At 48.3% G+C, this 72,089-nt stretch overlaps 1 protein-coding gene across 1 annotated transcript; it reads right to left on the bottom strand.

Moving 5' to 3' along the window:
- Window positions 1-10,332: 10,332 nt before the first annotated feature.
- On the bottom strand, window positions 10,333-41,100 carry psmc4 (proteasome 26S subunit, ATPase 4). The gene is made up of 11 exons (XM_073055268.1): window positions 40,946-41,100; window positions 40,168-40,266; window positions 31,819-32,005; window positions 21,724-21,870; window positions 18,696-18,805; window positions 18,143-18,236; window positions 15,796-15,963; window positions 15,376-15,452; window positions 13,040-13,208; window positions 11,536-11,591; window positions 10,333-10,582 (listed from the first exon to the last, which is right to left on the bottom strand). The coding sequence occupies exons 1-11, from the start codon at window positions 40,979-40,981 to the stop codon at window positions 10,469-10,471; spliced, it is 1,257 nt and encodes a 418-aa protein (XP_072911369.1). The 5' UTR covers window positions 40,982-41,100; the 3' UTR covers window positions 10,333-10,468.
- Window positions 41,101-72,089: the final 30,989 nt, after the last annotated feature.

The following is a 72,089-nucleotide window of genomic DNA, read 5'->3' on the forward strand; positions in this document are numbered from 1 at the left end:
CAAGATAGGACCAAGTCAGCATGGTTTCCTTCAGGGAAAATCCTGCCTGACGAACCTGTTAGAATTCTTTGAGGAGATTACAAGTAGGATAGATAAAGGGGATGCAGTGGATGTTGTATATTTGAACTTTCAGAAGGCCTTTGACAAGGGACCACACATGAAGCTGCTTACCAAGTTACGAGCCCATGGTATTTCAGGAAAGTTACTAACATGGTTAGAGCATCGGTTGATTGGTAGGAGGCAGCAAGTGGAAAGAAAAGGATCCTTTTCTGGTTGGCTGCCAGTGACTAGTGGTGTTCCGCAGTAGACAGTGTTGGGACCACTTATTTTTATGTTGTATATCAATTATTTAGATGATGGAATAAATGGCTTTGTTGCCAAGTTTGCAGATGATACAAAGATGGGTGGGTGGGCAGGTAGTGTTGAGGAAACAGGTAGGATGCAAAAGGACTAGGAGAATGGGCAAGAAAGTGGCAAATGAAGTACAATGTTGGAAAATGCACGGTCATGCATTTTGGTAGTAGAAATAAATGTGTGGACTATTTCCTAAATGGGGAGAAAATCCAAAAATCTGAGATGCAAAGGGACTTGGCAGTCCTTATACAGAACACTCGTAAAAGTTAACTTGCAGTTTAAGTTGGCGATGAAAGCGACAAATGCAATGTTGGCATTCATTTCAAGAGGTCTAGAATACAAGAGCAGGGTTGTGATGCTGAGGCTTTAAAAGGCACTGGTGAGGCTTCACCTTGAGCATTGTGAACACTTTTTGGGCCCCTCATCGAAGAAAAGATGTGCTGGCATTGGAGAGGGTTCAGAGGAGGTTCACAGGCATGATCCCACGAATGAAAGGGGTATCATGGGAGGAACGTTAGACAGCTCTGGGTCTGTACTTGCTGGCATTTAGAAGGATGAGGGGTGTCATTTCATTAAAACCTTTCAAATGTTGAAAGTCCTAGACAGAGCAGATGTGGAAAGGATGTTTCCCACGGTGGTTGAGTCTAGGACAAGAGGACACTGCCTCAGGATAGAGGGGTGTCCATTTAAAACAGATGTGGAAAAATTCTTTAGCCAGAAGTGGTGCCCTTGTGGATTTTATTACCACAGGCAGCTGCGGAGTCCAGGTCGTGTGTGTATTTAAGGTGGAGCTTGATAGGACACAGCATCAAACGTTACGGGGAGAAGGCTGGGGAGTGGGGCTGAGGAGGGGCAAAAAGGATCAGCCGTGCTGAATGGTGGAACAACCTCACTGGGCCAAATGGCCTAAGTCTGCTCCTATGCTTTATGGTTTTCATGAAAATGTTGCCCACAATGTAAGTTGAAAAGTTTTCTACCTTGCCCAGGAATGCCTGGGCACGCTTAGGCAGGGCGGATGCTGCATTGCGGGCCAGGTTTTACAAAGGATATAAATTCCCACGAAGTATTTCGATATTCGATACAGATGTTTCACAGAATAATTGATGCCAAGATTAGGTTGGATCACAGGAGAGGGAATTTGTCGACTGCTTATGAGTTGGCTTCTTAGAGCAGCTTGTGTTCGAGTCTACTAGGGGAAAGGCCATCTTAAATTGGGTGTTGTGCAGTAACCCTGATGTTTAATGTGAAAGAGCCCTGAGGAGGCAGTGCTCAGGATATGATTGAATTCATACTGCAATTCGAGAGGGAGAAGCATAACTCACATGCATCAGTATCGCAATGGAGTAAAGAGAATTACAGAGGCATGAGAGGGGAGCTTGATCACGTGGTTTGGAGGGGGGTACTGGCAAGGATGACGGCAGAGCAGAGATGGCTGAAGATTCTGGGAATAGTTCACAAGGCACTGGATAGATAAGTCCCACAGAAGAAGTTGTTCTAAGAGGCAGAGCTAGGTAACCGTGGCTGACTGGGGAAGCTAGGTCTGAATAAAAGCCAAGGAAAGGGTATATAAGGTAGCTTATAGAGCTTGACAGGTTCTTAACTGGACACAACATCAAAGGATACAGGGAGAAGGTCGTGGAATGGGGCGGAGGAGGGGGAAAAAAGGATCAGCCAAATGGTCTAATGCTACTCCGATGTTTTATGGCTAAAGTGAGTGGGGAGTGGGATAATTGGGAAGCTTTTCAAATCCAACAAAAGGCAACTAAAAAAGCTACAAGAAGGGAAAGATGAAATATGAAGATAAACTAGCCAATAATATAAAGCAGGATATTGAAAGTTTTTCAGTAATATAAAGAAAAAAAGGGAGGTGAGAGTTGATATTGGACTACTGGAAAATGATGCTGCTGAGGTAGTAATGGGGGGGGGGGGGGTCAAAGAAATGACAGATGAACTTAATTATTACTTTGCTTCAGCCTTTACCGGGGAAGATACTAGCTGTACATTGGGAGTCCGTGAGTGTCGGGGAGCGGGAGTGGGTGCCATTACTTTTACAAAGAAAAAGTGCTAGGCAGGCTGAAAGGTTTTAAAGTGGATAAGTCACCTGGGCCAGATGGACCACATTCCAGAGTCCTGAGAGAGGATGCGGAAGAGATAACAAATGCAATGGTCAGGGTCTTTCAAATCACTTGATTCTGACATGGTCCCGGATGACTGGGAAATTAAAGAGTCATGCCACTCTTTAATAAGGGAGGAAGGGAGAAGAGAGGAAATTATCGGCCAGTTAGCCTGACCTCAATGGTTGGGAAAGTGTTGGAGTGCATTACTAAGGACGAGATTTCGGGGTTCTTGGAGACTAATGATAAAATAAGTCAAAGTCAGCATGGTTTCTGTAAAGGGAAATCTTGCCTGACAAATCTGTTAGAATTCTTCGAGCAAGTAACAAGCAAAGTGGATAAAGGTGAGGCAGTGGATGACACTTATTTGGATTTTCAGAAGGCATTTGGTAAGGTGCCTCACATTAGGCTGCTTAACAAGATAAAATCCTATGGTGTTACAGGAAATATACTGGCATGGATAGAGGAATGGCTGACAGCCAAGAGGCAGCGAGTGGGAATGAAAGGATCTGGTTGGCTGCCAGTGACTATCGGTGTTCCTCAGGGATCAGTATTGGGACGGCTACTTTTCACATTGTTTGTCCGTGATTTGAATAATGGAATTGATGGCCTTATGGCAAAGTTTGCAGATGATACAAAGATAGGTGGGGCGTAGGTAGTGCTGAGGAAGCAATGCGATTGCAGCAGGACTTGGACAAATTTGAAGAATGGGCAAAAAGGTAGCAGATGGATTACAGTGTTGGGAAATGTACGATAATGCATTTTGGTAAAAGGAACAAAAGTGTGGACTATTATCTAAATGGGGAGAAAATTCAAACAACAGAGGTGCGAAGGGACTTAGGAGACCTCACGCAAGACTCCCAGAAGGTTAATTCACAGGTTGAGCCCATGGTAAAAAAAAGCAAATGCAGTGTTGGCATATACTTCAAGGTGAATAGAATATACAAACAAGGAAATAACACTGAATCTTTCTAGTCAGGACACACTTGGATAATGTTAACAGCTTTGGGCTCCTTATCTCAGAAATATATTGTCATTGGAGAGAGTCCAAAGGAGATTCATGAGAATTATTCCAGGAATGAAGAGGCTGCCTTGGGCCTGTGTGCACCGGAATTTAGAAGAATGCAGGGGGATCTACTGAATGTTGAAAGGACTCGATAAGATGAATGTGGAGAGGTTGTTTCCTCTGGTGGGGGTATCCAGAAGTAAAGGGCACAGCCTCAAAATTGAGGGATAGCCTCAAAATAGAGCAGAAGTAAGGAGTGATTTTTTTATCCTAAGAGTGGTGAATCTGTGGAATGCTCTGCCACAAACTGCAGCAGAGGCCAAGTCCGTGGGTATATTCAAAGCAGGCTGATAGATTCCTGATTGGTTGGGGCAACAAGGGATATGGTGAGAGGGCAGATGTATGGGGTCGAATGGGATCCTGGATCAGCCATGATGAAATGGCAGAGCAGACTCGATGGGCTGAATGCCCTAATTCTACTCCATGTCTTAAGTCTTACTAAGGAAGGCATTTCGTTGGTCCACAAATAAACAGGCGATTCAAAGAATCTAGTGGAGCTGGAGGAAAGCAGATGGAGGGTATTCAAGGACGTTGCTGAAAAATTTTGTGACAACTACAGGGCGCCAATTTACGTGTAAGCTGGTTGATAACATGCATCAAGTACACAAAACCATGAAATGCAGCATGTAACTAAAGATTCAATTTCTGCATTTGCTGCATTTGTCTACAAGAAGGGTCAGAGCTGTCTCTATTTCCTGAGGAGACTGAGGTCCTTTAACATCTGCCAGATGATGCTGAGGATGTTCTACGAGGCTGTGGTGGCCAGTGCTATCATGTTTGCTGTTGTGAGCTGGGGCAGCAGGCTGAGGGTAGCAGACACCAACAGAATCAACAAACTCATTCGTAAGGCCAGTGATGTTGTGGGGGTGGAACTGGACTCTCTGACGGTGGTGTCTGAAAAGAGGATGCTGTCCAAGTTGCATGCCATCTTGGACAATGTCTCCCATCCACTCCATAATGTACTGGTTAGGCACAGGAGTACGTTCAGCCAGAGACTCATTCCACCGAGATGTAACACTGAGCGTCATAGGAAGTCATTCCTACATGTGGCCATCAAACTTTACAACTCCTCCCTCGGAGTGTCAGACACCCTGAGCCAATAGGCTGATCCTGGACTTACTTCCACTGGGCATGATTAACTTATTATTATTTAATTATTTACGGTTGCATATTACTATACTTCTTCACTATTCTTGGTTGGTGCGGCTGTAACGAAACCCAATTTCCCTCGGGATCAATAAAGTATGTCTGTCTGTCTGTCAGACTTCTTTCCTGCAAATCTTGGCACTGTCAGTGATGAGCATGATCTTGAGGTCATGGAGAAATGGTATCAGGGCAATTGGAATTCATCAATACTGGCTGATTATTGTTGTACACTTAAGTGGGTTTTGCATTCTCACAGGACTGCCTAGTTCGGCTGTGCACAGATCTCGCTCTGTGTGCACTCGTTCTGAGAAGATATCCATCCACATCCTTGACTGGCGAGCGATACTTACCTCTGGTTGCCCAACCCGCATCCCGTTTCTGGAATCTCTCTGCCCACCTTTCAACTCATCTCCGAATCTTAGACATTTCCATGCAGACTAAAAGCAACACAGCACCAATACCGGCCCTTTGGCCCAAGCATCCACGCAAACACGAGGAAACCTGCAGATGCTGCAAATCCAAGCAACACACACAAAATGCTGGTGGAACGCAGCAGGCCAGGCAGCATCTATAGGGAGAAGCACTGTCGACGTTTCGGCCCGAGACCCTTCGTCAGGACTAACTGAAAGGAAAGACAGTAAGAGATTTTAAAGTAGGAGGGGGAGGGGAAAATGCAAAATGATAGGAGAAGACCGGAGGGGGTGGGGTGAAGCTGAGAGCTGGAAAGGTGATTGGCCAAAGGGATACAGAGCTGGAGAAGGGAAAGGATCATGGGACAGGAGGCCTAGGGAGAAAGAAAGGGGGAGGGGAGCTCCAGAGGGAGATAGAGAACAGGCAGAGTGATGGGCAGAAAGAGAGAGCAAAAAAGGAGGGGAGAACTAAACATATCAGGGATGGGGTAAGAAGGGGAGGAGGGGCATTAACGTAAGTTAGAGAAGTCAATGTTCATGCCATCAGGTTGGAGGCTACCCAGCCGGTATATAAGGAGTTGTTCCTCCAACTTCAACAAGGAGTTTGGATTCATCTTGACAGTAGAGGAGGCCATGGATAGACATATCAGAATGGGAATGGGACGTGGAATTAAAATGTGTGGCCACTGGGAGATCCTGCTTTTTCTGGTGGACCGAGCGTAGGTGTTCAGCGAAACGGTCTCCCAGTCTGCGTCGGGTTTCACCAATATATAAAAGGCCACACCGGGAGCACCGGACACATTATACCACACCAGCCGACTCACAGGTGAAGTGTCGCCTCACCTGGAAGGACTGTCTGGGGCCCTGAATGGTGGTGAGGGAGGAAGTGTAAGGGCAGGTGTAGCACTTGTTCCGCTTACAAGGATAAATGCCAGGAGGGAGATCGGTGGGAAGGGATGGGGAGGGGGAATGAGTGGAGAAGGGAGTCACGTAGGGAGAGATCCTGCGGAAAGCAGAAATGGGGGGGAGGGAAAGATGTGCTTGGTAGTGGGATCCCATTGGAGGTGGTGGAAGTAACGGAGAATTATACGTTGGACCCGGAGGCTGGTGGGGTGGTAGGTGAGGACAAGGGGAACCCTATCCCAAATGGAGTGGTGGGCGGATCTGTGGGAAATGGGAGAGATCTGTTTGAGAGCAGAGTTCATGATTGAAGAAGGGAAGCCCCTTTGTTTAAAAAAGGAAGACATCTCCTTTGTCCTGGAATGAAAAGCCTCATCCTGAGAGCAGATGCAGTGGAGGCGGAGGAATTGTGAGAAGGGGATAGCATTTTTGCAAGAGACAGGGTGGGAAGAGGAATAGTCCAGGTAGCTGTGAGAGTCTGTAGGCTTATAGTAGATATCAGTAGATAAGCCGTCTCCTGAGATGGAGACAGAAAGATCAAGAAAGGGGAGGGAGGTGTCGGAAATAGACCAGGTAAATTTGAGGGCAGGGTGAAAGTTGGAGGCAAAGTTAAAGAAGTCAACGAGCTCAGCATGCGTGCAGGAGGCAGCGCCAATGCAGTCGTCGATGTAGCGAAGGAAAAGAGGGGGACGGATACCCGTATAGACTTGGAACATGGACTGTTCCACAAAGCCAACAAAAAGGCAGGCATAACTCGTACCCATGCGGGTGCCCATGGCTACACCCTTTGTTTGGAGGAAGTGGGAGGAGCCAAAGGAGAAATTATTGAGAGTAAGAACTAATTCTGCTAGACGGAGAAGGGTGGTGATAGAGGGGAATTGGTTAGGTCTGGAATCCAAAAAGAAGCAGAGAGATTTGAGACCTTCCTAGTGGGGGATGGAGATATAAAGGGACTGGACGTCCATGGTGAAAATAAGGCGGTGGGGGCCAGGGAACTTAAAATCATTGAAAAAATTCAAAGCGTGAGAAGTTTCACGAACATAGGTGGGAAGGGATTGAACAAGGGAGGATAAGACAGTGTCAAGGTATGCAGAAATGAGTTTGGTGGGGCAGGAACAAGCTGAGACAATGGGTCTACCTGGACAGGTAGGTTTGTGGATCTTGGGTAGGAGGTAGAAACGGGAAGTGCGGGGTGTGGGAACTATGAGGTTGGTGGCAGAGGATGGGAGATCCTCAGAGCTGATAAGGTTAATATATTTAAAAACACCAACCTCCCAGGTCTGGGGATCTCCCATCCACTGCCACCAACCTCATAGTTCCCACACCCCGCACTTCCCGTTTCTACCTCCTACCCAAGATCCACAAACCTACCTGTCCAGGTAGACCCATTGTCTCAGCTTGTTCCTGCCCCACTGAACTCATTTCTGCATACCTTGACATTGTCTTATCCCCCCCCCCCGTTCAATTTCTTCCCACCTATGTTCCTGACACTTCTCACGCTTTGAATTTTTTCAATGATTTTAAGTTCCCTGGCCCCCACCACCTTATTTTCACCATGGACGTCCAGTCCTTATATACCTCCATCCCCCACCAGGAAGGTCTCAAAACTCTCCACTTCTTTTTGGATTCCAGACCTAACCAATTCCCCTCTATCACCACTCTCCTCCGTTATGCAGAATTTGTTCTTACTCTCAATAATTTCTCCTTTGGCTCCTCCCACTTCCTCCAAACCGAGGGTGTAGCCATGGGCACCCGTATGGGTCCCAGTTATGCCTGCCTTTTTGTTGGCTTTGTGGAATAGTCCATGTTCCAAGTCTATACAGGTATCCGTCCCCCCCTTTTCCTTCGCTACATCGACGACTGCATTGGCGCTGCCTCCTGCACGCATGCTGAGCTCATTGACTTCATTAACTTTGCCTCCAACTTTCACCCTGCCCTCAAATTTATTTGGTCCATTTCCAACACCTCCTTCCCCTTTCTTGATCTTTCTGTCTCCATTTCAGGAGACGGCTTATCTACTGATATCTACTATAAGCCTACAGACTCTCACAGCTACCTGGACTATTCCTCTTCCCACCCTGTCTCTTGCAAAAATGCTATCCTCTTCTCACAATTCCTCTGTCTCCACCGCATCTGCTCTCAAGATGAGCCTTTTCATTCCAGGACAAAGGAGATGTCTTCCTTTTTTAAACAAAGGGGCTTCCCTTCTTCAATCATCAACTCTGCTCTCAAACAGATCTCTCCCATTTCCCGCACATCCGCCCACCACCCCACTCGGGATAGGGTTCCCCTTGTCCTCACCTACCACCCCACCAGCCTCCGGGTCCAACGTATAATTCTCCGTAACTTCCACCACCTCCAACGGGATCCCACTACCAAGCACATCTTTCTCCCCCCCCCCCTTTCTGCTTTCCACAGGGATCACTCCCTACGTGACTCCCTTGTCCATTCGTTCCCCCCCCCCCCCACCCCATCCCTTCCCACCGATCACCCTCCTGGCATTTGCCCTTGTAAGAGGAACAAGTGCTACACCGGCCCCTACACTTCCTCCTTCACCACCATTCAGGGCCCCAGACAGTCCTTCCAGGTGAGGCGACCGGTGTGGTATACTGTGTCCGGTGCTCCCAGTGTGGCCTTTTATATATTGGTGAGACCCGACTCAGACTGGGAGATCATTTCGCTTAACACCTACGCTCTGTCCGCCAGAGAAAGCAGGATCTCCCAGCGGCCACACATTTTAATTCCACGTCCCATTCCCATTCTGATATGTCTATCCATGGCCTCCTCTACTGTCAAGATGAATCCCAACTCAGGTTGGAGGAACAACACCTTATATACTGGCTGGGTAGCCTCCAACCTGATGGCATGAACATTGACTTCTCTAACTTCCGTTAATGCCCCTCCTCCCCTTCTTACCCTATCCCTGATATATTTAGTTCCCCCCTTTTTTCTCTCTTTCTGCCCATCACTCTGCCTGTTCTCCATCTCCCTCTGGTGCTTCCCCCCTCCCCCTTTCTTTCTCCCGAGGCCTCCCACCCCATGATCCTTTCCCTTCTCCAGCTCTGTATCCCTTTTGCCAATCACCTTTCCGGCTCTCAGCTTCACCCCACCCCCTCCAGTCTTCTCCTATCATTTCACATTTCCCCCTCCCCCTCCTACTTTCAAATCTCTTATTATCTTTCCTTTCAGTTAGTCCTGACGAAGGGTCTCGGCCCGAAACATGACAGCGCTTCTCCCTATAGATGCTGCCTGGCCTGCTGTGTTCCAGCAGCACTTTGTGTGTGTTGCTTGCGGATAATGCTGCCCACTATCCCAGTTCATTGTCTGGTATGGTGGTAGAGGCAAATACATGAGGCTTTTAAGAGACATCTGGATAGACACACAAAAGTAAGGAAAATGGAGGGACACATAGGAGGGACTAGCATTTAGATGATTTAAATTTGCTTTTTCAGCTTGTTCAGCACAATATTGTGGGCTGAATGGCCTGTCCTATGCTGTACTAATCTGTTACTGGCTGTCACACAGAAAGGTGACCCCTGTGTGAACCTCTGTGCAGTCCCCATCTCCACAACACACTCTGCCCCTCAGATGCTACACTATTCCCTGCCTTGTTACACTCATCCACACCCAACGGCTGAGGACAGAGCGCATAGCTGCGGGAGGGGGACGCAAGCAGGGGGCAGGAGAAACAAGAGTCTCCAATGGATGTCCTCCCACAGTGAAACTGCTCTCGTCTTCATCCAGCAGCCTGGGATTTTCCTGTGACGGCTGCCTTCCACACACTCCCACCCCCTCCACCAATGCCACACTCCTTCCTTTCCTCCATCCCGTCTCCTGCTGTGTAAGCTCTGGCTTGAAGGGATGCAACACAGGAAGGGGGACAGGAGGGGCTGGCACAGAGGGGGGCAGCACCACCTCCTGTGTGCTCCGTCTAGGAGCATGAGTGGCCTGTCGATGTGGCAGTCTGATAGGCCGCTCTGCCTCGTGCCCGAGAGGGAGTCTGTATGTGACCCGTCACTGTTGCGTGGGAGTAATTGGTTGATGGTTGAATTGTGTGCATGTCGGGGGGGGGGGGGGGGGGGGGGGGGGAGATAGAAATGAAACAGCATCAGCATAGATCAGTGGGCACTACTAGAAGGGCTTGTGACATCACCCTCCCCAGACTCAGACAGGTGAGCCCCTGGGTGCTGGCTCTCTGTCCCACCCTCCTTCTGCATCACCAACTCTCCATAACCCACTGATCCCACACGCCTCTGAATTATTTTGGAGAGTGGAATGTGGAAGGGAAGCGGAGCATGCAGGAGGTCTCCCCAGTGGCAGCAGATACAACACAAGGCGGAGCTCTCTCACAAACACACATCAAGTAGACTTTATTCAGACTCAATCCAACCAAACAATAAAACATTCCATGTAAGGGTGTCCCAGGGATGTCCAGGGAGAAGGTAGGTATGGGGGCAGGGTCTCTCCTCCGCCCCTCTTCACTTGTAGAACTCGTGTTCCTGCTCGTCTTTCTTAATAACGGTCTTGTACGCCTTCTCGAAGTCCTTGGCCAGAACAATGTATCGGTTCTCTCGCACGGCCAACATCCCTGCCTGAGGTAGGAGAGAGGGGAGCGAAGAGTGCATCACACTGAGGGAGGCTCTCAACCACCTCCATGAAGGTGCCCGTGCCCACCCTCTCCACACCACCCACCCCTCTTCCCCCTCCCTTTCTGGTGGGTGCAGGGCAAACAAGAGGTAGGGGAAGGGCAGACAGTTTCAAAGGGGCAAGGGGTCTCCTCCTCCCATCTCCCTTACATTACCGAAATCCTCTCCAATCTAAACCCCTCCTTCAATATTCATCCTCGGCTCTGAATTCCTCCAGTCTGTCTACCCTTTTTCTGTTTCCCAACACCCAGGAGGAGACGAACCATGCGGTCTCCTCCCCGTAACAGCATCAGAGCTCTTCATTCCCCACCCGACCGGCAGGGTCGACAGCCGTGCCAGAGCAGCCGGGGCCCAGATTTTCCATCCCAGGAGAAGGATACAGAATTAGGGAATTTCGGCATCCTTTTCAGTTTGGCTGTCAGCGACTAACTGTGCTCCCCAGGGTCCACTATTTTTCTCTTTGATCTGAATGAAGGAATTGATGACTCTATGGCCAAATTTGCATATAAAAGGTGGAGAAAAGGTCGTGTTGAGGAAGCAGGGAGTCTGCAGAAGGACTTGGACAGATTAGCATAGGCAAAGACGTGGCAGATGGAATACTGTGCAAGCAAGAATACGGTCATGCACTTTGGTAAAAGGAATAAATGCATAAACAATTTTCTAAACAGGAAGCAAATTGTGAAATTAAGGGTGCAGAGACTTGGGAGTCTGTTTGCAGGATTCTTACAAGTTGAGTCAACGGCAGGAAGGCAAACAGGAGGGGGACTAGAATATAAAGCAAGGATTTAAGCTGAAGATGTATAAGGCATTAGTCAGACCGCACTTGGAGTATTGAGAGCAGTTTTGCGCCCTGCACCCCCTCAGCAGAAGCGGAGTTTAACGGAGCTAACCACGCTTACCTCTTGGCAGATGGAGTTAATGTCGGCACCAGAGATCTTGTCCGGGCGCGCGATGTCTGTGGAGTCCTGTCAAGGCTGGAACACTGTGAAGCTGGAGGCAGAGAACAGCTTGTGGACCATATGGGGGAGGGGTGGAACACGCTGCCACCGTGGTTTATGACAGGGAGGTGGTCATGCCCCCTGACAAACCCAACTATCTATCACTCAGGAAACAGAACAGGGAAGTAATTGCAACAGGAGAAAGGGGGAAGAGGTTTCTTCTGCTCTCCCTGGTCTGGGAATTCCCCATCTGATTCATTCCTGATACCTTCCCTAACCCCACCCCTCGTTGAACACAGAACGGTCCCAAATGGGAATGTGTCACCCTGTGAGGGTGATGAGTTTGGAGTTGGAAGGTCACATCACAGCTTGGGATCAGGGAAGTGTTGTGGAACCATGAGACCCAGGGTTACCTAAACACACAGTCCCCGCAAAGTGGAGTCACAGGTACACAGGGTGGTAAAGAAGGCATTTGTCACACCGGCCTTCATCAGTCAGGGCACTGAATACAGGAGTTGGGACATCATGTTACCGAACTTGGGAGTATTGTAGGAAGGGTGTCATTAAGCTGGAAAGGGTGCACGAAAGATTCAAGAGGGTGTTACCAGGACTGGGGCAAAGATGAGGTCACAGATTCTCTCCCAGGTTAGGAGACTCTAAAACCAGAGGACACTGTTTAAAGTGAGAGGTGTAGGATTAAAAGGGGCAAGTTTTTCCACGCAGAGGGTGGTACAAATATGGAGTGAGCTGCCAGAGGAAGGAGGCACAAGAGACTGTAGATGCTGGAATCTGGAGCAGTACACAGAAGGCACTGGGGAGCTCAGCAAGTCAGGCAGCATCTGTGGAGAGAAGTAGACGGGCGAGGTTTCAGGCCTCTGAATGAAAGCCTGTTCATTTCCCTTCAGAGACGTGGCAGCATAGCGGCCTAGCAGTTAGCATAACGCTTTACGGAGGCAGCTGTAAGATCAGATTTCAATTGCTGCCGCTGTCTGTAAGGAGGTTGAAGTGTGTGTGTGTGTGTGCGTGCGTGCGTGTATTTCCTCCATGTGCTCCGGTCTCCTCCCACATTCCAAAGATGTACCGGTTGGGGCTAGTAAGTTGTGGGCCCGCTGGAAGCATGGAGACTCTCGAGGGCACACGTTGATCACTGACGTAAATGACATTTCACTGTACATGTAACAGTACGTGTACAAAGCTCATCTTAATCTTCTTCTGTCTGACCCACTGAGTTCCTGCCGCCCTTTGTATCTGGTACTTCAAGATACTTGGACAGGAACATGGGCAGGAAAGGTTTGTAGGGATACGGGTCAAACAGTCATTGGGAATCCGGGGTGGTATGGACGGGTTGGGCCGAAAGGCTCATTTCCACGATGTGTAATTCTACAACCCGCTGGGATGGCGATGCCCGCCTTCGCCCCACCCCCCCCTACCCCCAGCACCTTCCCCGTTCTCCGTCGAAGGATACAGTCCTCCAAATCCACCTCCTCGGACAAGTTCATTTTGCTGGTGATGGTGGTGAAGATCAACCTCTTCTGCCTCCGGTCGGGCAAGGGGAACTCGATCTTACGGTCCAGGCGTCCCGGGCGGAGGAGGGCGGGGTCGAGAGTGTCTGCACGGTTTGTCGCCATGATGACCTGCGGGGTGAGAACCAGGGAGGTTGACTGATCGTCATTCGTACCAAAGTCCAGTGAAAAGTTTTCGTTCTGCATGCCATCCAATCAGATCTTGTCATCACATTGGTGTATCGAGGTAGTACAGGGCAAAGCAATAACAGAAACACAAGGTGTTCTACAAATGCTGGAAGTTTTAAGCAACACACACAACACACCAGGGGAACCCAAAGTCAGACTCTTCATTAGGACAGTCAGATGAAGAGTCTCGAACTGAAATGTTGTCTGTTTATTTCCTTCCAAACGATACCAAAATGCAGAATAAAGTGTTACAGTTCAGAGAGAGTGCAATGTAGATAGACAATAAGTGCAAGATCATACCAAAAGTAGATCACGAGAGTCGGGGGTACATCTGAATGTACCAGGGGACTGTTCAACAGTCTTATAGCAGTGGGGTAGAAGCTGTCTTTGAGCCTGGCGGTACATGCTTTCTGCCCGATGGGAGGATGCAATCGCAAAGAAGGCACGTCAGTATCTACTTTCTCAAATGGTCAAGTAGGTGTGGCTTGTCACCAATCACTAACAAACTTCTAGAGATGGCCTGTTGAAAGTGCCCTGACTGGTCTAGAAAAATAGAGGGCTATGGGTAACCCTAGGTAGTTCTAAGGTAAGGATATGTTCAGCACAGCTTTGTGGGCTGAAGGGCCTGTATGGTGCTGTAGGTTTTCTGTGTTTCTAATTCAAATGCGCAGAACCATAAAATGCTGCAGGGATTACTGGACTCAGCCCAATACATCACAGACACATCCCTCCCCACCATTCGTGGTATCTACAGGTGGTGCTGTCTCTAGAAGGCAACATCCATCACAGATCCCCACCATCCAGGCCAGGCCATCACCTCGCAGATCCCATCGGGCAGGAGGTACAGACGCCTGAAGTCCCACACCACTGGCTTCAGGAACAGCTACTTCCCTTCAACCACTCGGTTCCTGAACCAACCGGTACAACCCTAATCACTTCTTCAGTAAAGCAACACTATGACTACTTTGCACTACAACAGACTTTGTTTCATTCTAATTGTTCTTTCTTGTAAAAATAGTCTAATTTATGTTTAAGACTTGTTTCCATGCGAATGGTACGTATCTGATGCTCTCTGCCTGTGAAATTGCTGCAAGTAAGTTTTTTAATTTGACCTGTACATACCTAGACTTGCACGCCTGACAATTTTGACTTTTGTCATTCGTGCGCAGGTCAGATTTATGCCTGTAGTGGCTGTGGCTGTAGTGGAAAACAGATTGAAGGCCTTTCAGCCCACAATATTATGCCAACCCTTTAACCTACTCCATGATCAACCTAACCTGTCATCCATGTGCCTATCTGAGAGTCTCTTAAATGCCCCACGGATCTGCCTCTACCACAACCCCTGGCAGCACGTTCTACGTACCTATCACTAGTGAAAATTGTGTGCAATTTGTGTTTAGTATGTTTCCCCTGTGAATGTTGGGTCCCTGGGGCTCTGTGCCCACAAAGCTGCTGCAGGGAAGTTTTGCATTGCACCTGTGCAGACACAGACGTGTACGTGACAATAAACTTGACCTTTACTCTAATGCCTGTAAAGTTTTGCCTGTGACACATGTTTAAGTTTGTGACAAAAGGAGTGAATGCAGCCGTATCAGTCATGGGTGAGGCCACCCCAGTTAAATGAGGAAGAGTGCAGGTAAAATTTATGAAGATATTGCCACAGAACTGGAAGGCCTGAGTTACAGGGAGAGGTTGGCCAAGCTGTGTCTTTACTTCTTGGAACACAGAAAATGAGAGAAATGTGACAAATAAAGTTAACCTCCTTCTCCTTCTAATCCCCAGGCTAGGGGAGCCCAAAACAGTGGCAGACATCATCTGAGGGTGAGATGGGAAAGGCTTCCAAGGGACCTGAGGGGCAATTTCACACAGAATAAGCCTCCAGAGGAAGTGTCTGAGGCAGGTACAATAGTTTCATTCAAGAAGCAGTTGGTCAGGTACATGGATAAGGGCTGAACACAGGAGATTGGGATTATTTATGGGGGAGGGGGGGGACACGGTGACCACGGATGGGCTGGAAGGCTCAGTGTTAGAGGAGATCAGAGAGGTGCTAGTGGGAATGTAAAGGAAACCCCGTCACAGTTCCAGCTGTGAGCTCCCAGGAAGCACATACCTTCACATTGACATTCTGGTCGAAGCCGTCCATCTGGTTGAGAAGCTCCAGCAGGATCCTCTGCACCTCCCTGTCCGCTGGTAAACAGAAGGCGGGTTAGAAGGGCGGCCACCGACACACTTGCCCGCACGTGTGGGCGGAGGAGGGGTGAAATTATCAAGACTAACCCACACAACTTGGACATCTTATTCTGGGGACGTGGGAGAAAAGAACAGAGCTCACGGGGGAAGCCCAAGGTCGAAGGAAGAACACACACACTGAGCCAGAAGTCTGAACCTGGGTGGAAGTGGCTCTACTCTCAATGCCACTGGGCTACTCTGCATAGACAGCCTGTTAAAAGCACCAAGATGTGGGAAAGGGAAAAGGCAGGGATTTATCCAAAGCAGAGGGATGGAGATGACATGGGAGCGGTTAACTTACCTCCCGTCTGTGCATCGAAGCGTTTGGTGGCAATAGCATCGATCTCGTCAATGAAGATGATGGCAGGCGCGTTCTCTTTGGCCAGCCGGAACACGTCCCGGACCATCCTGGGACCTTCGCCCAGGTACTTCTGGACAAACTCGGAGCCCACCACGCGGATGAAGGCAGCTGACGGGGGAGAGGAAGGGAGAAGGCAGAGATTATGGGGTATGGCTAGGAACAGGCAGGGGGTCAGGACAGTACTCACAGACACGTCATGGAGTCTCTCAGCTTGGAAATACGTCCTTTGGCCCAATCAGTCCACACTGACCCAGATTCAAATCCCAACCGGTCCAGACTGTCCAATATTCCCATCCCAACCTGTCCACACCCACCCAGATTCCCATCCCAACCAGTCCACACTGTCCGAGATTCCCATCCCAGTCAGTCCACACTGTCCCAGATTCCAATCTCAATCAGTCCACACTGTCCGAGATTCCCATCCCAATCAGTCCACACTGTCCGAGATTCCCATCCCAATCAGTCCACACTGTCCGAGATTCCAATCCCAATCAGTCCACACTGTCCGAGATTCCAATCCCAATCAGTCCACACTGTCTGAGATTCCAATCCCAACAGTCCACACTGTCCGAGATTCCAATCCCAACAGTCCACACTGTCCGAGATTCCCATCCCAATGAGTCCACACTGTCCGAGATTCCAGTCCCAACCAGTCCACACTGTCCGAGATTCCAGTCCCAACCAGTCCACACTGTCCCAGATTCCCATCCCAACAGTCCACACTGTCCAAGACTCTAATCCCAACAGTCCACTGTCCCAGATTCCAATCATAACCACACTGTCCGAGATTCCCATCCCAACAATTCACACTGTCCGAGATTCCCATCCCAACAGTCCACTGTCCCAGATTCCAATCCCAACCACACTGTCTGAGATTCCCATCCCAACAGTCCACACTGTCCCAGATTCCCATCCCAACAGTCCACTGTCCCAGATTCCCATCCCAACAGTCCACACCGTCTGAGACTCTAATCCCAACAGTCCACTGTCCCAGATTCCAATCCCAACCACACTGTCCGAGATTCCCATCCCAACAGTTCACACTGTCCGAGATTCCCATCCCAACAGTCCACACTGTCCCAGATTCCCATCCCAACAGTCCACACTGTCCCAGATTCCCATCCCAACAGTCCACTGTCCCAGATTCCAATCCCAACCACACTGTCCCAGATTCCAATCCCAACCACACTGTCCCAGATTCCCATCCCATCAGTCCACACTGTCCCAGATTCCCATCCCAACAGTCCACTGTCCCAGATTCCCATCCCAACAGTCCACACCGTCTGAAATTCCAATCCCAACAGTCCACACCGTCCCAGATTCAAATCCCAACAGTCCACACCATCCCAGATTCCCACCCCAACAGTCCACACTGTCCCAGATTCCCACCCCAACAGTCCACACTGTCCCAGATTCCAATCCCAACCACACTGTCCGAGATTTCCATCCCAACAGTTCACACTGTCCGAGATTCCCGTCCCAACAGTCCACACTGTCTGAGATTCCAGTCCCAACCAGTCCACACTGACCCAGATTCCAATCCCAATCAGTCCACACTGACCCAGATTCCCATCCCAACCAATCCACACTTGGCCATATTCCTGTAAACCAGGAGTTCCCAACCTGGGATCCTCAGATCCCTCAGTTAATGGTAAAGGATCCATAGCATAAAAAAGTTTGGGAACCACTGCTCTAAGCCTATCCTTGTACCTGTCCAAATGCCTTTTAAATGTTGTTAATGTAGCTGCCTCAACTGCTTCCTCTGGCAGCTCGTTCCATATTCAGACCACCGTCTGTATGAAAAGCTTCCCGCAATTCCTCTTTCAGACTGTGATTATCCATTTTATCTGATTATTCCCCTGATTATTCAATAAAAAATCTCTAAGGAATTTCCTTGTGAATCTCTCCTGCATCCTCTCCAGCTTAAAGACATCCTTCCTGTAGCTGGGCACCCAGAATTGTACACAGTACACCAAGTGTGGTCTCACTGACGTCCTGTACAGCTGTAATATAAACGTCCCACCTCCTGTACTCAGTGCCCTGACTGATGAAGGCCAGTGTGTCAAACACTTTCACCACCACCCTGTCTACCTGTGTCAATACTTTCAGGGAATTATGCTTCGATTCAGCATGGTCTCTCTGCTCTGTAACACACCCCAGTGCCCTACAGTGAGGGGGAGGGGGAGGAGGGGAAGGGGTGTGGGGAAGTGTCTGATCTTCACTTAGGGGGTATTGTTTACGCTGCCTCTCCCGGTCCCAGTGCTCCAATAGCTGGTCTCTGCCTTACCTGTGGTGTGGTGGGCGACAGCCTTGGCCAACATGGTCTTCCCACAACCAGGAGGGCCGTACATCAGGACCCCCCGAGGAGGGTCAATCCCGATCTGTGGACACAGAGAACAGGTCAGAAGGTGGTACACAGGGGTGGGGGTTGGGGGGGCACTGTCCAGGGTCTGGACGAGAGGAGGAAGTGTGTCTGCAGACGGAGAGGAGGGAATTGCTTGTGGAGGGGACAGGGGCGGGGGAGGCACTTGCAGACAAGAGGGGGGCAGGGGTTTTTTGGCAGATGGGGTGGGGGGGACAGTCGGGGGGCGTGAAACAGGGGTGGGCAGATGGAAAGGGGTAAAGTGAGTGCCCGCAGATGGAATCGGGCCAGGGGAGCACAGGCCACTCCGGAGTGGAGTCTCTGGTTGGGAACTGGTATGTCGCACCAGTGGAGTCTGGTCAGAGACAGGACGTTCTTTACCGAAGAAGGGACAGTGGGCCAGGCATTTCAACCCACAGGCACGCCACTGGTCCGAGTATCTGTTCCAGTGCGGAGGTCTGATCTGGGCTGCACTCACCTGCTTGTAGAGCTCGAAATGAGTGAGGGGGAGCTCAACAGCTTCCCTCACCTCCTGCTTCTGGATGTCCATCCCTCCAATGTCCGAATAGAGGACATCTGGCTTCTGATCTGTGGGAGCAATGATAAGTCAGTCTGGGCACAGAACTCTGCCGGTGGCCCCATGTACAGAGCTTCATTTGAGGTCCCACACAGCTCCGGACTGCAACTCCGCCTGTTGCCCCACACAGCCCAGGGACAGAGCTCTGCTCCGGAGCCCACACAGCCCAGGGACAGAGCTCTGCTCTGGAGCCCACACAGCCCAGGGACAGAGCTCTGCATGTGACCCACATAGCCCTGTGAACAGAGCTCTGCCTGGAAGCCCACACAGCCCCAGGAACCTAGCTCTGCACGTGACCTATATAGTCCTAGGAACAGAGCTCTGCTTGGGAGCCACACAGTCCCAGAAAGAGCCCTGCCTGGGAGCTTCCATGGCCCCAGGAATGGAGTTCTGTGTCAATCTACACATCCCTGCATCAAGAGCGCCATCTGCTGATGCAGTCAGGAAGCACTATGCTCTAACCACACAATCTCACCCTGGCTCTGTGACTCAGCCCTAAATGGTATCCTGGGTCATTTCTCTGCGATCTCCCTCATTTCCCATATCTCCTCCCCACTTTTCAGAAGCTGCTGTGGGACCTGCTTGCGAATGCATCCCATTCTAGACAGCAGAAGGATAACAATAACTTGTCACAAGGAACCATTTTCTGCTCTTCCCTGTAGCTTCAAGTCCATCCCATCCAATCTCTGACCATGGGAAATGATGTCATCCTAATTTCAGAAAACCCCTTCCTGCTTCCAAAATACCTCAATTCAATCTCCCTTTAACTGCTCCTTTCCAAGAAAGATTATCCCATCTGGAAGGATGTGGAAGATTCAGAGAGGGTACAGACAAGATTTACCAGGATTAGAGAGCATGTATTATGAGGAAAGGTTGAGTGAGACAGAGCTTTTTTCTTTGAAGAGAAGGAGGATGAGAGATGACTTGAAAAAGATGTGTAAGAAGAGATGTAGATAGAGTGGATAGCTGAAGACCTTTCTCCCAGAGCACGAATGGCTAATACGAGAGGACATGCATTTAAGGTGATTGGAGGAAAGTTCAGAGGGGATATCAGAGGTAGGTTGTTTCACACAGTAAGTGACGGGTGCATGGAACGCTGTCGGGGGTGATGGTCGAGGCATTAAGGACATTAAGAGGTTCTTAGATATAGACACATGGATGATAGAGAAATGGAGAGCTATGCCTGATAATGGAGAGGACACAGAATGGACGGGCTGGGACTGTTTCCCTGGACCAAAGGAGACTGAGGGGTGATGACTGACAGGATTATAAAACCACAAGGGGTGTAGATAAGGTGGACGGTCACAGTCTATTTCCTCAGCACAGGGGAGTCTAAAACTAGAGGACACTGGTTTAAGGTCAGAGCAGAAAGATTCAAAGGGGCAGCTTTTCACTCATAGTATGGTGGGTACACGGAATGAACTGCCACAGGAAGTGACAGAGATGGCACAGTTACGGTGTTTGAATAAGAAGGGTTTGAGGGAAATTGGTCAAATGGGACTCGCGTACAGTAACACCTTGGTTGGCATGAACCAATTGGGTAGAAGGCCTGTCATGGGTGCTGTGTGACTCAATGGCTCTAGATTTCGGGTAAGGAGGAAGTGATTTAGAAGGGATCTGGCAGGAGATCTTCTTCGCCCTGGGAGGAGTGAGTATCTGATTACACAGCTGGAGAGAGCAGTGGAAGCAAGATCATCACCACAGTGGAAAAGCATCTACTCTCTCTCTCATGCACTCCCCACTCTCTTCCCCCACACATTTTCTCTCTGCCCTACAGGCAGTCCTCGGGTTATGTACGAGTTCTGTTCCTGAGTCTATCTTTAAGTCAGATTTGTACGTAAGTCGGACAAGTACATCCGGTGTTATTTAGTGTCAGTCAAACGTTTGTCTTAGTACATAGTATAATTTAACCTTTCTATGCATATAAAACACTTAAGAAACGTATGGATTCCAATAATTAAACCACTGCGTTGCTAAGTAATAATTGTAGCTTTCATCGGGGCAGGGCCTTTCAAATGCTCCATTATTCTCACTTTATCCTTTAAAATTGTTCCAATCGTTGACCAACTGTAGCCTAACACTTTTCCAATGACCGATGACGTTTCACCTCTTTCCAAACGCTTTATTATTTCCACTTTATTTTCAATCGCGATCGCTTCCCGTCAATGGAACAGAAACACTGCGGGCGGTGGGTCCCGAGTTCTGCCGGCTCCCAAGGACCACAGCACTGAGACAGGCTAAATGGGAGAAGTGGGGGCTGTGCTGGGTTTGGGTATTTGATCCTCCGCAATATTTTGCGTGGGAATTTAAACGGGACGTGGCAGTGTTTTTTTTTTACGAGGTCGAGTTGCAAGCTTGATATCAACCTGGCACAAATGGTACGGGAGTCACTGGATCCACATCAAACTGGCACGGGAGCGGTCTCTCACTGGATCGAACTCGCGAACCTCCGTTCTCCAGCCAGGCGCTGATCTCACTGCGCCACCAGCTGACCGGAACGAGGGGGGGGGGGGGCGGGTGGGATCAGGATGTTAAACACTCAACACAGTGTCAATGGCAACGACTTAAAATGGCGGAAGGCGTCGCGATCTGACTTAAAATGGCGGACGGCGTTCTTCTTCCTCGGTTCGTAAGTACGAGTTGTCCGTAAGTTGGACGTTCGTAACTCGGGGTCTGCCTGTACTCTCCCAATTCCCCCTCCTTCCCTCACCCACTCACTCTCTCTCTCTCTCTCTCTCTCACACCCCCTCCCTCCCAACCAGCACTTGAATCGATCGGGGAAACAGTGCTTCCACAGCAAACACTGGGACATGGGATTAGCCCGGACGAGTCAGCACAGGGCATCGGGCCAAAGGGAAGCATCCACGATCCAGCCATGGGAAGAGGAGTCCCAGTCCCCCGCAAAGCCATCCCCTTCTTTGCAACCCACCTGAGGTGAGCATCATGATGCTGCTGTCAGCTTCGGGAGGCAGAACGTCGACCAGGGCATTGCTGTGCTTGTGCAGGGCCACCGAGGCGTTGGGCTTCAGCAGCTCCCGGTCAATGGTGCTGAGGATCCGGACGTAGTAGTTGGAGCCTGCGAGAGGGACAGGAGGAGAGGTTACAGCAGGAAACTCTCACCACAACACACACCAGAATCAGAGGCAGATTTATCAATCAGAATCAGGTTCATTATCACTGACATAGGTTGTGAAATTTCTTGTTTTGAAGCAGCAGTACAGTGCAATACATAATAGTATATTATATGTATTGCACTGTATATGTTATATTTTATATTTAAATAGTATATTTTATATTTCTTATGCTAACTTAAAGTTAGACAAAATGAGAGCCAATAATGAGTGTTTGTAGACCGTGCAGAAATCTTATGGAGGGGAGGAAGCGGTTTCTAAAACACTGACTGTGCATCTTCAGGCTACCTTCTGCCTGATCCCGTAATGAGGAGATGGTGAGGGCCCTTAGGTGAGCTTCGTGAGGAACCACCTCATGAAAATGTCCCTCTACAGCCCCTCACACTCCTGTGCACTGGAGCCTCAGTAACTGGCTGAGTGCACATCCCTCTACAGCCCCTCACACTCCTGTGCACTGGAGCCTCAGTAACTGGCTGAGTGCACTTCCCTCTACAGCCCCTCACACTCCTGTTCACTGGAGTCTCAGTAACTGACAGTAACTGGCTGAGTGCACATCCCTCTACAGCCCCTCACACTCCTGTGCACTGGAGCCTCAGTAACTGACTGAGTGCACATCCCTCTTACAGCCCCTCACACTCCTGTGCACTGGAGCCTCAGTAACTGACAGTAACTGGCTGAGTGCACATCCCTCTACAGCCCCTCACACTCCTGTGCACTGGAGCCTCAGTAACTGGCTGAGTGCACATCCCTCTACAGCCCCTCACACTCCTGTGCACTGGAGCCTCAGTAACTGGCTGAGTGCACATCCCTCTACAGCCCCTCACACTCCTGTGCACTGGAGCCTCAGTAACTGGCTGAGTGCACATCCCTCTACAGCCCCTCACACTCCTGCGCACTGGAGCCTCAGTAACTGACAGTAACTGGCTGAGTGCACATCCCTCTACAGCCCCTCACACTCCTGTGCACTGGAGCCTCAGTAACTGGCTGAGTGCACATCCCTCTACAGCCCCTCACAATCCTGTGCACTGGAGCCTCAGTAACTGGCTGAGTGCACATCCCTCTACAGCCCCTCACACTCCTGTTCACTGGAGCCTCAGTAACTGACAGTAACTAGCTGAGTGCACATCCCTCTACAGCCCCTCACACTCCTGTGCACTGGAGCCTCAGTAACTGGCTGAGTGCACATCCCTCTACAGCCCCTCACACTCCTGTGCACTGGAGCCTCAGTAACTGACAGTAACTGGCTGAGTGCACATCCCTCTACAGCCCCTCACAATCCTGTGCACTGGAGCCTCAGTAACTGGCTGAGTGCACATCCCTCTACAGCCCCTCACAATCCTGTGCACTGGAGCCTCAGTAACTGGCTGAGTGCACATCCCTCTACAGCCCCTCACACTCCTGTTCACTGGAGCCTCAGTAACTGACAGTAACTAGCTGAGTGCACATCCCTCTACAGCCCCTCACACTCCTGTGCACTGGAGCCTCAGTAACTGACAATAACTGGCTGAGTGCACATCCCTCTACAGCCCCTCACACTCCTGTGCACTGGAGCCTCAGTAACTGACAGTAACTGGCTGAGTGCACATCCCTCTACAGCCCCTCACACTCCTGTGCACTGGAGCCTCAGTAACTGACAGTAACTGGCTGAGTGCACATCCCTCTACAGCCCCTCACAATCCTGTGCACTGGAGCCTCAGTAACTGGCTGAGTGCACATCCCTCTACAGCCCCTCACAATCCTGTGTACTGGAGCCTCAGTAACTGGCTGAGTGCACATCCCTCTACAGCCCCTCACACTCCTGTTCACTGGAGCCTCAGTAACTGACAGTAACTAGCTGAGTGCACATCCCTCTACAGCCCCTCACACTCCTGTGCACTGGAGCCTCAGTAGCTGACAGTAACTGGCTGAGTGCACATCCCTCTACAGCCCCTCACACTCCTGTGCACTGGAGCCTCAGTAACTGACAGTAACTGGCTGAGTGCACATCCCTCTACAGCCCCTCACACTCCTGTGCACTGGAGCCTCAGTAACTGACAGTAACTGGCTGAGTGCACATCCCTCTACAGCCCCTCACACTCCTGTGCACTGGAGCCTCAGTAACTGACAGTAACTGGCTGAGTGCACATCCCTCTACAGCCCCTCACACTCCTGTGCACTGGAGCCTCAGTGCTGCAACGATGCTCTCTCCACTGTAAGTCTACACAAATTTGCCAGGGTCTTTGGTGAGCACCGGATATCTTCAAACTCCTCACGACAGAGCCGCTGGGGTGCCTTCATGATTGCAACAACGTAGTGGACCCATGATATATTTTTCGAGATGCTGACATCCAGGAATTTGAAGCTGCTCACCCTTTCCACTGCTGAACCTCTAATGAAAACTAGTGTGTGCTCCCTCATCTTCCCCTTCCTGAAGTCCACAATAAGGTCTTTGGTACTACAGATGTTGAGTACAAGGTTATTATTGCAACACCACTCAACCAGCTGATCCACCTCAGTCCTGTATGCTCTTCATTGTCATCCAAGATTCTTCCAACAATATGACAGTCACTGGTGAATTTATAGATGGCACTTAAGCTGTGCCTTACCACACAGTCAGGAGTGTAGAAAGATCAGAGCAGTGGGCTAAGCATGCATTCCTGAGGTAAGTCGGTGTTAATTGGCCGTGAGATGTTATTTCCATTCCACACTGACTGATCTTGCAACGAGGAAGTCAATAATGCAGAGTCCCAGGTTTTGAAGCTTTTTAATACTGAAAGGGAGATGATGTTGAACGCCGAGCTAGAATCAATAAATAGCAGTATGGTGTAGGTGTTGCTGTTACCCTAGTGCTCCAGAACCAAGTGGAGAGATTTTGTCTGTAGACCTATTGCAGTGGTAGGCAAATTGTAAGGGTCCAGGTCTGTGCTTTGGCAGCAGTTAATTCCAGCCATGGCCAACCTCTCAATGTATTTCAGCACATACATAGCTTTGACTAGTGTTACATGTATCATATAATAATACTGTACCCCAGTGCAGGCTGTACATACCAAGGTACAATGACAATCTGCCCTGTGTATTGTTCATACACATCAATTCATTACAACAGTACATTGAGGGAAACCAGCATCGGTATGCAGAATAAAGTGTCGCATTTACAGAGAAAGTGCAGTGCAGGCAGACAATAAGGTACAAGGGACAAGATGAGACAGATTTCTGAGGTAGAATCAGTGGGAGATCATTCACAATGGCGTAGAAGCTGTCCTTGACACAAGATTCTGCAGATGCTGGAAACCTTGAGCAACACATAGAGTGCTGGAGGAACTCAACAAGTCAGGCAGCATCTGTGGAGGGGAATAAACAGTCAACAATTCATGCTGAGACCCTTCAACAGGACTGGAAGGGAAGGAGAGTGGCCTTGAGCCCGGTGGTACATGCTTTCAGACTTTTGTATCTTCTGCCCAAAGGGAGAGGGAGAAGCGAGACTGTCCGGCGTAAGGGCGGACTTTGATCAGGCAAGCTGCTTCACTGAGGCAGCAAGAAATGCAGCCGGAGTCTATGAAGGGGAGGCTAGCTTCCAAGATGAGCTGAGCTGTGTCCACAAATCTGCAGTTTCTTGTGGTCACATGTCAGATCTTTTGCCAGGAGTAGATTACATCTATTTCCTTCACTGTGTCCCTTTGTTCTGTGGCTTCTGACATCTCTCCCATGGCAGCACAGTAACTTCCCAAATCCTGAAAGGATATGTGACCTAGTTCAGGCAGTGACACATCCATCTCTGCAAACACTGGCATGAACGACAGGGTCCCTCTGTTCCCCAGCACCCTCAAAGCTCAAGTACCCTTGAAGGTGGCAGCAGAGGATTTTATTAAAGAAAACATTAGCTTTATTTGTCACATGTACATTGAAACATATAGTAAAATGTATCATATCAAATTAGTATGGATTGTACTGGGGGTAGCCAACAAGAGTTGCCATGCTTCTGGGGCAACGCAGTATGCCCACAGCTCAGTAATCCCAATCTGTACGTCACTGGAATCTGGGAGGAAACCGGAGCACCCAGAGGAAACCCACAAGATCACAAGGAGAGTGTTCAAACTCCTTACAGGCAGCAAACTCCAATCTGTGATCACTGGCACTGTAAAACATTGTGCTAGCCACAACACTACAGTGACGACCTTTATCTTTAGAACATAGAACAGTACAGGCCATTCAGCCCACAATGTTGTGCCGACCCTCAAACCCTGCCTCCCACATAACCGTTCACCTTAAATTCCTCCATATACCTGTCTCGTCGTCTCTCAAATTTTACTAGTGCATCTGCCTCCATCACTGACTCGGGCAGTGCATTCCACGCACCAACCACTCTCTGAGTAAAAAACCTTCCTCTAATATCCCCCTTGAACTTGCCACCCCTTACCTTAAAGCCATGTCCTCTTGTACTGAGCAGTGGTGCCCTGGGGAAGAGGCACTGGCTGTCCACTCTGTCTATTCCTCTTAATATCTTGTACACCTCTATCATGTCTCCTCTCATCCTCCTTCTCTCCAGAGAGTAAAGCCCTAGCTCCCTTAATCTCTGATCATAATCCATATTCTCTAAACCAGGCAGCATCCTGGTAAATCTCCTCTGTACCCTTCCAATGCTTCCACATCCTATCCTTCAAAAGTAGATTTTCAAAAATATACCAAAGAATAAACACATTGCAAAGCCAGTATCTTTACACACACAGTCTCTATCTCTCTAGCACACACACGACACACTTGCTCTCATACAGAAATACATAAACACACAAACACACTTTAAGTTCCTGGACATTAACATCTCGGGTGACCTAACTGAGGCCAGCACATAGATGCAATCACAGAAAGGCAATTCAGCATCTTTACTTTCTGAGCAGGTTCGGCTTGTTAACGAACACCCAAACTTCTGCGGATGTACTGTTGGAAGTACATGGTCTGGTACGCAGAAAGCTGCGGAGAGTAGTGGACTCAGCCCAGAACCTCGCGACACATCCCTCACCACCGTCGGTAGCATCCCCAGGAGGCGCTGCCTCTAGTCAGCGACATCCATCATCAAAACTTTCCACATCTGGACTGTGCCATCTTCTCACAGCTCCCACTGGGCAGGAGGAACAGGTCCCACGCCCTAATCACTACCTCAGTTCAGCAACACTTTGTACTACAATGGACTTCAGTTTTTTTCTAATCAAGTTTAATTGTCATTCAACCACACATGAATATCCATGAATACAGCCCAACGAAGCAGCATTATTCTGGGGTCAAGGAGCAAAACACAGTACCAACAGTCACACACAGCACAGGGCACATCTAATTACAACAGCAGTAAACAAACAGTCGCTATATATCTCTACCGTATATCCCTGAGTGACACGTTCCGCAAATTGGTGATACACGGGCATTGTCAGCAAGAACAAGCTTCTCGCTCGGCAGACAAACACATTGTCTACAATCCAGCTTGTCTTCCACCCAGCGAACACTAGAGGGCAGCACTGAATTAACCATATAACCATATAACAATCACAGCACGGAAACAGGCCATTCCGGCCCTCCTAGTCCGTGTCGAACTCTTAATCTCACCTAGTCCCACCTACCCGCACTCAGCCCATAACCCTCCACTCCTTTCCTGTCCATATACCTATCCAATTTTACCTTAAATGACACAACTGAACTGGCCTCTACTACTTCTACAGGAAGCTCATTCCACACAGCTATCACTCTCTGAGTAAAGAAATACCCCCTCGTGTTTCCCTTAAACTTTTGCCCCCTAACTCTCAAATCATGTCCTCTCGTTTGAATCTCCCCTACTCTCAATGGAAACAGCCTATTCACGTCAACTCTATCTATCCCTCTCAACATTTTAAATACCTCGATCAAATCCCCCCTCAACCTTCTACACTCCAATGAATAGAGACCTAACTTGTTCAACCTTTCTCTGTAACTTAAGTGCTGAAACCCAGGTAACATCCTAGTAAATCGTCTCTGCACTCTCTCTAATATCTCAACATTTTAAATACCTCGATCAAATCCCCCCTCAACCTTCTACGCTCCAATGAATAGAGACCTAACTTGTTCAACCTTTCTCTGTAACTTAAGTGCTGAAACCCAGGTAACATCCTAGTAAATCGTCTCTGCACTCTCTCTAATTTATTGATATCTTTCCTATAATTCGGTGACCAGAACTGTACACAATATTCCAAATTTGGCCTTACCAATGCCTTGTACAATTTTAACATTACATCCCAACTTCTGTACTCAATGCTCTGATTTATAAAGGCCAGCGTTCCAAAAGCCTTCTTCACCACCCTATCTACATGAGACTCCACCTTCAGGGAACTATGCGCTGTTATTCCTAGATCTCTCTGTTCCACTGTATTCCTCAATGCCCTACCATTTACACTGTATGTTCTATTTGGATTATTCCTGCCAAAATGTAGAACCTCACACTTCTCAGCATTAAACTCCATCTGCCAACGTTCAGCCCATTCTTCTAACCGGCATAAATCTCCCTGCAAGCTTTGAAAACCCACCTCATTATCCACAACACCTCCTACCTTAGTATCATCAGCATACTTACTAATCCAATTTACCACCCCATCATCCAGATCATTTATGTATATTACAAACAACATTGGGCCCAAAACAGATCCCTGAGGCACCCCGCTAGTCACCGGCCTCCATCCCGATAAACAATTATCCACCACTACTCTCTGGCATCTCCCATCTAGCCACTGTTGAATCCATTTTATTACTCCAGCATTAATACCTAACGACTGAACCTTCTTAACTAACCTTCCATGTGGAACTTTGTCAAAGGCCTTGCTGAAGTCCATATAGACTACATCCACTGCCTTACCCTCGTCAACATTCCTCGTAACTACTTCAAAAAATTCAATAAGGTTTGTCAAACATGACCTTCCACGCACAAATCCATGCTGGCTACTTCTAATCAGATCCTGTCTATCCAGATAATTATAAATACTATCTCTAAGAATACTTTCCATTAATTTACCCACCACTGATGTCAAACTGACAGGTCTATAATTGCCAGGCTTACTTCTAGAACCCTTTTTAAACAATGGAACCACATGAGCAATACGCCAATCCTCCGGCACAATCCCCATCTCTAATGACATCTGAAAGATCTCCGTCAGAGCTCCTGCTATCTCTACACAAACTTCCCTCAAGGTCCTGGGGAATATCCGGTCAGGACCCGGAGATTTATCCACTTTTAAATTTCTTAAAAGCGCCAGTACTTCCACCACTTTAATTGTCATAGGTTCCATAACTTCCTTACTTGTTTCCCACACCTTACACCATTCAATATCCTTCTCCTTAGTGAATACCGAAGAGAAGAAATCGTTCAAAATCTCTCCCATCTCCCTCGGCTCCACACATAGCTGACCACCCTGATTCTCTAAGGGACCAATTTTATCCCTCACTATCCTCTTGCTTTTAATATAACTGTAGAAGCCTTTCGGATTTACTTCCACCTTATTTGCCAAACCAAACTCGTAACTTCTTTTAGCTTTTCTAATCTCTTTCTTAAATTTCCTTTTACATTCTTTATATTCCTCGAGCAATTCCTTTACTCCATGCTGCCTATATCTATTGTAGACATCCCTCTTTTTTCGAACCAAGTTTCTAATATCCCTTGAAAACCATGGCGCTTTCAAACCTTTAACCTTTCCTTTCAACCGAACAGGAACATAAAGATTCTGTACCCTCATAATTTCACCCTTAAATGACCTCCATTTCTCTATTACATCCTTCCCATAAAACAACTTGACCCAATCCACTCTCTAAATTGTGTACAAGTTTCTCTCATGTCTCTGATGCTGCTTCCGTTGCAGCTGTGTGCAAGACCGTAAGATAAAGGAGCAGAATTAGGCCATTTGTCCATCGCGTCTCCGCCATTCAATAATGGCTGACTTATTTTCCCCTCTCACCTTCTTCCCATAACCCTTAGACCCCTCACCAGTCGGGAACCTATCAATCTCTGCCTTAAACAATTGGCCATCTGTACCATCAAAGTCCACAGATTCACCACCTTCTGGCTAAAGAAACTCCTCCTCGTCTCAGCTCGGAAGTTACACCCTGTTATCCTGAGGCTGTATGCTCAGATCTGACACTCTCCTGCTGATGGAAACATCCACTCAATGTGGAATGTTCAGGATCCAGTAGGCTTCAATGAGATTCCCCTTCAGCCTTCTAATCTTCATCGAGTTCAGCCCAAAGTCATCACGCTCTCCTTATACATTCACCCTTACATCCTGGGATTGTCCTCGTGACCTCCTCTGGACCCTCTCCAATACCAGCACATTCTTCTTTAGATATGGGGCCCAAAGCTTATAACAATTCTCCAACCGTGATCTAATACGCCATGAAGCCTAATACACCCATGCTTTGAGATTCTAGTCCTCTTGAAAGGAACACTAACTTCCTTACCGCTGACACGACCTTCAGGACGTCCCATGCTTCCAAGTTTCTTTGCACATCCAATTTCTGGTTTCTCTCGCCATTTAGGAAATAGACCACACATTTATTCTTCCTACCAAAGTGCAAACCACACACTTCCCTGTGCTGTTTTCCTCCTGCCACTTTGCCCACGTTCCCAACTTTATCATTTATGAATGGACCTCTTGTATGATAAGACGGACACGGCCTCTCAATGTACCTGGTTATGATCTTGCACTTTATCGTTAATCTGAACTGCACTTTTTCTGTAGCTGTTACACTTTATTCTGCATTTTGTTAATGTTTTACCTTGTTTCACCTCAATGCACCGTGTGATGATCAGATCTGTATGAACCGTACGCAAGATACAGGTGAAAATACACCTAATTATTTGTTAATTTATTTGTGGTCATATTACTCACAGTATGTGTCATTTCTGTGTTAATTCTGCTCCTTTGTCTTATGTTGTACAACTTGTTAGAGAGAATGTTATTTCATTTGGTATACTGTTGAAGACAATAAACGTGAACTTCAACAAGCTTGTATTTGTCTCTTGGTATGTGTGGCAAGAATAAACAATCCCAATAGAGAGGAGGCTGCGTCCACAACTCTCTGCAGGCATGTGCCAAGCCGTTATGCATCCTACTCTCAACCCGCTGATGTAGACAGTGACCACTCTTTCTCTGAATTTAAAGACCTATTCTTTTGTTTTCCCTTGTTGTACCTCAATGAACTGTGTAATGATCTGGTATGCATGAATAGTGTGCAAGACAAGCTTTTCATGAGACAATAAACCAACACCAACCGACCCACACCTGCTTCCTCAACACTACCTGACCCTCCACCCAACTTCAGATCATCCGCAAACGTCGTCACTAAACCATCAATTCCATTATCCAGATCATTAACCTATAATATAAAAAGTAGTGGTTCCAACAACAACCCCCCACAGAACACCACTGATCACCGGCTGCCAACCAGAAAAGGTCCCCTTTATTCCCACTCTTTGCCTCCAGCCAGTCAGCTAATCTTCTCTCCATGCTAGTATCCTTCCTATAAGAAGATGAGCTCTTGTTTAGCATCCTTGTGTAAGGTACTTTACAAAGGCCTTCTGAAAATCCAAATAAACAACATCCACTGATTCCCGTTTTATCTATCCTGCCTGTTATTTCCTCAAAAAGAATTCCAACAGATTTGTCAAACAAGATTTCTTCTTAAGGACAGCATGCTGACTTCTGCCTGCTGTGTGCATCCAGGTACCCTGAAACTAGGCCACAAAGCTATCAATTCTGACAGATGTGACATCAAACCTGACTGTGATAACGCCCAATGGTTTGGAAAACATGACGGCACTAGACAATCAGAGATTCACTGTCCCCAGAAAGCTCCCCCACCACTGTGTGCTCTGCTCTAAACCCCACCGGGCAGAGGGAGGGTCTCACCTGTGGTGGAGCCCACGATAGCCGTGTTCTGATCGACCGCCTCCAGGAACTGCCCGATGACCAGCGGGATGCTCTGAATGCGCTTCACCTCCTCCTGGGCGTGGAGGAATTCCTTCTTCAGGTTCTTCTGCTCATCCTTGATGTACTCCTCCTGCACCTCCAGGAACTCCAGCTCCTGCTGCAGTTTCTGCATGGACACAGGGCATTTGACGCAGTTAGAAGCTTACACAGATCCAGCAGGTCATAACAAACTTTCACAGACTTCTGTAGATACCCAGTGGAGAGTACCCGGACTGGTTGCATCGCACCCCGGTATGGAAACAGCAATGCCCATGAGCGGAAAAGTCTACAAAAAGTAGTGGATAGCCCAATCTATCACAGGAAAAGCCCACCCCACCAATGAGCAGGTCTACAAGGAGGGTTACAGCAGGAAAGTGGCATCCATCATCAAAGACCAACCCCCATCATCCAGGCCAGGCCCTCCTCTTGCTACTACCACCAGGCAGGAGGCCTTAGGAACGGTTATTACCCCTCAACATCAGGCTCCTAAACCAGGGTGGATAACTTCACTCACCTCAGCACTGAACCGATTCCACAACCGATGAACTCACTTTCAAGGACTCAACAGCCTGTTCTTAGTAGTAGTTAGTTATTTCTTAATTATCAAAATTATTTGGACTTTTTTTTGTATTTGCTCACTTTGCCTTCTTTTGCACATTGGTTGGTTTCTGAGGCTGTTATAGCCGGGGGTGGAAATGGGAATAAGCTACTACTACCTATCAAATGCTCCCAATAGCGTGTGCCTCAAATAGCCTCTAACAACCAAGTCCAGCTCCTGGCCTTCACATGAGCTTAGCTACTGAGCCCGGCAGAACCATTTCTATTGACGGGGAAAGGGCAAAGATGGGTTCCTGGTGCCCTAAAACCAGATGGGGTTCATCAGCCGTGCTTGGCAGCTCATCTAGAAGGAAAACTCTGAACTCAAACCTCCGCTGCCTTGTGGCTTCGGGAGTAAACCCCGAGGGAAAATCTGGAGTCCCTAAGGCAGTCGTACATTGAGTTTAACGCTGACTGACAATTCCTGCAACACCGCTGACACCAGACTGTATCCGTCTCCGCCGTTCCTTTGGGCTCATCAATGCATGGAGAGGGGGAGCTTGCTACATGGACAACGGCTTGCTCTCCATATTGTACTGCCCTGGCTTGTGAAATCTAGACAGCTAGGATGTAATGTCCATGGTCAACCCTGACCGACAGAGGCCACAGCCCATTGGCTGTTAGTCAGTCTTTGTGTGTAGTTTTTCATTGATTCCATTGCATTTCTATGTTTGACTGTAAATGACAAGAAAATGAATCTCAGTGTTGTATACGGTGACATACATGTACTTTGATACTGAATTTACTTTGGTCTTTGAAAGAGGTTTATAATCACAGACAGATGTCATGAGATTTGCTGTTTGAAGTAGGAGGACAGTGCAATACACAAAATCTACAATTTAAATAAGCAGTGCGAAAGGAAAGGAAAAATAGTGAGGTTCTGTTCACTGTCCATTCAGATATCTGATGGCAGAGGGGAAGAATCTGTTTAAAACGGCGAGTGTGTGCCTTCAGGCTCCTGTACCACCAGATGGCAGCAATGAGGAGGCATGTCCTGCGTGAGGGGGATCCTGAATGAAGGACGTCACCTTTCTGAGGGATCACCTTTTGAAGATATCCGCAATGGTGAGGAGGATTGTGACAACGGAGCTGGTTGAGTTTACAAATTCCTGGAGCTTTTCCCGATCCTGTGCAGTGGCCCCTCCACATTAGACGGAGGATGGGCAGGTAGTGTTGAGGAAGCAAGAAAGACACTAGCATGGGCAGAAGATTGGCTGACTGGCAAAAGGGATCAAAGGGAGGCTCTTCCGAATGGCTGCCGGTGGCTAATTTGTTTACTTTTTAGCTGGCTCAGCACCACGTTGTGGGCCGAAGGGCCAGTGTCTACGCTGTGCTGTTCTACATCTATGTCTATGCCTGATGGTGGGACTGCTGCTTTCCTCAGTAGCAAGGAAGACAAAGGTCATGTTAGCATTCACTTTCAGAGCACTAGAATAAAAAAACAAAGATGTAATGCTGAAGTTTTATAAGGCATTGCTCAGACCGCATGTGGAAGTACTGAGAACAGTTCTGAACCCCTTATCCATGAAAGGATAAGACATAAGAGCAGAATTAGATCATTCAGCTCATCAAATTACACCATACAGGCCCAGAGGCATCAAATGCTCCTCTTACGATAAGCCTTTCATTCCCAAACTCCTGTGAACCCTCTCTAATGTCAGCATATCCTCTCTTAGATACAGTAATGGGCCCAAAACTGCTTACGATACTCAAGAATTTTTGCTCAGTCAACAGGAGCTTGGGAAACAAGACTGAACTTCTACATGGAGATGTGGCATATCTAGGCGATCTGTATGACAAAATGAACGTCCTAAATGTGAAACTGCAAGGTGAGAATTACAACTTAATCCAGGCAAAAAGTGCTGGTGGAACGCAGCAGGCCAGGCAGCATCTATAGGAAGAAGTACAGTCGATGTTTCGAGCCGAGGCCCTGACGAACGGTTTCGGGCCGAAACGTCGACAGTGCTTCTCCCTATAGATGCTGCCTGGCCTGCTGCGTTCCACCAGCATTTTGTGTGTGTTGCTTGAATTTCAGCAGATTTCCTCGTGTTTGCGTTTTTAAAAAGTGCAGTGTTCACTTTTGAAAATATTCAAGCAAAACACTGGGAGAAGAACGTTCTCAGTTTCCTTGCGTGGAAAGAGTGCCACTCTCTTTCTCAGGCAGTAATTTATTTACACCTGCAGTCACTGAAGAAAATTTTCAGAATCAATTTAAGGATTTGAACGATCGGGAAATTCCGGACTGAGTAATTAACCCATTTATTTGCAAGGTGGAACTACAGGAAGAGGGAGCTAGCAAGAAGAAATAATCAAAATTCAGAATGATGAAGAAGCCAAACTGCTTTTCAAAAATGGCTTTTGTGGGATGTGGTGACACTGTTATAGGAAGTTTCCTGGTCTTTGGAGAAGAGCCAAACAGCTCTTCATTGCATTTCCATTCTCCTATCTTGCTAGAAGAAGCTCCCACACAGTGAACCACATACTCACAGAAAATGCTTGGACATTGTTACGCATGGGGACCGAAGGCTGTCACAACTTGAACCAGATATTTCAACTCTTGCTAAAAACTATCAAGCTCAAGGATCACATTGATATCGAAGCTGTTGTACATGCACAAGTACTGTGTAAGGTAGGTTTAAGGACAAATAACAATTTAAAGCATAATCAATTTTCTCATGTTTTTACACAATGGGGGCGCCAGAAAGTAAATTGTGCCTAAAAGGGGTGTTGGCAAGTATGAAATTGCTTTGGGGGGGGGGGGGGGGGGTGTTGGCAAGTATGAAATTGCCTCAGAAGGAAATTGGGCTACAAAGGGTTGGGAAACACTGCATTATAAGAAGGATGTGGAAGCTTTCGAGAACATGCAGACAAAATTCATCAGGATATTCTGGTGAATTACAGATGTCTTATGAGGAAACATTGAGCAAGCTTTTGACTTTGGAATGAAGGATTAAAAGGTGTTGATGACTCTGAGAGGCACAGATAGTTTGGAGAGCCAGTGACTTTTTCCCAGGGTGGCGATGGCCGACATCAGAGGATATCTGTTTTAGGAAAGCTTAGAGGAGCTATCAAGGGTAGATTCTTGATTAGTAAGGGCCTAGGTTACAGGGAGAAGGGAGGAGAATGCGGCTGTGAGGGAAAATAAATCAGCCATGATGAATGGCAAAGCATTTCAATGGGCCAAATAGTATATTCTGCTCCTGTCTTATGGATGCTGACATCGTTCACCAGGATGCTGCCTGGATTAGAGAGCACGTGCAAAAAGGAGTTTTTCTTAATCCAAGCGAGTGGCAAATGCCTGGAATGCACCTCCAGGAGTTATGGTGAGGTAGATACCACAGAGTTGGGTCAGAGGCTCATGATCTGCAGAGATGAAGACATATGGACATTGTGTAGGCTAAAGGGATTTGTTTAGTTGGGCATTTAACTGCTAGTTTAATTAGTTTATCACAACATTGTGGGAAAACAATTTTGTCTGTCCATCCTATCCACACCTCTCGATGCCACAAACCATCAGATTTGTTGGATTAGACTGTAGAACTGTTATTTTTCTTGTAGTTTAGCTTTCTTATGTCTGTTTGTATTTTTATATCATCCCCAATATACACGTGATTGTTTGAGTGTGGGTTTCACAGTACTTGAAAAGGGGCTATCTGATTGGTTAACTATTACCTATGGAAATTCAATGGAAAAAGCAACCTGGCGGACGAAGACCAGACCAGTTGGATCTGTCTTTGTCCTGTTCCCTGCCACTCGGGTCTCTTCCCACCCTCACCCCATGCTTCTCTTGTTTTGTTCCACAACGTGTGTTACACACTCAAAAGCAACAAGTTTTGATTTCCGCAGAACCTCAGATCAAAGACATCAGCATTCAATGAAGATAGTAAAACAGAATCTTCAATAAATAGTCCACTGAAACGGGAGTTGGACATTCAGTGCGGATTCCATCACGGGTTCTGCTCTTCCCACCACCGAGCAACATCTACACAAGGCAACGTCATAGAGAGGTGACATCAGGGACCCGTACTATCTGAGTGATACCCTCTTATTGATGCTGCCTTCAGGCAGGAGGTACAGAAGCCCGGAGACCTACACCACAAGGTTTTAACAACAGCTTCTTCTCCACTGCCATCGGATTCTTGAACTAAATGTGGATGTGGGTACTACAGAGAGAGTACAGAGGGGATTTATAAGGATGTTGCTGGGACTGGAGGGTGTACCTTATGAGAATAGGTTGAGTGAACTTGGCCTTTTCTCCCTGAAGCAACGGAGGATGAGAGGCAACCTGATAGAGGTATATAAGATGATGAGGGGCATTGTCGTATGGCGAGCCAGAGGCTTTTTCCCAGTAGTGAAATGGCTAACACGAGGGGGCATGGTTTTAAAGTGCTTGGAGAAAGGTACCGAGGGGATGTCAGGGGCAAGTTTTTCACACATAGAGTGGTGGGTGCGTAGAATGCACTGCCAGTGGTGGAAGCGGGATACAATAGGGTATTTTAAGAGCCTCTTAAGATTGATATATGGAGCTTAGAAAAAGGGGGCTATGCGCTAGGGAAATTCGAGGCAGTTTCTAGAGCAGGTTCCATGATCGGCACAAATTCGTTCTATGTAAACTAAAAAACTGGAATATTATCTCTCAGATTGTCTTATTGTCTCTCTCTCTCCCACTACCTCCATTTATATTTCTTTTTCTCATTTTCTCAATGTTATACTTGTGTTGTTGTGGTTAATGTATTTATTTTTGCCTACATGTAACTAATTTAAGATAACGCTCTATAAAGACCAGTACAGAATAGGAAGGCTCTTCAATCCCACAATATATGTGCCAAACTCAATAGCAAATTAAACCTTTTTTGTCTCTACATGATCCATATCCCTCTGGACAATATAAAGGTAGGTGGAGGGGCAGATGGTGCTGAGGAAGCAGAGAGACTGCAGAAGGACTTAGACAGATTGGGAGAATGGGCAATGAAGTGGCAGATGAAAGTGTCGAGAAGTGTATGGACACACATTTTGGTAGAACGAATGAAAGCATAGGCTATTTTCTAAAATCAAAAATCCGAGGCGCAAAGGGACATGGGACATGCACTCCCCGTGTAGGAGTCCCTAAAGGCTTCTGCAAGTTGAGTCAGGGCGAGGAAGGCAAATGCAATGCTGGCATTTATTTGAAGATGACTAGAATTTAAAAGCAATGATGTTTTAGGCCTCACTCGAAGTACTGTGAGCAATTTTTAAGATTCAAATACATTCATTACCAAAGTATGTATAAATTATACAACCCTGAGATTTGCATGCTCGCAGGTAGTCACAAAGCAAGAGACCTGGTAAAAAAAAACAATTAAAGAAAAAATAAAAATAAAAAATAAAAAACCAACACGACGCACAAAAGAAAAAAAAAACATGCAAACAATTAAAGCACAGATTTGGGCCCTTTATGTAAGAAAGGATGTGCTGACACTGGAAGGTTCAGAGGAGGCTCATGGGAATGATTCCAGAAAGAACGTGGAATGTTAAATGGCTCTGGGTCTTTACTCTTTGGAATTTAGGAGAATGAGGGGGCAACTTCACTGAAACCTATCAAATGTTGAAAGGCGAGATAGAGTGGATGTGGAGAGGGTGTTCCACTCTATCTATGGAGTCCAGGAGCAGAGGGCACAGCTTAAGAGGGAAGTCCATTTAGAACAGAGATAAGGAGGAATTTCTCGAAGTAGAGGGAGGCAAATCTCGAGGCAGGGCGGCTATGGAGGCCAGGTAATTGTGTGTACTTAAGGCGGAGATTGAAAGCTTCTACAGTCAAGGTGTGAAAGGTTTTTTGTTAGTCAGGGTGTGAAAGGAGGTTGTTCGTTAGTCAGGGTGTAAAAGATGCTGGGAAGAAGGCATGAGAATGGGGTGTCAAAGGGAAATGAATTAGACATAATGAAATGGTGGAGCAAAATCGATGCCAAATGGCCGAATGCTTATGGTTTTGTGATCTTATATTCATGCATCTAACAGCTTCTTAAATACACTTTGATCCAGAAGCTACAACAATGCATCATGTTCCCAGTGTGGGTCTGACCCAGGGATACAGAGACTGGAATTGCACACAGTGCTCTTGGTGTGGGTCTGACCAGAGATACGGAGACCAGAACTGTGCATGGTGCTCCCGGCGTGGGTCTGACCCAGGGATATGGAGACTGGAACTGTGCACGGTGCTCCCGGTGTGGGTCTGACCCAGGGATACGGTGACTGGAACTGTGCACGGTGCTCCCGGTGTGGGTCTGACCCAGGGATACGGTGACTGGAACTGTGCACGGTGCTCCCGGTGTGGGTCTGACCCAGGGATACGGTGACTGGAACTGTGCACGGTGCTCCCGGTGTGGGTCTGACCCAGGGATACGGTGACTGGAACTGTGCACGGTGCTCCCGGTGTGGGTCTGACCCAGGGATACGGTGACTGGAACTGTGCACGGTGCTCCCGGTGTGGGTCTGACCCAGGGATACGGAGACTGGAACTGTGCACGGTGCTCCCGGTGTGGGTCTGACCGAGAGATACGGAGACTGGAACTGTGCACGGTGCTCCCGGTGTGGGTCTGACCCAGGGACACGGAGACTGGAACTGTACACGGTGCTCCCGGTGTGGGTCTGACCCAGGGACACGGAGACTGGAACTGTGCACGGTGCTCCCGGTGTGGGTCTGACCCAGGGACACGGAGACTGGAACTGTGCACGGTGCTCCCGGTGTGGGTCTGACCCAGGGACACGGAGACTGGAACTGTGCACGGAGCTCCCGGTGTGGGTCTGACCCAGGGATACGGAGACTGGAATTGTACACTGTGCTCCCGGTGTGGGTCTGACCCAGGGATACGGAGACTGGAAATGTACACTGTGCTCCCGGTGTGGGTCTGACCCAGGGATACGGAGACTGGAAATGTACACTGTGCTCCCGGTGTGGGTCTGACCCAGGGACACGGAGACTGGAACTGTGCACGGTGCTCCCGGTGTGGGTCTGACCCAGGGACACGGAGACTGGAACTGTGCACGGAGCTCCCGGTGTGGGTCTGACCCAGGGATACGGAGACTGGAATTGTACACTGTGCTCCCGGTGTGGGTCTGACCCAGGGATACGGAGACTGGAAATGTACACTGTGCTCCCGGTGTGGGTCTGACCCAGGGATACGGAGACTGGAACTGTGCACTGTTTTTATGCACAGGACTGTGACAAACCCTTTTTCATGACACTTATTCACTCTGTGTGTCTGCCTTGGAGAATAAATTTGAAGTGCCACGGTCTTAAGGTGCTGCTTCCGCACTGAACGATCCTCTGACCTGATCAGAGATTAGTACTGATGGGTTTCGTCCAAAGGTGAAACAACCACTGTAAATGAATGTGTGCGTGAAGAGCAGAATCTGGGGAAGGGCGAGAATGAAGCAGGATTGGTGTCCACGGTCAGGTCAGAATACTCGATGGGCCAAAGGGCCTATTTCTTCATGGTACGACAATGATTTTTGACCAACGGGAGCTTAGAGGGACTGGGGAACAAAGGAAGCAGAGGTCAAAACCCATCAGGGTAAACCGTATCCGATTCCCAGTCCAACACCTCAGACGAGCACGGGAGGCTATTCCGCCCCTCTGAACAGTACCCACCCCACCCTCTCTGTAGCCCTACCTTCCACAGACAACTCAATGGGTTCAGAAACCCTCCCCCTCACCTTGTACCGACTATACAGGTCCTCCAAGTCCTCCGGCTCTGGAGCAAGGAAGGACAGAGCCGTGTGTGGTCTGGACGTCATCAGCGCCGGAATCTCGTCCTGCGAACACGAGGAGAGGGACAGAAATTCAGGAGGGAGTCCAAGCACCGGGGGCAGGGGGAAGCGAGTGGAGCAATTAGCACTGCCATGTTTGTGTACCCGCTGTGGGCCGTGGTGTCTCAGTAACCAACACCCCCACAACTCACTCACCCAACCCATCGACCCTCCACCCAAATCTGGAGCCTGTTCCTCACCAAGTCACCATGGTGCATCCACTCGCTGCTCCGATTCTTCCATTACCATCTCTCTTACACTAATCCCTTCGATTCCCCTACACCATACCCTTTTCCTTCTGCCCTTTGTTCTACCCTCATTTACCCTGCTTCATTTCCCTTCTGACCTCTTCACTCCTGCTCCCCTTCCCCCTCTCCTTACTCTCCCCAAGCTTTCCTGCAACTTCCCCTCTCCTCCTCACCCATCATCCCTCCCCCTCTCTTTCCCCTACGTCACCCTTTCCCTGTTCCCCTTCCCTCTCTTCCACCTCCATTTCCCTTTCTCCTCTCTTCCCCTCCATTTCCCTTTGGCCTCTGCTCCCATCCATTACTCCCTCCCTCCTCCAGTCTGGTTACTCCCCCAATGACGAAGTTGCCGTCCCGGATCGCGGGGTATCCGAACGCAGCCCGAGTCATCTCGCCCGGTCCACGCTCCCTATTTTCCCGGGACCCGTCCGCTTCCTTACCACCGGCCGCTCCACCGCCAAGCCGAGCTCCTCCATGGCTGTCGATTCTGTCGTGTCACTCGCACTTCCGCCGGAAGCCGGCCGCCGGGGGCGGGGCCTATTCCACAGTAGTTCGGACAACTTTGTCGCTGCTCTCTAACTTTCTCCATCTGCCTTCACCTCTGGAGACACATTTATCTTTTACAAGTAGGATCCTATCACTAAACTCACCCCTCTGTTCCAAACCACCCTTTCCCCCAGCCCGGCCCAACCACTACTCTCCGCTTTCAGTCGGGATCGATCCCCTTGCCCATTCGGCTCTCCGCGCTGATCTTCCTCCTGCCTCTTATCCCCGGATCGAGTTACAAATGCCGCAGTTCCTCACTCGCCACCGTTCAGGGCCCCAAACAGTCCTTCCAGGTGAGGCGGCCCTTCACCTGCGAGTTTCTCGGGATCATCTGCTGGCTTCGGTAATGCTGCTATTGTTCCAGTAGGCCTGTGAGTTCCTGAGATCCGAGAGGGACCCCGTCTGAAATGTGGCCACCTGGCGCTCAGCTCAAGGTAGGGCCGCCCATGGTCAAGGGGGGAGGAGGAGGTTGGTTCCAGACAGAAGGCGATCTAGCCATGACTCCAACGGTACATCTGGCGGACGATGGTGACACACCACAACGGCAGTGAAGGTGGGGTTCCCAGTCAATGCCACTGGACTCTGATCCCAATCTGTCAGGGTCCATGTGGTGGCTGCCCGTGCATCAGCCTCCCCACGCTAAACAAAGACGCACATGAGCGTTATCAATTAAGGGAATAATTGTTAGTGAGAGAGAGAGAGCCTGTGGGACGTCAAAGTGCTGGGTTATGGTCTGATGGACCTGCATCACGGTGTCTCTGGGGTCTTGCTAGTGCCTGTTTGGTGGGTGCAATCTGATGCTTCCCGCTGGAACAAGAGGGGGAGGAGGAGGGGGAAGGTTGCTGCTACGCTGCTGTTTGTGTGTGAGAGGGGTAGGGGGACTTAGGGGTTCTAACTTTTTTCCCATCATTCATCCTTTGGGGTTTCCTTCTGATTTGTGAATGTCTGTGAAGAGTAAGAATTTCAGGTTGTGTACTGTATACATTCTCTGATATCTCATTGGCCCATTGAACCACTGAAGGAACAACACCTTGTATTCCATCCGGGTGGGGGTAACCTCCAACCTGATGGCATGAACATGATTTCACAACCTTCTGGTAATTCCCCCCCCCCCCCCCTTCACCATTTCCCATTCTTGCTTTCATCTCACGCCTCTCTTGTTACCTGCCTATCACATCCATCTGGGACTCCACCCCTTTCCTTTCTTCATGGTCTTCTGTTCTCTCCTATCAGATTCCACCTCCTCCAGCCCTTTATCACTTCCACTAATCAATTTCCCAGCTCTTTAATTCACCCCCTCTCCCTCTCCCAGTTCCCTCTATCACCCGTCATCTTGTACTTCTTCTCCCCTCCTCACCTTCTTATTCTGACTAATCCCCTTCCCTTCCAGTCCTGATGAAGGGTTTCGGCCCGAAACTCGTTTCCATAGATGCTGCCTGACCTGCTGATTTCCTCCAGCATTTTGTGTCTGTTGCGATTAACAGTACTGAAAGGATTGATGAAATGACACAAAGAATGTAAATTATTCAGAAACATAGAAAACCTACAGCACAATACAGGCCCTTCAGCCCACAAAGCTGTGCCGAACATGTCCCTACTTTTGCACTGTGTTTGCCTTTATACAAGCAGTAGGTATGTTATTACGAATAAATATATAAATATCTTACAAAGTCAGGTGGATAATTGCGGTATTAAACCAAGTCAGGATTTCCGGTGTGAACGCTGGTGGGAGGCGCCTAGTGGCCTATGAATGTAGTTCACTGTGGAGCCACAGGTAGACCGGGTGACGAAGAAGGCATTGAGCACCCTCGTAGGTATAAGAGGGGTGTCATTAAGCTGGAGAGGGTGCAGGAAAGACTCACTGGGACTGGAGGCCTTGAGTTATCAGGAGAGGGTGGACAGGCTGGGACTGTTTTCCCTGGAGTGAAGGAAGCTGAAGGTGACCTTACAGAGGTTTATAAAACCATGAGGGGGTGTTGATAAGGTGGATGGTCACAGTCTTGTCCCCAGGGTAGGGGAGTCTAAAACCAGAGGACACAGGTTTAAGGTGAGAGAGGAGAGACCCAGGGGGCAAGTTTTCACCCAGAAGGTGATGGGTATATGGAACAAGCTGCCAGAGGAAGTGGTTGAGGCAAGTATAATTTCTGCGTTTTACTGTGGACAGGTACACGACTAGGAAAGGGTTGGAATATGTGCAAAGGCTGCTCAGGTCAACATGGACGGTCCTGATGAAGGGTCTCAGCCAAACCATGGACTGATTATTCCTTTCCATAGATGTTACCTAATCTGCTGACTTCCTCCAGCATTTTGTATGTGTTTGCTATGGACGTGTTAGGTCTGTTTTCTGCGCTGTATAAGCTTATGTTCTGGCCTCTCAAGCTTACTGTGAGCTTTTACAGTTTTTTATTATAATGAGGGGAAGATAAGTCACAGTCTTTTCCTCAGTGTAGGGGAGTCTAAAACTAGAGGGCATAGGTCTAAGGTGAAAAGGGAAAGATTTAAAGGGGACCTGAGGGTAAAACAATTCGCACAGAGGGTGGTGAGTACCGTAAATGGAATGAGAGGAAGTGGTTGAGGAAGGTACATAACAACATTCAAAAGTCACTTGGACATGTACATTGATAAGAAAGCTTTAGAGGCACATGGGCCCAAGGCAGAGAAACGAGACCAGCCCAGAAACACATCGGTCGGCATGGATAAGTTAGACAACGGGCCTGGTTTCTGCTCTGTATAACTCTACGAACCTCACTGTACTTTGTCTCTCAAGCTTAGTAAATAACTATTTGTCTCATCTGGTCTCACTGCCCAGTCACCGATACAGTTGGGAACAGCAGGGGACAAAGGAGATGGGCATTGACTCCAGGAAGCGGGCAGAGTACACGTCCCTGTCGTATCCTTGCTGCTAATGTGGAGGTAACTGACAGCTTCAAGTTCCCAGGAGTGAACATCTCTCCGGCTCCTCCGACTCCCAGCCAGTCTCCCCGACCCATCCACTCATCTGATTACTATTTCACAACCCTGTCTCTCCCCCACCCCACCCCACCCCCGTCCACCTCCCACACGCCCCCCCCCTGCCCCACCGTGGGAGGATCGGGTTGGGAGTGGGAAGTTCGAGTCAAGGACCGGGCCAGCACCTCCGTACTCGGGACAGGTTGTCGGCGAGTTGTCAAGGACACGCCAAGCATCACCCAATAATGATAGATTAGCTGTATTTGTCACATTTGTAACATACAATGTGAAAGGTGGTGTTTGTGTCATCACAGTCCGAGGATGTGGTAAGTGCAGCCCGCAGGTGTCACCCATGCTTCCCACTACTTACTAACCCTAACCAATACGTGCTTATGAATCCTGCTGCACGGCTTTGGGATATGGGAGGAAACCGGAGCACCCACGGGAAGCCCACACAATCACAGGGAGAATATGCAAACTCCTCACAGACAGTGGCGGGTATTATTGATACTCCGTCGTTGGTACTGTAGAGTGTTATGCTAACCATTATGTCCTAAGGCTGCACTGTCCCTTGTGGAAGAGTTCTTCCAAAATCAAAAGAAAAAAAAAACACACACACATAAAAGCAAACACCCCACCATTAAAAAAGCAGTCAATTCAGTTCGTTACTTTCATCACCCTGAATGTTGTTCTCCAGAAACTTGTAGAAAATGTCCCAAATTTCCCGAAATTTGCCCCGTTTGTTTTTTTGTGATTAGCTTATCTTTTCGAGCAAGATAAGAAGTCACTGCGAGAGACACGTGCATTAAATGTAATCACCAAGAGGGGTCTCTGTTCCATTGTATGTGGGAGGGCCCCCAGATAATCTGCTTCTGGAAGAAGGTGCTGGATTTGATCAATCAGATTATTAAAAAAAAAGGTGCCCCTTGATCCTAAATTATGTATTCTGAACAAAGGACTTTGTAAATCCAAAAATGTACAGTCTCTGCTTAATATTTGTTTTTTGGAAGCCAAACACTGCATGGCCTCCTCATGAAAGAAGTCACTCCTCAAGTGACTCTCACACCTGGACTTCTGATGTAATTCTGGATCACCAGTCTTGAATGCCGTGGTTGTAGAGATGGGGAGGGGTGTAGGGACTGGAGGGAGTTGAGAAGACAGACAGTGGTGCTTGGACCACAGTGTAAGATGACATCAGCGACAGGCGGTCGGGGTCATCATTATAGTGGGACCTCGTTGTGTCAGCCGCTGACTGCTTCTTTTCCCTCTGTGGTAACAGTGAAGAATGGGCGCCTGTTTGGCTATCTAGATTTGCCACAACAACGGCGGCGATGTCAGTCTCCTATTAACTTGGTCCCGACGGGTTTAAAGGGAACAGAAAACGGGTTCCCATTAGTTTAAAGGAAGCAGGAAACCGAGTCCCTTGTTGCATCAAGATCCTAAACCATGGAATTGCGATTATTGAAGCTTTGCTGAACTCTTTCAAACTGAATGTAAAAGTCTACTGGTGTAAAGGGTTCCCAAGGACCTTTGTGTATACACCTCTCTGCCTGTGGCGATATCTCTTCCATACAGCCTTTCTCCCTCCAGCTTCAACATCAAACTCAAAATAAGTTATTATCGAAGTACAGAACTGTTACGATATACTACCTTGAGATTCATGTTTTCAGACATTTACAGGGAAAAAAGTGACACAATACAACTTCTTATAAAAGCCTATACATAAACAGATGAAGACTGACAACAGGTGTCAAACACAGGTTGTCCTTTTCTTCCACCCATCTTCAAGAAGTCCTGCTCAGTGGGGCACTCTGTCTGAAGATTCCTTCCCGAGTTGTTTTTTTTTGTGTTTAGGTGTTATTTGGCTCAGCTACATCAAAAGTTAAATGCATTGCTTGCATCAGATCAAATCAGCAAGCATCGTCACTATGCTTCTGACGTCAACATAGCATGTCCACAACTTACTAGCCCTAACCATCTATCTTTGTAATGTGGGAGGAAACTGGAAGGGAGTGGTGCAATCATTGATTGCTGGAGGACCAGATAGTGGTCAGGAGGCAGGGAGTCTTCAGCAGGACATGAACAGAAGAGGAAAATTGGCAAACAAGTTGAGGATGAAATATGGTGTTGGGAAGAGTATTGTCATGCACTTTGGTAGAAGGAATAAAGACATTCACTATTTTCTAATTAATTCAGAAAGCAGTAGTGCAAAAGGTCTTAGGAGCCCTTGTAGTGTTTCACAACGGATAATTTGCAGGCTGCGATGTAAGGAAGGCAAATACAAAGTTAGTACTAATTTCGAAAGGAACATTTGCTGGTGTTAAGAGGTTGAAGGTAGAGGTAGGAGGATGCTTTCTGGATTAGAGTCTGTGACAGGTGGTGTACCACAGGGTACCTCATGTGCGATGTGTTAACAACTGAGTTGCGATTGTTGGAGGTATGATTGTTAGGTTTGTGGCCAAGACAAGTTGGTGGTGGTGTGGAGAGCGAGGAAGGTTGTCTTGGATACAGATTGGATGGAAAGTTGGGCAGCGAGAGGCAGATGGAGTTTAATACAAATGAGGGCAAGGTGATGTATTCTGGGAAGTCAAATTTGGGTAGAACGTCCAGAATGAAAGATGGGGCACTGGGGGCGTGGATCAGAGAGTCCGTGGGTTTCAAATCTAGAGCTCCCTGAAAACAGCAACACCATGAGACAGGATAGTGAAGAAGGAGTATGGGGCAGTTCCCTTCAGAGATCAGGGGATGGAATGGAAAAGCTGGAATGTTATGTTAGAACTTGACAAGATACTGGTCAGACTGCACTGGGATCACTGTGTACAGTTCAGCTGACTCCACTACAGGAAGGCTGGGGTCACATTGGAGGGAGAGCCGAGGAGATACACTATGATGTTGTTGGGATCGGGTGGTGGGGGTTTAGTCATGTGGAGTGATTGGACAGGTTGGAGCAGATTCCTCTGGAGTGTCAGAGGCTGAGGGGAGATCTGATGGACATGCTGCTTGAGGTATCGACACTGCTGACAGTGGGATCTCCCTGTGCATTGGCACCCTGTGCATGTCCATCCAGGCCGACATTCTCAAACCCATTTTCCGACATTGTGGCCGGGAGCTATAACGGAAGGGAAGGTCACTGAGAGTCTGTTCACCGAACGACAGAGATTGGTGTTAGTGCAATGTTAGTATTAATTTCGAGAGGATGAGAATATATAAATAAGAGTGCCGTGTTGAGGCTTTAGAAAGCACTGGTCAGACTGCACTAGGAGTACTCAACGCAGTTGGGGCCCCTTTTCTAAAAATGGAGGAGCTGGCTTTGGAGAGGATCCAAAGGAGGTTCACAACATTGATCCAGGGAATGAAAGGGTTAACATATAAGGAGCTCTCAGCTTGTACTAATCGGAGTTTAGAAGATTGGGGTGGCTATCTCATTGACCCCTATCAATTACTTAAGGGCCTAGACCGATTGGATGTGGAGAGGATGTTTCCTATAGTGGGTGAGTCTAGGGCCAGAGGCAACTGTCTCAGAATGGGACGTCCCTTTGGAACAGAGATCGGGAGGAATTTCTTCAGCCAGAGGGTGGTGAATCTGTGGAATTTATTGCCACAGGCAGTTGTGGAAGCCAAATCATTGAAGATCTTTAAAGATGAGGCTGATAAGTACCAGACAATAGGGTTGAGAAAGATAATAAATCAGCCTTGATGGAATGGTGGAGTAGACTCAAAGGGCCGAGTGCTTGAATCCTGTCGCCATGAATTATGGTCGAAGTGTAAGAAGGGAGACTGGATTCCTAGTGTAATGTACAGAGAGATAGTGGGGTGCAGGTCCAAAGCTCGCTGAAAGTGGCAACTCAATGGTGATTAAAAGGCTCAACTGATAAATCCATTGATAAATTAGTTTATTATTGTCATATTTCTGAGGTATAGTGAACATTTTCCTTCTGCACATCCATTTTGTTACAGCCAGGTAGAACAAGGCTGTACTGCAGTGATTGAAATGACTTTGATTGGGGCTGTCGGCAGCTGATTGAAGAGGCAGCTTCTGCTGCTGGATAAGAACTTCTCCTACTGCTCGGGGGGCTGTGTGTGTGTGTGAGAGAGAGAGAGACATCTCCTCAGTGTTGGTATGTATGTGTGCTTCTGTGCATGAAGGGGAGAGGGTGTTGGGGACAAAAGGAGTCGGTGTGTGTGGGGGGAGAGAGAGTTGGGGTGTCAGTGATGGGAGAGGGAGAAGGGGTGTCTGAGAGGGAGGAGAGTGTCAGGGCTGTGGGAAAGAAGTTTGGGAGGGACGTAGGGAGAAGTGAGGGCTGCTGGACAGAGGTTGTGTTGCGTTTGATACAACTGTCCTGTCACTCTCCCTCCCCGTGCTGGAGACACTCCCTTACCACCCTTTTACTCTCCCCTCGTTCACTGCTCACTGCCCGCCACTTCATGCATTCCCCTGGGATGGAGTCGCTTTTCCCATCCAGTTATTCCATATATAAATTTCCCCAAGCTGCTGGAATAGATCCCAGCCCGTACCCCACTCTCAGTGATCTTTTATTCTATATATAAACCCCAAACCCCTGGATTAGATCCCAACAGGTAACCTATTCCTGCTGTGTGTAAGGACAATCCCTCACTAGCTTCCACCCTACCTCCCTCTGTTACAGATGCATCCTCCTGTTCCATCCCTCTTTATTACTTCCTCTATCTGTTACAGACAGCTCCCTCACGATCCTCCAATTGTCTCAGTGGCCCCTGAGGCTGGGGGTCCCGATAACTCTAATGCGACACTCCATTAGGAAGTTGAGGGGTGATAGAGCCTCCGGAGATCCCTCGTATTAGATCCCTACCTGAAACACACTCCGCAGGATCTGTTATTCTATAATGTAAAACCATGAGCCACTGGATTAGGTTTCAGCCTGTAGCTCACTCCCGGGATCTGTGGTGTTCCCCAGCTCCCATGCCCCTGCCCTCGTACATCTGGGCTGGGAGAGTTTGGAGCGAAGTGCCGTCGGAGTAGCCGAGCGGGTAACCATGGTGCATTCCATTGCCGGCGTGCACTGCAGCCACTGTGGAGGGAGGGGTCGCTCAGGGTGAGTGTGTGGGGTGCTGATCTATCGGGCAGCTCTGTCCCAGACAGTGTTGTACTTTGAGAATTGTTGGAACTGAAAGTGCACGATGCTGCGCCACACTCTGATTTATTCTAAACCGGCAGCAGTGCACGAACAGCATTGTGACAACATTCTTCTGATTTCGAGACGGAAGAGAAGCGTCGATGGCAATCTGTCTTTTATACTTTTATTCATGGGAAAACAATAAACACGTCAATAATAGACGGGCCATTCTTCCTTTAAAAGTGCATAATTATTTTACAAATTCATTAAGCAATGATAATCTCTTCTCAAAATTACAATGGCACACTCTTCAGGAGATTATTACTCATTTTTGGCACACGTGATCAAAAGGGTTCACCACCCCACGTTTCCACCATTACCTGATTTTATTCCCAATCTCTTTTCATAATCCATGACTCCAGGCTGAACACTTTAATTTAACAATGTATTGTCATAGAACAATTAATAACAACAAATACTAAAATTCATACTTAACACTGATCCCTCTCACACCAGGGGTCACTTTTGTTCACAGACCAGAGAACTATGTTCGTCATTCCCGCATATGTGGGAAAGGGGCAGGAATTACTTCCAGGACATCCCAGATTGCACAGCTGTCTCAGGGATCATGCCCGCCCAGGGGTTTGGAGATTCCCTTATACGTGGCACGTCCTGAGAGAAAAACAACCGTGGATCCCGACTGGCTTTTAGCCCAGAAAGTCATGAAATTATATAGCACAGGTATAGGCATCTTAGGTTATCTTTGTAGAGTGAATTCCTGTCCATCTAATTGGCCTGATTTTTTGTAAGACAGTAGAAAAAGGCAGTGAGGTAGATGTTATCTACATACACTCTATTAAGGTCTTTGGGGTGTATGCGTTGTCGGAGGAGTAGCACCTCTGGTGGGGGAATATGTCGCGTCCTTTTCAGGCAGTTTGTCCACCTTTGGTCCCCACCTGGCATTCAGCTTTCACCTGTGGCTCCCCATAGCTATTTACATGCGACAGCAGCCACACCCCGGGCAACGGCCTCGACAAGCCGGCTAAACCAGGTGAGGGTATCCGACAGGTCTCAAACCCTCGGTGAGATCGGGTGGTGGGGGTTTAGTCAAAAACTGCTGATTGTTGGATCTCACTGTGCGTCTCCATCTAGACCAACCTTCTCCGACATCTTCTCCGGTGTTGTCTCCTGGAGGTACAACAGAGGGGAAGGTCACTGAGAGTCTGTTCACCGAGCAACAGAGATGGGTCACGGAGGCGGTGAGCGATGTGGGGTACCGGACAGGCGGTGAGCGAGGTGGGGTACCGGACAGGCGGTGAGCAATGTGGGGTACCGGACAGGCGGTGAGCAATGTGGGGTACCGGACAGGCGGTGAGCGAGGTGGGGTACCGGACAGGCGGTGAGCGATGTGGGGTACCGGACAGGCGGTGAGCGAGGTGGGGTACCGGACAGGCAGTGAGCAATGTGGGGTACCGGACAGGCGGTGAGCGAGGTGGGGTACCGGACAGGCGGTGAGCGAGGTGGGGTACTGGACAGGCGGTGAGCGAGGTGGGGTACTGGACAGGCGGTGAGCAAGGATGCCATAGTTGAGAGAACTGAACACTAGGATTCCCCAGGAAGCAGAAGGTCACTTACCACAGAATGAAAACCAGGGCAACAAGCACGCCAACTCCCACCACCACTGTAGAATAAAAATGTTACAATGACTGATTTGACCAGAAACATACTCGATAGACATGGGAATGTCTGATACCCATCCTCCTTCCCACTCCCATGTCTGCATCACCATCCACACCCATCCCGGCTGTACCTCCATCCATCCCATAGTCCCACTTTATCCCCATCTTCACTGCCTTCTGTATCTCTCCATCCCGTCTCTAAATCACAAGTACAGGGTTCTGTAAACATGGTGTCACCGGTAGATGGGATGGTGAAGAAGGTGTTTGGCACACTGGCCTTCATCAGGCAAGGCACAGAGTACAGAAGCTGTAACATTACGTTGCAGTTGTACAAGACACTGGTGAGGGCTCATTTGGAATATTGTGTTGGTCAGTGTGTTTCTAGTTACTTTGAATGAAAAGTGCCACTCCGGGGGTCAGTCCAGAAGTTCACAAAAACTACTGGGAATGAAAGTGTTAACAAATGAGAAGTGTTTGATGTTTCTGAGCCTGTATTTGCTGGAGTTCAGAATGATGAGGGAAGGGGGTCTCATTGAAGCCTCCTGGATACAGAAAGTCCTGGGACGCAGGGAGGACCTTCCCATCAGCAGGAGATTCCAGAATCCAGGAAACAGTGACAGGATAAAGGGACACACACAAAATGCTGGAAGAGCACAGCATCTATGGAAAAGAGTAAACAGTCAACGTTTCAGACTGAGACCCTTTATCAGAAATAGTTTACTCTTTTCCATAGATGCTGCCTGGCCTGCTGAGTTCTACCAGCATTTTGTGTGTGTTGCTTCGATTTCCAGCATCTGCTGCTTTTCTCTTGTTTGTGACAGGATAAAGGGAAGTTACTTTGGAAATCAGATGAGTAATTTCACCATTCTGAAAGTGTTGAATTTATGAATTGAGACAAAATCATTAGGTGGACAAAGTAGCCACTGAGTGTATGTACATGGTCTCTACTGCTGTCACATATCCACTTCAAGGTTTGACATCTCATGTGTTCAGAGATCCTCTTCTGTGCATCACTTGCAATGTGTAGCTTTTTGACTTACTGTCACCCTCATGTTGGCTTGAACCAGTCTGACCATTCTCTTACGACCTCTCTCATTAACAAAGCATTTTCACCCACAGAACTTTTTCACTGGATTTTTTTGTTTTGTTTTGTGTTGTTTTCACATATTCTGTGTAAACCCTGGAGACTGTTGTGTGAAAATGCCAGGAGATCAGCAGTTTCTGAGATACTCAAACACCCTGTCTGGCAACAATCAGTCCACACTTTCTACCAAAGTGCATGACCACACACTTCCCTACACAGTGTTCCATCTGCAACCTCTTTGCACATTTTCCTAATCTGTCCAAGACCTTCCACACACTTCTTGTTTCCTCAACACTACCTACCCCTCCACTTATCTTCACATCATCCAAACCTGGCCACAAAACAATCAATTCCCTCAAGCAAATTATTGATATGCAATGAGAAAAGAAGTGGTCCCAACACCAAAACTTATGGAACACCACTACTGACTGGCAGCCAAGCAGAAAAGGTCTCCCTTTATCCCCACCCCCATAATTCTTTGCTTCCTGCCAGTCAGCCAATCTTCTACCCGTATCAGAGCCTTTCCTGTAATACCATGAATTTTTATCTTGTTAACAGCCTCTTGTGTGGCAGCTTATCAAAGGCCTTCTGAAAATCCACTGACAACACCCATTGACTCTCCTTCGTCGATTCTGCCCATTATTTCCTCAAAGAATTCCATCAAGATTTCCTCTGAAGGAAACCATGCTGACTTTGGCCTATTTTATCATGTGCCTGCAAATATCCAAAACCTCATCCTCAATCTTCCCAACCAATGAAGTCGGGCTAACTGAATGATCATTCCCAATGCCTCAATGTCTTCAGAACCCTGGTGTATCGTCCATGGTCCAGGTGACGTATCTACCTGCAGACCTTCCAGCTTCCCAGTCACATTCTCATTAGAAATAGCAACAACACTCACTTCTGCATCAACACTCTCAAATTTTTGGCATACTGCTGGTGTCTTACACAGTGAAAATGCATGGAAAATACTTGATTTGATTGGCAATTTATTTGCCCCCCATTACTACTTCTCCAGCCTAATTTTCCATTGGTGCAATATCCACTCTTGTTTCTCGCGAAGGTGGGAGGATGGGACTGAAAGGAAAAAAAATCAGCTGTGCTAGAATGGATCAGAGGATTCAATGGGCTGAATGGCCGCATTCTGCTTCTACATCCTAGAACAGCTCACTTCAGTCTTCAGGTACGGAAGGGGAAGCCTCACCTGAAATTACTATCCACACATGCACACTCGTAGTGGTGTCCTTCACCTCTCTTCTGTCTGTCCTGGTGGTCACTGGCTTCTGAGATGTCACCTGTGGTGGTTTAGACAACTGGTCTACTGGTGTCCTCTGCCTGGGACACTCCACACCTGCAAAACACAACGGGTACACCTCAGAGTCCTTAGATCTGCGTGTGATTCTCTGAGGTTGGACGAGTCCTGTGAGGAGGAGCGGTGAGCTTGGTGCAAAGGGAGCAAGGGGTGAGCCTGTCCACCAGAGCTGGTCTGTCCCAGGACTCAGTGTCACAATCACACACCAGGGAAACATGCACTTTGGGGCACAAACCAACAGAGCCAGTCCCATTGGCTTGCATTTGTTCCGAAACCTTTCCCATCCATGTACCTTTCTGAGCGACTTAAAAGTTGTTATTGTACCTTCATCAAACACTTATTTTGGCTGCTCATTCCAGGTATGGGCCATCTGGGTGAAATAGCTGCTTGAAACTCTGCATAACCTTGGGAGAAAGGCTATGTGTATTCACCCCATCCATGCCCCTCGTCATGATAAATAGATACAGAGATAGACAGAAGACAGCCACATCATTCCCCCATTGTCGAGATATCTAACACTAGATATTTAACCAAAATTGGTAACTTTTTAAAAAATCTTTGGAAATCGCAGTGACTGATGGACTGCTGGAATGTGCTGCCAAGGGTGATGGGGAAAGCAGATACAATATAAGGGTTAAAGTGTCTTTAGATAGACACATGAATGTATGGAGAATGGACGGATATGGACATTGTGTAGTCGCATTTAATTAAGAGTTCTAATTTCAAGGGGGAGCACAGAATGGCTTTCATGGACATCCAGATGGGAGACAGGGGAATCACAGATATTAAACAATCGGAATAGTGGGATCACAGAGTATCGGACCCTCTCCCCCAGCACCTACCTGTCGTGCCGAGGCCGATCTCACAGTAGATGGTGCGGGGGATAACCCAGCTGTAGTTCAGGATAACACGGTCAGCATCCACTCTGGCCAGGGTGGCGTTTTGACAGCATAGTTCGTTCCCCTCCCCCCTGGTGCAGTTATCTGTGAAGGGTCCTCCAATGTTGAGAAGGTGCAGGCTCTGTGCAGCAGTCGGAAAACAGGGGCAGCTGAAGGAGCTGGTGTTGGGAATGAGATCGCAGGTGCCCTGCTGACCTGTTGGGAGAATTATGTTCCTGGTCAATGGGGCCGGGGGAGGGGGGAGGACGTCAACACCCTTACCTCCCCATCTTCAGCAACTTACTATCCCATCACACACTCCCGTGGTCAGACACAGAGCGAAGCTCACTTCACACCGTCCCAATACACACTCCCGGGGTCAGACACAGAGTGAGGCTCCCTCCACACCGTCCCATCACACACTCCCGGGATCAGACACAGAGTGAGGCTCCCTCCACACCGTCCCATCACACACTCCCGGGGTCAGACACAGAGCGAAGCTCACTTCACACCGTCCCAATACACACTCCCGGGGTCAGACACAGAGTGAAACTCCCTCCACCCCGTCCCATCACACACTCCCGGGGTCAGACACAGAGTGAAGCTCCCCACCATCCCAATACACACTCCCGGGGTCAGACACAGAGTGAAGCTCCCTCCCCACTGTCCCGTCACACACTCCAGGGGTCAGACAAACAGTGAAGCTCCTACCCACCATCCCAATACACACTCCCGGGGTCAGACACAGAGTGAAGACCACTCCACACTGGGGTAAACTTACCAATAACACATCCGACTGTCATCACCCAGACACAGACTGCGAGGGACCTGAGGAGGGAGAAAGGTTGAGGTCAGGAGTCAGCCATGGAATCGGACCACACCTGTCCAGGTGCGGGTTCAGGGCGGCAGGTCCGGTCACCCCCCTCCCAGGATATTTCACAATATGTTTCACAGCTCCTGTCCCTCAGCCACTGAACACGGAAAACACAGAAAATCCTTCAGAAAACACACACAGCAAATAGATAGGAGATAAAGACGTAAAATTCTTGAGAGAACACAGTTAGTCAGACAGCGGTTCGGCGAGGCAGCTAGGGTCGCAGAGGCTAATCAGTGAGTGGCTTGTCGATGAAGGGGAGCTCTCAGCCAGACTGCCTCAATCTAGACAGTCATCCGGATGCCTGCCCTCCCAAAACGTCTCTTTCTCTCCCTCACCCTCTCTCTCTCCCTCTCCGTCTCTATCCCTCCCTCTCCCTCCCTCTCTCTCACACACCCTCTCTCTCTCACCCTCTCTCTCCCTCTCTATTTCCCCATCCCTCTCCCTCCCACCCTCACTCTCCCTCCAACCCCCCCCTCTCTCTCTCGCTGACTGCCTCTCAATTTCTCTCTCTCCACAATCGGAGCACCGACAGACAAATGAATATCTCCACGCGCAAAAGCGACTTCGCCCCTCCACTTTTATTACTACATCTTCTCTCCACTACCAAAGCACCGGGCCCGACAAGTACCTCTCAGACGCTCTCCCCATACCTCTACCTCTCTCTCTCTCTCTCTCTCTTTCTCTCTTTTCTCTTTTACCACAGTTGCCGCGCCGACTGACGAACACTTCTCTCTCCACGTCCATGCCGGACGGTCTCAGCCCCGGCTCCGCCCCGTCCAATTCTACAGTGTTACTCTCTCCTCTCTCTTACCCTCCCCAAACCTCCCTTTCTATCTCCCTCCCTCTCTGTCGCCCTATCTCTCTCCCCTCTCTCTCTCTAACTCTCGCTCCCTCTCCTTCCCTCACTCCCTCCCTCTCTCTCTTTCCCCCCTCTCGCCCTCTCTCTCTCTCCATCTCCCTCCCCTCCCACGCTCTCTCTCCCTCTATCTCCTCCCCTCTCCCTCCCCTCCCTCCCTCCATCCCTCTCGCACCCCACCCCCTCCTTTCAATCTCTCTCCCTCCCTCCTATCTCTCCCCCTTCCTTTCTCTGTCCCTCTCACTCCCCCCGCCTCTGTCTCTCTCCCTCCCTCTCCCTCCACCTTTCTCTCCCTCCCTCTCCGTCCACCTTTGACGGGCTCTCATTTTTTCTCTCCGTCTTTCTCTCCCTCTCTCTTTCTCTCTCTCTCCCTCTCTACTACCAAAGCACCGGGTCTATCAAATACCTCAGACTCTCTATACTCGCAGCATCGATTCCGTGGACTGCCTCCAATTTTCTTCTCTCTCCCTCCTTCTCCCTGTCTTTTTCCACCCTACTCCCTCTAGCACCGGGTCTGTCGATACCTCTCAGACTCTCCCTCCATAACCCGCCACCGATTCCGTTGACTGCCTCTCAATTTTTTAAATCTTTCTCCCCCTCCCTCACCCTTTCTCTCCCTCTGTCTCTCCCCCTCTTTCTCTCTCCACTTCCTTCTCTCTCTCTCCCTCCGTCTCTTTCTCCCTCTTTTCTGTTCTCCCTCTGACTCCTTCTCTGTCTCTCCCTGGCTTTCTATCTATCCCTCTTTCCCTGTCTCCCCCTCTCTCTCTCGGTCACGGACTCTCCTTCTCCCTCTTTCACGGTCTCTCCCTCTCTCTCTTTCAAGGTCTCGCTCTGTCTCCTACCAAAGCACCGGGTCTGTCAAATACCTTTCAGGCGCATTCTCCATACCCCGCCACCGATTCCGTTGACTGTCTCTCAATTTTTCTCTCCCTCTTTTTATTTCTCCCCCCTCACCTTTTCCCTGCCCCTCTCTGTTTGTCTCTGCACCCTCTTTCCCAGTGACCGTCTCCCCCTCCTTCTCTGTCTCTCCCTCTTTCCCTGTCTCCCTCCCTCCCACTTTCACGCACTCTCCCTCTCCACTACCAAAGCACCGGAACTGTCATATACCTCTCAGACTCTCCCTCCATACCCCGCCATCGATACCGCTGCCTCCCTCTCAGTTTCTCTCTTTCTCAACTACCAAGCCCCCGGAATCGATTCCGTTGACCGCCTCTAAAATTATTCTCTCTCTCCCACCCACCTCTCCGTAACTCCCCTTCCTCCATCTCCCTCTCTCCCCATCCCCTCTGTCTCTCCCTCTCCCCCAGTCTCTCCCTCTCCCTCTTTCCCAGTCTCTCCCTCTCTTCTACCAAATCACTGGGTCTGTCAAATACCTATCAGTTTCTCCCTCAATTTCCGGGCACTGATTCCGTTGACTACCTCTCAAGTTTTCTCTGTCTCCACAATCGCAGCACCGACAGACAAATAAATATCTCCACGCGCAAAAGCGACTCCGCCCCTCCACTTCAATTACTATTTCTTCTCTCCAGTAGCAAAGCACCGGGTCCGTCAAATACCTCTCAGAAGCTCTCTCCATACCCCGTCACCGATTCCGTTGTCTGCCTCTCAATTTCGCTCCCTCTCTCTCTCACTTTCCACAGTCGCCTCGCCGACTGACGCAATCTTCTCTCTCCAATCCAATGCCAGACGGGCTCAGCCCCGCCTCCGCCCCATCCAATTCTACAGTATTACTCTCTATCGCCCTAACTCTCACCCTCCCAAAACCTCTCCTCTCTCTCCCTCCCTCTCCCTCGGTCTCTGTCCCCTTCTCTCTCTCTAACTCTCGCTCCCTCTCCCTCCCTTCCTCTCCTTCCTTCTCACTCCCTCTCTCTCTCTCTCTCCCTCTCTCTCACACTCTCTCCACTCTCTCCCTCTTTCTTTCCCTCCGTCCCTCTCGCTACCCCTGCCTCTCCTCTCAATCTCTCTCCCTCCTTCTTACTTCTTCCTATTCCTCTCCTTTCTCTCTCACTCTCTCGCCCTCTCTTTCTCCCTCCCTACCCCTCCCGCTCCCTCCCTCCTTCCTATCTTCTTTCTCTGTCTCTCTCCCTCTCTACCCTTCCCGCTCCCTCCCTCCCTCTCCGTCTCTCCTCCTCCCTCTCTGTCACTCCTTCTTTCCACCCCTCCCTCCTCTCACTCCCTCTACTGCCGCTCTCACTCCACCTCTCCCTCCCCTCTCTCTCTGCTTCTCTCTCGCCCTCTCTCACCCTCACTCTCCATGCCCCAACCCCCCTCACTCTCTCCCTCTTTTCTCCCTTTCTTTCCCTCGCCGCCCCCTTCCCCTCTCTCTCCCTCCCTTCTCCCTCTCTCTCTGTGAGTGTGTCTGTAGGTTGTGCGTTTGGTGTGTGAGGGTTTCTGTAGGTGTGTTTGGTGTCTGTAGGTTGTGTGTTTGGTGTGTGAGTGTCTGTGGGTTGTGTGTTTGGTGTCTGTAGGTTGTGTGTTTGATTTCTGTAGGTTGTGTGTTTAGTGTCTGTAGGTTCTGTGGTGTCTGTAGATTGTGTGTTTGGTGTGTGAGGGTTTCTGTAGGTTGTGTGTTTGGTGTGAGAGGTTTTCTGTAGGTGTGTTGGTGTCTGTAGTTTGTGTGTTTGGTGTCTGTAGGTTGGGTGTTTGGTGTGTGAGGGTGTCTAGGTTGTGTGTTTGGTGTGAGAGGGTTTCTGTAGTTTGTGTGTTTGGTGTCTGTAGGTTGTGTGTGAGGGTTTCTGTAGGTGAGTTTGGTGTGTGAGTGTGTCTGTAGGTTGTGTGTTTGGTGTGTGAGTGTGTCTGTAGGTTGTGTGTTTGGTGTGTGAGTGTCTGGGTTGTGTGTTTGGTGTCTGTAGGTTGTGTGTTTGGTGTCTGTAGGTTGGGTGTTTGGTGTGTGTGGTGTGTGAGGGTGTCTAGGTTCTGTGTTTGATTTCTGTAGGTTGTGCGTTTGGTGTGTGAGGGTTTCTGTAGGTTGTGTGTTTGGTGTGTGAGGGTTTCTGTAGGTGTGTTTGGTGTCTGTAAGTTGTGTGTTTGGTGTGTGAGGGTGTCTAGGTTGTGTGTTTGATTTCTGTAGGTTGTGTGTTTGGTGTCAGAGGGTTTCTGTAGTTTGTGTGTTTGGTGTCTGTAGGTTGGGTGTTTGGTGTGTGAGGGTGTCTAGGTTGTGTGTTTGGTGTCAGAGGGTTTCTGTAGTTTGTGTGTTTGGTGTGTGAGTGTGTCTGTAGGTTGTGTGTTTGGTGTGTGAGTGTGTCTGTAGGTTGTGTGTTTGGTGTGTGAGTGTCTGTGGGTTGTGTGTTTGGTGTCTGTAGGTTGTGTGTTTGATTTCTGTAGGTTGTGTGTTTAGTGTCTGTAGGTTCTGTGGTGTCTGTAGATTGTGTGTTTGGTGTGTGAGGGTTTCTGTAGGTTGTGTGTTTGGTGTGAGAGGGTTTCTGTAGGTTGTGTATTTGGTGTGTGAGGGTTTCTGTAGGTGTGTTTGGTGTCTGTAAGTTGTGTGTTTGGTGTGTGAGGGTGTCTAGGTTGTGTGTTTGATTTCTGTAGGTTGTGTGTTTGGTGTCTGTAGATTGTGATTTGGTGTGTGAGGGTTTCTGTAGGTGTGTTTGGTGTCTGTAAGTTGTGTGTTTGGTGTGTGAGGGTGTCTAGGTTGTGTGTTTGATTTCTGTAGGTTGTGTGTTTGGTGTCTGTAGATTGTGATTTGGTGTGTGAGGGTTTCTGTAGGTTGTGTGTTTGGTGTGAGAGGGTTTCTGTAGGTTGTGTATTTGGTGTGTGAGGGTTTCTGTAGGTGTGTTTGGTGTCTGTAAGTTGTGTGTTTGGTGTGTGAGGGTGTCTAGGTTGTGTGTTTGATTTCTGTAGGTTGTGTGTTTGGTGTCTGTAGATTGTGATTTGGTGTGTGAGGGTTTCTGTAGGTTGTGTGTTTGGTGTGTGAGGGTTTCTGTAGGTGTGATTGGTGTCTGTAGGTTGTGTGTTTGGTCGGAGAGGGTTTCTGTAGGTTGTGTGTTTGGTGTGAGAGGTTTTCTGTAGGTGTGTTTGGTGTCTGTAGTTTGTGTGTTTGGTGTCTGTAGGTTGGGTGTTTGGTCGGAGAGGGTTTCTGTAGGTTGTGTGTTTGGTGTGTGAGGGTTTCTGTAGGTTGTGTGTTTGGTGTGTGAGGGTTTCTGTAAGTGTGTTTGGTGTGTGAGTGTGTCTGTAGGTTGTGTGTTTGGTGTGTGAGTGTCTGTGGGTTGTGTTTTTGGTGTCTGTAGGTTGTGTGTTTGGTGTCTGTAGGTTGGGTGTTTGGTGTGTTTGGTGTGTGAGGGTGTCTAGGTTGTGTGTTTGATTTCTGTAGGTTGTGCGTTTGGTGTGTTTGGTGTCTGTAGGTTGTGTGTTTGGTGTGAGAGGGTTTCTGTAGGTTGTGTGTTTGGTGTTTGAGTGTGTCTGTAGGTTGTGCGTTTGGTGTGTGAGTGTGTCTGTAGGTTGTGTGTTTGGTGTGTGAGTGTCTGTGGGTTGTGTGTTTGGTGTCTGTACGTTGGGTGTTTGGTGTGTGAGGGTGTCTAGGTTGTGTGTTTGATTTCTGTAGGTTGTGCGTTTGGTGTGTGAGGGTTTCTGTAGGTTGTATGTTTGGTGTGAGAGGGTTTCTGTAGGTTGTGTATTTGGTGTGTGAGGGTTTCTATAGGTGTGTTTGGTGTCTGTAGGTTGTGTGTTTGGTGTGTGAGGGTGTCTAGGTTGTGTGTTTGATTTCTGTAGGTTGTGTGTTTGGTGTCTGTAGATTGTGTATTTGGTGTGTGAGGGTTTCTGTAGGTTGTGTGTTTGGTGTGTGAGGGTTTCTGTAGGTGTGTTTGGTGTCTGTAGGTTGTGTGTTTGGTGTGAGAGGGTTTCTGTAGGTTGTGCGTTTGGTGTGTGAGGGTTTCTGTAGGTTGTGTGTTTGGTGTGTGAGGGTTTCTGTAGGTTGTGTGTTTGGTGTGTGAGTGTGGGTTGAGTGTTTGGTGTGTGAGGGTTTCTGTAGGTTGGGTGTTTAGTGTCTGTAGGTTGGGTGTGGTATGTGAGGACAGGACAGGATTAGAGTGTTTTCTCAGGAGTGAAGGGGGCTGGGAAGCTCAGTTTTTTAAAAATAATTAGAGGCGTTGGTAAATCACAGAATATTCCCCTGGGTGGGGGGGGGGGGGAGAAGATGGACTACAACACTGTCTGGTATGGTGGGGGGGCTACTGCACAGAGAGTTGTAAATCTAGACGGCTCCATCTTGGGTGCTAGCCTACAACTTACCAAGACATTTTCAAGGAAAGGCAGCGTCCATTATTAAGGACCTGCAGTACCCAGGGAATGCCCTTTTCTCACTGTTACCATTAGGCAGGAGGTATAGAAGGCTGAAGACACACACTCAGCGATTCAAGAACAGCTTCTTCCCCTCTGCCATCCGATTCCTAAATGAACCCTTGAACACTACCTCACTTTTTAAGTATATATTATTTCTGTTTTTGCACGATTTTAATATATTCAATATACGTATACTGTAATTGATTTACTTATTTGTTATTATTGTATTTTTTCTATATCATGTATTGCATTGAACTGCTGTTGCCAAGTTAACAAATGTGACAACACATGCCAGTGATAATAAATCTGATTCTGAAGTTTAAAACTAGAGGCACGGGCCTCCGGTGAAAGTTTTAAAAAGGACCTTTAAACTCCAACAAATTCAGAGTTTAATTCCAACGCTGTCTATAAGACGTTTGTACGTCCTTCCCATGAGAGTGTGGGTTTCCCCCAGGCAGTCTGGATTCCTCGCACAGACCAAAGATGTAGGTAAATAGATCATTATAAATTGTCCTGTTAATCAGTGATGGTTAAATAGGTGGATTACTGAGAGTGCTGCTGAGTTGTATCTTGAAATAAATAAAAATTAAACAATATTTGCCCCCCTCATTACCTTCCTAAATCTGCCACCCTTTCCCCACATTCCTCTCTGACCCCTCTCACTTTACTACTCCCTCTGACCTCCTGACCCTTTCCACCTCCCTACTCACTCTCTGCCATCCTCTGTGCTGCCTCCACTCCTCTTGTGGCCTCACCTGCCTCTCCCCCTCCCTCTCTGACCACCCCTTCTCCCCTCACTGCTTTAGTGGCATGAGCACCGGACTTCAAGGCCAGAGGCTTTCCATCCGGAAAAACAGACAATTGCTAAGGAAACTGCAAGCTAACTCTAGACTGTCTTTCCTTAATCTCCGGGCCCGCCTCCATATCTCTCTCCGGGCCCGCCTCCATATCTCTCTCCGGCAGCATCTACATCCACATCCTATCCACCTCGTTTCGCCTACCCTTTCCCTGTGGCCAATTCATAGACCGCACACTGCAGGTCAGTTCTGGTTCCGAAGTATATTGGTTATTCCCGTTGAGAAACTGAAATACGAATCTGAGACCGAGCCATCATTGGTAGGGAGGCGAAATCTCTAGATGGGTCAATAATTGTCTTGCGTGGACAGCCAATAAGGAGCCGGAACGGGGGAGGTGGGGATTATTATGGCGCGAAAATAACTGAGCGTGGGGAAGTTTCATTTTGTTGGAAAGTGAAGATTCAGGACTCTGCAATCCTGCGCCGAATGGAGAGAACAGATGGCTCTCTGTGTCCAGGAATACCGGAGAGCGTTCATGCCGGAATTCCTGAAAGGCTGGGGAAGCTCAGTGGGAACGGCAGTGACTGTGGAGGCAGAGGGGACTCTCTACGTTCCGGGTCAGACCCTCCCAGTGGGTCAAGATGAAGGGTTGCGAGATGGAATTTCGCAATATGTGTATGTGAGAGAGGCTCGTCCCCCAGTGAGGACAGAGACCCCATCCCAGTGACGGACTGGTCTCGGCCCGAAACGTCGACAGCGCTTCTCCCTATAGATGCTGCCTGGCCTGCTGTGTTGCACCAGCATTTTGTGTGTGTTTGACGGACTGTGTGTGGTTCTTTCTGTGACGAAGGCCTCCCGCCTGCGCAGCTGGCGTTTAGCTGTAGCTCCGCTCGCTGTCCCATCTCGGAATTACAGCGGCTTCACCCTCTGCGTTGGAACAGCAACTGCGGAAAATGTCTCCCGGCAGAGAGAAAAAATGGCGGGCTGCAAATCCGACCCCGGACTTTAGGGCCGGTAAGCGAGAGGAGTGCACAGTATCATCCCACTACAGGTACATGACCATGGATTGGAGGGGGCGGGTGTGGGGAACGTTCAGAAGGAAGGGAACCGGGAGCCGTGTGATCGGTGCAAGCAGCGGAGGCTGGGGTTGGGCCGGGCCGGGCCGGCATGATGAGCGGACAGAATCAGGTGTAGAATCCCCTTCTGCAAGGCGGGACCCCGGGGGTGAATTACCCCGGAGCTGAGACAGTAATAAGCTGAGGGTTTTTGTCTGTTGGCTGCGTATTAGAATCGGGTTTCTTTATAAAGGTGATATGTTGTTTTGCACAACGGTACAAGTGCCATGGCTCAGAAATCTATAAATGTGGTGTTGTGATCCAATAACAAACAAGAGAAAATCTGCAGATGCTGGAAATCCAAGCAACACATACAAAATGGTCAGGGAACTCAGCAGACCAGGCAGCATCTATAGAAAATATTATAGTCAAAATGTCGGGCCGAAATCCTTCAGTAGGTCCTGTTTACCCAATTTGTGCCTGTGACTTTTCACGCCCTAACCAATCGGTGTTTTAAATATCTCAATGACTTGACCTCCACAGCCGGCCATGGCGATAAATTCCACAGAAATCCATTCTCATTTCTGTTCTAAATGAACGTCCGTCTATTTCGAGGCTATGCCCTATGGTCCTAGACTCCCGCACCTCCTGAGGTCCTGAGGAGAAAGATAAGTTGAGGTGAGGCGGGAAATCTGCAGAATCGGATCCCACCTCAGACAGGAACTGTCCAGGCGGCCATCTAGTCTTAATTATACTTTTGGGATTGGATTTAATGGAAAACCATGCCCGAATTGGGGTCAGTCAGCCTGCCTGTGTGCGAGGTAAATTGTGTGTTTTTGATTTGATTGAGTTTTTTTTTTTACGAGAGGGACTGATGAAGTCTGAGCAGTGTATGCTGCCGACATGGATTTTAGCAAGGCCTTTGACAAGGCCTTATAGGAGGCTCATTGGGTTTAAGGTGCGTGAGATCCCGAGTGAATCGGCTGTTTGACTTCAGAATTGGCTTCCCCACATCAGACAGAAGGTAGTGGTTGATGAGATGTATTCTGACTGGAAGTATTTGGACTAGTGGTGTTGTGGAGAGATCCGTACTGAGACCTCAGCTGGATGAAACTGTGGACGTATGTGTCAATATGCTTAGAGACGATGGCCCCTCTGGACTGTTGTGTTGACTTCTGGTCACCCAGTACAGGAAGGGTGTGAAGCGGGTGCAGCACAGGTTAACCAGGGTGTTGCCTGGATTGTTGGGTACCTGCTACGTGGAGAGGTTGCACAAACTGGGGTGGTTTGTGGAGCGTTTGGGGAGAGCTGATAGAAGTTTATGACATTACCAAAAGCATAGAGGGAGCAGACAGCCGTTGGCTTTTCCTCGGGGTCGTAATGTCCAACACTAGGAGGACGTGCAGCTATAAAGCGAATGTGCATGGCAAGTTTTCCTTAGTGGTGAATTCCTGGAATGTGCTGGTGGAATCCCACATGACAAGTGTGTAAAAGGCTCAGAGAAATATACATGGGCAAGGATATAGAGCAATGAATCAGAATCTCTCTGCATCTTATCAACCTCTGGTGCTGCCGGAACATAGTGTCGCAAAATATCGCATGTGGGGCGCTACGTAGGCACAATAGCACCACCCCGCCCGGGGGCAATACGATTCCTCTGCTCGCGCTCCGCCCCTCCTGCTCCGCCAGTTCGAGCGCCATCCCTCCTGCTCCTCACCGGCGGGAACTCGGTTCCTGGTCTTTTCATAGACACATGGAAACGCTACAGCGCAACACAGGTCCTTCGGCGCACAAAGCTGTGCCGAACATGTCCGTTCTGTCATGCTTTTGTAGTTTATCTCATGTTTGGTGATACTTTAAATTAATAAAAGACTTTACTCTAACTTCCTTCGCTCACAAGAAGTGAGAATCTGGACAGTTCCGTTCCGGATTCACACACAGATTCGTTAAACACAGACACTACCCACCCACCCACCATAGCCCAGCTCCCGGTGCGCTAAGTGTCGCCGGTACGGGTGACTGTCCCCGTCGGCAACCCGACCTGTCACAACATCCCCGTCTCGGCAGTAACGGTCCGGTAGTGTCCAACAGTACAACACCACCGGCACGGTCCCGGGATTTTTACCTGAGGATATTCGGCTGTGTGATAATCCCATACACCCGGCGGAGAACCGCTCCAAACCCCATCGCTACAGCTGTGCTCCCGCTGTCTGCTGCTGGGCCCGCCCAGTACGACGCTTCATTTAGGTCCCGCCCGAGTTGAGAAATCTGAGGTCTGATTGGTACACCTTGCTGTCCCTCATCGTTGAGCTCGATAGATATGTAGATACTTTATTCATCCCCATGGGGAAATTCAACATTTTTTCCAATGTCCCAAACACTTATTGTAGCAAAACTACTTACATACAATACTTAACTCAGTATAAATATGATATGCATCTAAAATCACCCTCTCAAAAAGCATTAATAAATAGCTTTTAAAAAGTTCTTAAATAGTTTACTAAAATACATTGAATGGTAACTTAAGCTCAGTCCTAACCCCGGCACTTTAACATATCTTTCCCCTGGCGGTTGAATTGTAAAGCCGAATGGCATTGGGGAGTATTGACCTCTTCATCCTGTCTGAGGAGCATTGCATCGATAGCAACCTGCCGCTGAAACTGCTTCTCTGTCTCTGGATGGTGCTATGTAGAGGATGTTCAGGGTTTTCCATAATTGACCGTAGCCTACTCAGCGCCCTTCGCTCTGCTACCGATGTCATACTCTCCAGTTCTGTGCCCACGACAGAGCCCGCCTTCCTTACCAGCTTATTAAGACGTGAGGCGTCCCTCTTCTTAATGCTGCCTCCCCAACACGCCACCACAAAGAAGAGGGCGCTCTCCACAACTGACCTATAGAACACCTTCAGCATCTCACTACAAACATTGAATGACGCCAACCTTCTAAGGAAGTACAGTCGCCTCTGTGCCTTCCTGCACAAGGCATCTGTGTTGGCAGTCCAGTCTAGCTTCTCGTCTAACTGTACTCCCAGATACTTGTAGGTCTTAACCTGCTCCACACATTCTCCATTAATGATCACTGGCTCCATATGAGTCCTAGATCTCCTAAAGTCCACCACCATCTCCTTGGTCTTGGTGATATTGAGACGCAGGTAGTTTGAGTTGCACCATATCACAAAGTCCTGTATCAGTTTCCTATACTCTTCCTCCTGTCCATTCCTGACACACCCCACTATGGCCGTGTCATCAGCGAACTTCTGCACATGGCAGGACTCCGAGTTATATTGGAAGTCTGATGTGTACAGGGTGAACAGGACCGGAGAGAGCACGGTCCCCTGCGGCGCTCCTGTGCTGCTGACCACCGTGTCAGACCTACAGTCTCCCAATCGCACATACTGAGGTCTATCTGTCAAGTAGTCCACTATCCAATCCACCATGTGAGAGTCTACTCCCATCTCCGTTAGTTTGTGCCTTAAGATCCTGGGCTGGATAGTGTTAAAGGCACTAGAGAAGTCCAGGAATGTAATCCTCACAGCACCACTGACCCCATCTAGGTGAGAGAGGGATTTGTGCAGCAAATACGTGATAGCATCCTCCACTCCCACCTTCTCCTGATACGCAAACTGAAGAGGATCCCGTGCGTGCCTGGTTTGTGGCCTCAGATTCTGTATTATCAGCCGCTCCATTGTCTTCATCACGTGCAACGTCAAGGCAACAGGTCTGAAGTCATTCAACTCCTTTGGTTGTGGTTTCTTCGGTACCGGGACAATACAGGATGTTTTCCACTGTCTGGGTACTCTTCTCTGCTCCAGGCTCATGTTGAAGATGCGCTGTAGGGGTTCTCCCAGCTCAGTCGCACAGGCCCTCAGTAATTGTGGGGAAACTCCATCCGGTCCAGCCGCCTTGCTGGTACAGATCTTCCTCAGTTGACCTTTCACCTGTGCAGCCGTAATCCCGGGCGTGGGCAAGGTCTCCTGTGAGTGGCTATTTTCCTGTGAGGGAAGTAAGAGGGAGGACGAGTAGAAAGACAAGCCTGGTGTGGAGTTCTGCGGTGAGGATGAGATTGTGCTGTCGAACCTATTGAAGAAGTTATTCAGCTGGTTCGCTTTCTCCACATCTCCACTTATGTTTGCCCCCCGCTTTGCACCGCATCCGGTGATGATCTTCATCCCATCCCACACCTCCTTCATGCTTTTGTTCTGCAGCTTTTGTTCTAGCTTCCTCCTATACTGCTCCTTTGCCCTCCTGATCTGTACTCTGAGTTCCTTCTGAACTCTTTTAAGCTCCAACCGATCTGCTTCCACATCTTTCAATGACACAGTCTATATATTGTGGCAACATATTAAAGTGGCTGCCACAAGAGGAGACAGGTTTAAGGTGCTGGGGAGTAGGTACAGAGGAGATGTCAGGGGTAAGTTTTTTTACTCAGAGTGGTGAGTGAGTGCAATGGGCTGCCAGCATGGCGGATATCATAGGGTCTTTTAAGAGATTTTTGGATAAGGTACATGGAGCTTATAAAAATAGAGGGCTATGAGTAAGCCCAGTAATTTCTAAGGTAGGGCCATGTTCGGCACAAGATGGTGGGCCGAAGGGCCTGTATTGTGCTGTAGGTTTTCTATGTTTCTAACCTACACATAATACTCCAAATTAGGCCTCAACTATATCATTCAACATCTCCATAACATCCCTTATCCTGGACTCAATACTTTAATTTATGAAGGTTAATTTGCCAAGTTTTCTTTACAACTCTGTGTGACTGACTCCTGAGTAAATACATATGCAAAAGCTCCATTTAAGATCTCCCACATCTCTTTAGGCTCCACACGGCTTACCAACTGATCTACCAGGGACCAATTTTGTCCCTTGCAATCCTTTTGATCTTAACATACCTGTAGAATCCTTTACGATTCTCCTTCATGTCTCCTTCAGCAATCTTGTGTCTTAGCCCTCCGGATTTTTTTTTTTAAAGCGTTCGTGCATTTCTGTACTCCATAAGTACCTCATTTGTTCCTACATGCCTCTACCTGCTATGCAATGTTTTTTTATTAACCAGGGCCTCAGTATCTCTTGAAACCCAGGGTTCTCCAAACCTGCTATCGTCATAATTATATTCTGACACACACATAAGTTTTGAACTGCAAGCTAGAGAAAATCTGCAAATGTTGGAAATCCAAGCAACACACACTTGGGTGGGCGGGTGGGTGGATCGAAGGGATACAGGTGAGGACAATGTTGATGGTAAGAGTAAAGGAAGCTCTTTTTTTTTGAAGAAGGAGAACATGTAGAAATGCCATCCCCTTCTCTCAATTCCTTTATCTCCGCTGCACCTGCTCTTGGAATGAGCCTTTTCATTCCAGAACTGAGACTACTTCTTTGGTAACAACTCTCCAACCCACACAGATAAGCCCTTCTTCTGTCTTCAACCCTCCTTTTCCTCAACACCCCAATCTGATCTTCTGCCTGCACTGGATATTTCCATTGTTAACTGCTGACAAGACATCAACTGTCTTCACCTCTCTCCAATTCTAACCTCACTGCTTTGGAATGCAATGCTCTCCTCTCTCACCACACTAATCCTAACCTCACCATCAAACCTGCAGGTAGTATGGGGTAGAAGTACTGTAATAGTTTGGAGGACTGACTTCTACCTTGCTGAAACCAGGCGACAACTCTCAGATACTTCCTCTTACTTATCGCTTGAAGAGGTCTCCGCTAAGGAGCACAAGATCCATTGTCTGCCGTACCCTCTGACCCTATCAACTGTAAGGATCTGCCTCCAACCCCACAGTTCCCTTACACTGCATGTCCTGTTTTAACCTCATACCCAAAATCCACAAACCTACCTGTATAGATGGACACATTGTTTCTGCTTGTTCTTGCCCCACCAAACCTGTATCTGCATACCCCTGTTTCGGTCTGTTCCTACCTACATCCTACTGACGTTTTTACAGAATGTCAGGTTCTATCGCCCCGATCATCTTATTTTCACAATTTTCACCTCCAGACCCAGCCAGTTCTCCTCCATCTGGCAAAAATGGTCCTCACTCTCAATAATTTCTCCTTTGGTTCTTCCCACTTCCTTCAAACCCAAAGTGTAGCCATGAGCACATCGTCCATTTAGAAATCAGATGGCGGAGGGGATGAAGCTGTTCCTGAGTTGCTGAGTGTGTGCCGTCAGGCTTCTGTACCTCCTACCTGATGGTAATAGTGAGAAGAGGGCATGCCCTGGGTGCTGGAGGTCCTTAATAATGGACGCTGCCATTCTGAGACACCACTGCTTGAAGGTGTGCTGGGTACTTTGTAGTCTAGCACCCAAGGTGGAGTTTTAACCCTCTGCAGCTTCTTCATGCCTTGTGCAGTAGACCCCCCCCCCCCCCCATACCAGACAGTGATGTAGCCTGTCAGAATGCTCTCCACAGTACATCTGTAGAAGTTTTTGAATGTATTTGTTAACATACCAGATCTCTTTAAACTCCTAATGAAATATAGGTCCCCAGGTTAGGTCCTGAGAAATCTTGACCCACGGGAACTTGAAACTGCTCACTCTCTCCACTTCTGATCCCTCTTTGGGGTTTGGTATGTGTTCCTTTGTCTTGCCCTTCCTGAAGTCGACAGTCAGCTCTTTCATGTTACTGACATTGACTGCCAGGTTTTTGCTGCGATACCACTCCACTAGTTGGCCTATCTCGCTCCTGTATGCCCTCTCGTCACCAACAATTGTTGTATCATCAGCAAATATATAGATGGTATTTGAGCTAAGCCCTGCCACACAGTCATGTGTATATAGAGAGTAAAGCAGTGGGCTAAGCATACACCCCTGATGTGCACCAGTGTTGAGGAGATGTTATCACAGACATTTCCAATGGTCTGATATTAACTCTCGCTTCTCTTGTATATCAGGAAAAACATTTAGTACCCTCTTGTATATTATTGGCTGTCTTACCTTCATATTTCAACTTCCATACCCCTCACCCCCCCATGTGTTTTTGCTGCATTCTGGTGGTTTTTAAAGCTTCCCAATCATTAAATTTCCCACTAATTTTTGCTCTGTTTTCAGATTTTCTGCTGTCTTTGATTTACCTCCTCAGCCACGGTTCCCTCGTCCTCCCTTTAGAATACTTCATCTTTGGGACGCAGGATCCACATGCGTAATGTTGCATGAACACTATCAGCAAAGCACTCTGGTGCAATATCGGCTCCATTTTGCTACAACAAGTAAAGTATATTTCCACATCATCTCCTTTTTGTCATTTCAAGACAACACTACATTTCACCCAACACAGTAATTGAAATATGTGTATATATGTATATAAAGCAATGATGCAGTTTCAAAGCCCTATCCAAAATTCCCTTTTCATCCGTCCACCTTAATGAGTGACAATTCCCTTCTTTACTATCCTCTCCTTCATCCTGTTATCACACAATAATTGTAAAAGAATACCAGCCATTTCTATAATTCCGATCGTTATACTAGAACACAGAATGGTTGCCCACCATCTCCCAGCCTCCTGAAAGTTCACCATCCACCTCCCGGAGTGTAATAGATGTAATATTGATCCCCCTCTTTCCTGACCCATTGGTAGCATCTCTGATGTTGTTTGCCAAGTTAGTTCTATTTTCTGATTGGTCAGGTTTGTAAGTACAGCAACACAGGAGACCCTTTCTCTGAAAGATCAGAATCCCAAGCCACTCTGCTCTGTAATGCTACTGTACGAGCAGCCATCAGTTCTGAGACATCTTGGTTAATGCTTATTGGGTTTGATCAAATGCATGTGGAGTTTCATTGATTTAGCACCTGCTGCTCCCTCCCTGTCCCAGAGGCATTCCCTTAATGCTCGGACACCATTGGGCACTCCCACCCTGGCCCTAATCCACTTCCTCACCACCGAGACCTCACCACCACCCCAACATACACTATCACTACTGATTCTGCCACATCACCTCAACGTCCACCAGAAGCATCACAATGATGATGCCAGGAACCGGAGTTCAAAGAGTTCCATCCGGCCAATGGAAGATCATCAACTCATTAGGAGTTTGTCGGTTTTAGGTGACGTACTGAATCTCTATAAACTTCTAAGAAAGTAGATGTGCTGTGGTGCCTTTGTGATGAGGCTCATGTGCTGGTCCCTGGCCAGATCCTCTGACATGTTCACCCCAAGGAACTACAGCTAATTGACGCTCTCCACCTCTGATCTCTTAATGATGCGTGGGTCATGGACCTCTGATTTCCTCCTGCTGTAGTTAATAATCAGCTCTTTGGTGTTGCTGATGCTGAGTGAGAAGTTGTTGTGCCACCATACAGAGACATTTTCAAACTCCTTCCTTTATGGTGACACCTTCCAATCGGCCCACATTGATGATGTCGTTATTTACCTTTAATATCTTTTCATGTTGACCAACAACTTTTAATGCTGGCAAATTCTACATGTAGGATGTAAAATAACTTCTAACATTTACAAATTATGCATGTAACTTTAATGACTTTTACTGTCAGCAAATAATACATGTAGCCTTGAATTATCAATGTAACAAATTCTACATCTAAATTTGACAATGTAATTTGCACATGTACCTTTAATGACTTAATGTTGGCAAACTCCACATTGAGGGTTCACAACTTTTAATGTTGGCTAGAAGCTACAGAGAACAGTAGAAGGAGTGAGAGCTATTACTGATACAGCCTTTACCATGATTGAGGGACATCTACAGGAGGTAATGTCTTGGGAAGACAACATCCATCATCACGGGTCCTCACAAACCAGACCATGTCATCAGACCAGAGGTACGGCAGCCTAAAGGCAGACATCTCAAGGTTCAACGACACCTTCCTCTCCACTACCATCAGGTTCTTGAACCTACCTACAAAAAACCCTGTCACTGTCTCTGATTGTGTCTTCCCCACCTTCAGCCTGCACTGTTGTTTGAGTAATTAATTAGTAATTTATCAACATAATTGCATCAACATGTACCATCTTGAGATTTGTCGCCTTACAGCCAGCCATAAAACAAGAAACTCAAAATAACCCATTAAAAAAAACAACAAACACGCAAACAAACAAGCCTTCTGAAGGCTTCGCTCTTACCAAGTACACCTTTGCTAGAAAACATCTTGTCTCAATCCACACTTCCTAGATCCTTTCCAATACCATCAAAGTTGCCCTTTCTGCATTTAGAAT

Source organism: Hemitrygon akajei, chromosome 1, assembly GCF_048418815.1.
Source record: "Hemitrygon akajei chromosome 1, sHemAka1.3, whole genome shotgun sequence".
NCBI lineage: Eukaryota > Metazoa > Chordata > Chondrichthyes > Myliobatiformes > Dasyatidae > Hemitrygon > Hemitrygon akajei.

Bases quoted from the DNA above. Each gene is read 5' to 3' on its own strand.
- psmc4 (XM_073055268.1), bottom strand. From the start codon at position 40,981: ATGGAGGAGCTCGGCTTGGCGGTGGAGCGGCCGGTG. The intron at 15,964-18,142 runs GTAAGGCAGAGA...CTCCCCCGTCAG, and splicing joins TGTCGCCCACCACACCACAG to CTGCCTTCATCCGCGTGGTG. The intron at 10,583-11,535 runs GTAAGCGTGGTT...CTCCTACCTCAG, and splicing joins TTAACTCCATCTGCCAAGAG to GCAGGGATGTTGGCCGTGCG.